Genomic DNA, 72089 nt, shown 5'->3' with positions numbered 1-72089 from the left:
ATAGGTCGTGACACTACTTCTACCCAAGATGCATAAACTGTCCAAGTTTGATGATTGTCAGTCTAATAGTTTTCTAGTTATGAGCCAAACAAAACCATAAAATAAAAAAGAAACTAGAACTGTCCAATAGGGACAAATACCCCCCGCTGGGTTTTTCAGAGAAGGTGCCAATTCAAAAATACTTTATGGATCTAGAGGTGTTCACAATTTACTTTCAAAAATTTGCAGTGAAATATAATTGCTCATCATGTTTCTTAATGAATGAAACAAAGGTGCAACCAAATGAAACATCAATACGAATACATTGTAATCCCACTGTAACATTTTTTTTTTTATTTTTTCATTTTATTTTTTTTTTATTTCTGCATTAAAAAAATATATTGCAATTATGTGTTATGTCACCCTGCAAACTGATTGTTAAAAGAACATAATACAAAATCAAATTAATCTTGATATATCAATTTGAAATGCATTTTGAAAATAAAGAGCTGGTCATCCAGTAATGAAGTGCTTTGACAGACAATAAATTACAGTTAAGAGAATAAGAGAAGAGAGATCTTTAATTCTTGTGCCTTATTCCCTGGAGATTAGATAACACACACGCTTGATAAGAGATATGCCTTAACAACTTCCAACACCAAACTCATTAATTTATCTTTAACTGGATGCATGTCCAGTCATTATTCCCAAGAGACAAATGAAATTACATTATCTTCTGTGCAATGTAAAAACTGTTTTTAACACTTGATGATGTTTCTTTTTTTTAAGTTTTTATGAGTAGTTTTAAGCTGTAGTATTTTTGAACAGATATTCTAGATTCTATATCTCAAACCTTATACATGAGCCCAAAATGAACAAGTCAATTAAAATAAAAAATAAAACCTGTAAAATGCAAAAAAATTAACAAAAAGAGTTGAAAATTCCAGGTGCACACCTTCATCTGGTGAAAAATAAGTGTACAAATTTTCAGATTAATCCTTGCAATAGTTTCTGAGAAACGGTCCGGACAAAACCACAAAATAAAAATGAAAAAACACCTGTAAAATTCAAAATAATAATCGAATCAAGATGAAAATATCAGGTGCACAACTTCATATGGTGAATATGTATACAAATTTTCAGACAAATCCTTCCAATAGTTTCTGAGTAATGGTCCGGACAAAATCTCGTCTACAGACAGACAGACGGACATGGTGATTCCAATATACCCCCCCTAAACTTCGTTTGCAGGGGGAATAAAAACACCTGTAAAATGCAGAAAAATTATCCAATCATAATGAAAATACCAGGTGCACAACTTCATATGGTGAATAATAAGTGTACAAATTTTCAGACAAATCCATCCAATAGTTTCTGAGAAACGGTCCGGACAAAATCTTGTCTACAGACAGACAGACAGACGGACATGCTGATTCCAATATACCCCCCTAAACTTCGTTTGCTGGGGTATAACAATAAAATGTCTTTCTTGCATGTTAGTATTGAAATTAATGTCACAGCCATTATAGAAAAAAATTACATAAACTGCTTAGTATTTTTTCTGCAACAGCAGCAACTTAATTCCCATACTAACAAAGCATTTTATTGTTTAATATATTCGTATGGAAGACAGCTTTTAATCATCATCGGTAACCCACGGGTGATTCACATCAATTCTCTCCATCATCACGTTTGCCGAGGTTTGCATCGATGGCTTTTACTTTCTTTGGCATTTTCACTTTATACTCATTCAAGTGCCATCCTTACTGATAATCCCTGATCATGTGGTGATGAATTCACCACTTTCAGCAAATGGTTCAAGAATTCTAAAATCATGCTTTTTCTGGAAAATCAAGTTTTCTTTTATTTTGATGATTTTAGTCCCATCCCTCAGGAGAAAGCATGAAATTCCAAATTGTTGTGCCCCTTTACCCAAGGGTGATTCGGGTGACCTAACATATACCCTTTGCCTTTTTCTTGCAAATGGGTCAATACATGTATTGAAAAACAAACAAAACATTACTGCCAAATATTTATTTCCTGAAAATTGATGCAATTTGTTTGAATTTTTCATTCCATTACTTTTATTTTTTGCACTCTTCATGCATTTTAAGTACAAATTTCCAAAGAAAATTTTTTAAATAAATATATTAATGAAAAAAAAAATTGGTTTCTAGAAAATTGCAATAGAAAATACAAATTTAGGCATATTCCAAAATGATTGCATGATTTGCTTCCAGAATGTAGGAGTTGTCAGACAGATTGATGGCAGTGTTATCATCCTTGTGGGTGTGGAACACCACCTTAACCTCCTTGGGGATTCCAGTGGCCCCATGGAAAGACCTCTGTAACCCTCTTGGATCCAAGATTCATGGCAACCAGATAGCCTGGAAATCCCTCTGCCTTTCTTGTGAACATTATGAGATCCTTATCTCTGAAAACATTCATAACTCCCCACTGGAAGGACTCATTTTCACGAAGTTTTGACAGTCTTCCCATGACCTTCAGAGTGGTGTATTCATCTCCCACAGCTTTCTCCGACTGTAAATGTACAAAATTAAGATATACAATAACTCGCAAATTCTTCAATCTAGTTAATACCTCATTATCGTTCCCTTTATCACCTTTAGCCTAGATAAATTCATAATATTTTCTTACCTCAACATTGACATCCGCAAAGTTGGGATTTTGTGCAAGCCATTTGGTATGCTCTGAAAACCCTGTTCCCTTAGATTCCACTGCATGGGAGTTCTGTATTTATTTGGCACTGGTAATGATGGATGGTCAGTCATTCCTATCTCGTTTCCATAGTAATTGAAAGAAACTCCAGGCAAGGTAGCTTGAAGAGTTAGCAAAGCTTTCACTACTTCGGGTTTGACTTTGCTTGCAAGACGACTGGAATCTTTATTGCTATACTGAAAACAGAAATACCAAAATATTAGTTTTTACAGATAAACTTAAATTTTCCAATTTCTTTTTTTATTGTAAGCACAAACAAGAAAGATAATAGCTTAAATATAGGAGTTTCTCACCATCCATCCAATTCTCTTGGCATTGGAGTCTGTAAGTTTGGTCTCAATACTTTCAGCCAATGATGCGCTGCTGTCTGCAAAGGGGGTGACTCGTACAATGGTGGCTCCGGCATCAAAGTATGCATGGTGGTGTTCAAATCATCCTTAGCTGTTACAATAAGGGCCTTTTCCCTGCCTGGTTTGGTATTGTAGGACTCAAGGACAGATTTCCAGGCAGTCAACAGCTTCAGATTCTCTGGATGGTTCATAGTTTGGTTGTGCTCAAAGTCGTCATATGCCTACAAAGAAATGTCAAATAAAAATGTCATTTGCATTTAAAATACAACTTTGAACAGTATACTCTTTCAATACAATTTAATGTGTAGTTCCTTACATTCCCTGATTTTCCAGGCATCAGAATTTCATCAGCAAGACTTTCATCCTCATACAAATACTCGGCATTCAAGACATGGAACCCATCCACTCCTTTGTCCAGCCAGAAACGTAGATACCCTGTTGAAAATAAATGACATGTTTCATTACCCGTCCCCTTTTACTCTTTTATGAAAGGACTTCTTTTATTTCAATTTAGAATGCATTCCACGTACCTCCAATTCTTGCTTGACATCTGCGTTCCAGAGGTTCAGATCTGGCTTGTCGCTCTCCAGTTGATGGAGGTAGCATTCCTTTCTAGTGGCATCATATGTCCAGGATCTGTTCCTTTCACACTCATCTGGTGAACAAATAAGTTTATATATTAGTAAACACAGATTGAATTTCACTCAGTAAAATTATCATTCAATTACAAGTGGACTACCATTACACTACAGAAATTTAGCAAAAGGGTTATTTTTCAGAAAATAATTGAGATATACCCAGTTGTTGGGATAGGTTCCGTCATTTGGATTACATGTGAGCCCAGACGTAGTAGTCTGTGTATTTCCCTTCTTTCTGCTGACTCTTCACAAACCATTCATGTTTTTTCCCAGTGTGGTTAGGAATGAAGTCCATGATAAGGCGCACTGTAAAGTGACAAAAAAAAATTTCATGAAGTGACAGATATGCGTCTCTTACTCATAATAAAAATTATCTACAAGACAAAGGATTTCATTGTTTGCTTAAGAGGCATCTTAAATGTTTGCAGTTCAATTGCCACAAAAATTTAAATTATCTTTAGCAAGTAAAAGTCCCTTTTACTGGGTCCAAGAAAAGCTGCAGAAGACCATCTCATTTTGTTCTTTTTTTCCCCCTTCATTCCCCCCCCCCAACAATATTACTTGATTTCTACGTGGCTTTCAATTGATAGAGTAAAACTTACTTTCCATCTTTTTAGTGGTTTTGCGGAGCTGATCAAAGTCTCCATGGTTCCTAGTACGCTGTCCAAACTCTTGTGGTTAACAACTGCCATGCGACTATTATCATCACTCTCATACATGGAGTTGATGTATAGAGCTTTATTGCCGACATCATCTTTAAGGTAGTTCAAACGAGATGCAATACCTGAAAAATTAAGGGGAAATATAACTTTTGGATTATGAGACCTGTCGACTTCGATCAAAGATTCAGGGGGCCATTTTACAAAAGAACTTACGACTAAGACCAAAAACTCGAGCTGATTGTAAAATTTTGCAAAATTATTAATTGAGCTTAAAATTACTCATTTACTGTCATGAAAATATCTTTCTACATTCCTTTTAAAAAGTTTAAAACTATTTTCAATTTCATGCAAATAATAAATTTATAAGCAAGATAAATTTTGGTCTTAGTCTTAAGTTCTTTTGTAAAATGGGCCCCTGATCTTGTGAGATTTGGCATTTAAGTCATAAAGCATATTAGGGGGGTAAACATTCTCAAGATTGTGGGCGCATCAGCAGATTCATTAGAGGCACTTATGCACCTCTTTTTTTTATTTATTTGTTAAAGAATTTCTCCAGACTTCATCCCAAATACTGTAACAGATATAAAATGGTTGGTATGTTTCTCCTTAATTTCAGTTATGTTAATATATTCTATTTTATATATCCTTAACAGGCAGATCCTTCCAATATTGAAGCATGGACCTAATTGAAGTTTTCCCAACAAATTTTATTAAAGGGCATAAAATTCCACGATTCAATTTTTTTTAAAAATAAAAATTGTTCATTTATTTTACTATGATAAGCTAGGACTAATATTTTTTGCATCACGCAATAATTATGTTATTTTTCAATCCACGATTTCATTTATAATGCACAATGCACTTCTCAAGAGCATGATCAGAATGTTGCATCATCCAAGGGCAAGGCCACCCTCAATAGTGCAACCAATCTGATCACAAATGTTTAGCAATAATTATCAAACCAAATCACTGAAATATTTAATAATTATCAAAAATATACCATTAATATCTCCATATCCATCTCCTTTCCTTCTGCGCGCCATCTGACTTGGGGCTGGAGTCCTGGAAAGATTCTGGGAGGATTTCATAGACGCTCTCTTTGTCGTACCACTTTTGGTCGGGCCTGTAGGGACATCTTGGGGCTAGGACAATGATAACGATAGCCGCTACCAGCATAGCGATCCATCCCGCCCAGAAGACGATCAGGAGGATAAGTCGTACTCTTTTCCAGAAAGGATCATCTGCATATTGCATCAACTCCTCCTTCCCCAACCCCGTAAAACTCACGTCGTCTCCCGATCCACATTCTATGGCGACATGTGGTTCGACTTTTCCTCCATTTACAAACTGTGCCTTAGTATCTACATCTGGGTCCACTGCTGCTTCGTTTAGTGGCGTTTTTTCTTCGTTATTTGTGTTGTGGTCTGCCATCTTCGTCCTTCGCTATCTGTCCTTCTGTTCCTGCCGAGACTGGTTCTTGGCAACGTGCTCGTTAATCAAGGCGGGCTGACGCAAGCGGATTTCGGGTGATTCCAATATAAAAGGGGGGATCAGGGATTTTGTGGGGAACATGACAATGTTTCTCAAAGATCAAGTACCTTTCAAAGCCTAAGGTGTATCAAAATTAGAGTTTATCTTTCTTAACAGTTTAAGTTCAACTATTGTAATGATATAAGTATTAATTACTTCATCTTAGTTAAAAGTAAGTTAAGCAAAACACCCCTATGAATGAAATCGCCTTTGAAACTTTACATTATGATTTAGGGGGCATCAAGTGGGGAATGTAACATTTATATTCAGAACACCTGGGGTGAACTAAAATGCTGTTTTAGCCAGCCACATGTCAAACTGCGGGCAAAGTCTAAAGTTTCCATATAGGGTGTCAAAAATATAATTACATCCTCAGCAGGAATGCATAACATTTTAATGCCACTTTTATTTAGTTAGTTCAAGAAAAGTAGAGACTATTCCTGTAATAGTTTGAAAGATAAGATTTAATCAAAAGAATAACATTGTGAATTGATATAGATACAATTAAATTTCTGAGTAAAAAGCAATGGACGCGCAAAATTTAAAGTCATATATGGCATATTTCTTCTATTAATTCATACTAACTAAAATAAAAGACCTTTCCATTCTTCATTTGAAGATAGGACTTTCCTATAAATTAAATTGCACAATTTTAAAAAATCAATCGTGTTTCATATATATAGATATCACAGATTTAAAACAATAACCGATTTAATTCCGGCTCAGAATAAAATAGCAGACACAGTTTAAAGTCAATTTAACTTTAATTTATAGAAACGTAAATCGGTGAAAATTTGAATTTGAAGATAAATAACAATATCAGGTAAACCTACACTTGATCTAGTATTTTTATTTTTTAGCTCAGATACACAATATATAGCTTTAAAAGAAAAAAATATTCATCTGAATTAAAAGATCTTTAATTTAAATTTTTTTCTTTCAAAATTTGTTTTAAATATGTTTTAATGTAATATCATCATCTATTTTTGCCCAGACCTTTACCCCCAGGATTCATGTTTTGAAAAAAAGAGAATCTTACACTACTAAGGAGGCTTCTACAGAAGCATTTTTTAAAATCATCTCCATTGGAAAAGGCTTGACTCTTCATTTAAAATCTCCTTTTACCTAAAATGCTTAATGCCACTAGCTTATAGGTTAGATTCCGAACATCTGAGACTCTTACTGGTGACAAGACAGCACAGGAGTCTGAAGTTTTTATCGTTAAAAAATAAAAAAAATATAAAAAATCAGGAAAAAAAATTACCACCCTCAAGTCAACTAAAGTTGAAGATGGGAAAATTTTTTCCGAATTTTTTTGTTAAAGTTGAAGGTGGGAAAAATTTTTCTGGATTTTTTTGTTAAAGATGAGGGTGAGAAAATTTTTTTCCAGATTTTTTTTTTTTTTTTTGATGATAAAAAATTTAGACTCCTGTGGTCAGAAGGAGTAACTGTACAACTGTTAACTCTGGCATTAGACAATGCAGTAGCATTTTGGGATGTTCAGATCCCATGATCCTGCATCTCATTCTACTTTTTCCAAAGAGCTATTCTAAAATATAGTGTTATTACCATGTTTTTTTAAAAGAATATTTAATGTTTATGTTCTAGCTCCATTATTTTTAACTATTAATTCCTTGATATTTTTATATAACAATATGAAAGCTGTGTAAATTACTCAATGCTTTTATTAATGAGTCTAAAAAGTATCACAGTAGCAAAACATCATTTTATATGAATATCTTCTCTTGTTAATCCTTTTCATGTGGTTGCTGCTAATTCTTTATCCCTCTACCATTCTGTGAGGGACAGACAGGCTTGGGGTAATCTGCAATGTTTGTCCCCCAGGAGGTAAAACCTGTCTGACATTCATGTTTATCCTGGTACACTGTAAATACTGACTAGACAAGTCCCAGTTCACATCCTGTCTCCCCACTGATTTAACTTCCAGTTTTTCTTGACAGGAAATGCCATTTTCTTCTGGTGTTATTTTGTTTTCACAACTATTTGATACAGTGCTGAAATTGTAACAGTGTTTGAGGATATCTTGACTGGCCGGCAGAATGCGAGGAACGGCGTGGTACACAAGTCGACAGTCACCATACATGATACAAATATCACCACTATGTAGACACAGACAAACAGGTTTCGTGGCTTTTGTCATTCCACCAATCAAGAACAAAGCATCCTGACCAAAGCTGAGTAAAAAAGATTTTCATTATAATTAGACCACAAGAGGATTTTCTAAAGATTTTTATTTTCAACATGATCATGTGTCTATCAAGTTTTCTGATATAATAAGAATCAGGGTTAGGTAGAAAAAAAAATGATTAAAAAACACAAAACAAACAAAGAAATCAAACTCTTAGAATACTCAGATATAAACAAACTATACCAGGGCAGCTTAATAAGAGCAAACAGGCAAATAAAGAAATACATTGAGATTATTCCGATAATTCCCTAATTTTTACCTAAAAGACAGTAGAGGAGCATCATGGTCGATTTCTGAGATGTCCTTATGTGGGCCCATATCTCCAGACATGTGGTAGTAGTTAACAATGGCAGTCTCCGCAGAGAAGTCGTGGTAGCCTACTGCGGAGGCTATATAGTGACAAAGATCATGCAGGTCTGACGGAAAAGATGATTTCATTTCATCATAGTAGGCCTGATAATAAATAAGAAATATGTATGTATTTGATTTTTATGAATAATCTTATTCTGTTTGAACATCAGTTTTATTTTTGGAAAAGAATCTTTACTAAAGTAAAACATCCATTGATAAGCAGAATTTTTAGCAAAGATTTAATTTTGGCATTATTAGCGAGGGTGCCGAGATCGCTAAAAATTGAATATCGCTAAAATTTAATTGCATGGTATTTGTTATAGCTTCTTTAGTGAGCATGAATTTAAAATTGCTAAAATTACATCTCGCTGAAAATAAAATACCAATTTTTAAGAACAAATTGCTAAATTTGTATCTCACTAAAATTTCCACTTATACGGTATCTTACTCTTGAATTCCATTCATAATTGTATCCCATAGTTGCCCATCTAAGTTTCATGATGAGACTGTCTTTTCCAGTTATGTCTGAGCTAAAATGAAATCTTACAGTAAGCTAAAGGACAAACTAGAAGAACTTAGAAATGTTTGTGAAATATAATGTCTCTAACTAGGAAAATTTTCCGTGGTGCCAATATTCATTATTGCAACTCCTCTCAAATTGAACTTGAAAACAGAAATAAAAGCATGAATCAAACAATAATATACACATATATATTCACAAGTTATTTCACTTAAAGGTACTTGGACACAGATTTGAAGTCAATATTTTCTCTATAATATTATGACTTATATATTTTAATACCATTTCACACAAAAATTAATTAAAAATCTTATTTCAGTTAAAAGTTATTAAAACTTCAAATCTTTTGGCGGGTTTGATTGACTCATCCTTGCACTTTCACAAATTTTAACCTTACTCTTAATCCTTAGGAAAAGTGGCAATCTTGTTGTGTATTAATGAGAAATATTAAAACTTTTATCCAGAAAAATAATTATATTCAGAGTAGAAATGTTCAAAAAAGCAAAATTCATTCACAAGTATCGTCATTCCGAACTAAGAGTTGCGTACAGAGTTTAGCAAATCGAGCACACTTGTGTTATGTACACAGTTTTTGTAAACAGGGCACGAGTTCTGTTATTGTTGACGTTTACAATTCACCGGGTGCATTCAGTCATCACAGTCTGCCTACCACAACTGCACGGACTGCCAATATATTGTGTGTTTGTTTTGCTTTCGAACATGTCTACTCTGAATTTTCTGGATTATAGTATTAATATTTTTCATTTATACACAACAAGATTGCCACTTTTCCTAAGGATTAAGAATAAGGTTAAAATTTGTGAAAGTGCAAGGATGTGCCAATCGAACCCGCCAAAAAATTTGAAATTTTAAAATCTTTTATATGAAATAAGATTTTTAATTAATTTTTGTGTGAAATGCCATCAAAATATATACAGTAAGTCGTAATATTATAGAGAAAATAAATACCTTCAAATCTGTGTCCAAATACCTTTAAGGTAAAAATAGCAAAGAAAAACTGATAAAAAAGAGAAAATCTTTTACAGTATATTTTAGCAATGAAAACAACATTTTATTTGAAATACTAAAAGTACTGATAATCTTCATTTTTTTCTATACTGATTCAAATAATTTATTTCAGTGATGAAATAATCAATTAATATTAGTGTTGGCAATGAGTACCCGGTTAACCGGTTAACCATCGAACGATGCGAGTATCGGTTAGTAAAACTGCTAATTGTTACCTGGATAAAAATACATTTTTCATATTAAATACGTATATAATAATTTTTAAGTTATTTGTAAATGTATAATGACAAATTTCCCTAATTCAATTACCGTTAGGCTTGCGCTAGTGGTTTACAAATAGGAACGATTTGTTTTGATTAGTTTAATCGATGGCTTTAATTGTGAGAGGGTATGCATTTTGAAGACCTGAGTCATAATTACCTCATTTTAATAGACCTGTGTTAGAGGAACATACTTTAGCAAGATGCCGCCGCAAACATCAAGAGCGCGGAATATTGTTAAAGAACTCGAAATCTGTCAAATTCAAATTATGTAAATCGGAGTTGTCGTATATGGGTGGAACCACAAATTAATATGCTAAATTACCTTAGATAGAAACATAATTCGATAACCAGCGACTCGCAGGCGACTCATCAAAACAACCAGCAATTAAAGGGTATGTTAATTCTCTTCAATCGCGACATATATCTTCTTCGTATGTTGATGAAATTATTTTCTTTGACCCCCCCCCCCCTCCGGTTTCAAGTGACATTCAAAATTAATATTCTTCAAAGATATTGTGTGTGCTTGTTTTTTGAGTTTGTTTTTGTTAATAAAGTCCATATATCTAACATTTGTGGTTTATTTCTACCAATAAGTAAAGTAAAAGAATGAGATTGTTTTGCTTTGAGATTAATAACAAATACGGAAACTATAACAAAAAAATCATCCGAGTAACCAGGTACTCGATCGGAAGATTAAGCGAGTAACCGGTTACTAAAAATCGTTCGATTTGCCAACACTAATTAATATGCTAAATAATAATACATTCACAGTAGACTGTTTTAAAATTTCTTCATACTTAGACTTATTCTGGCTGTAGGACCAAATGTTATCAATATCACTCATGTCTACCAAGTTATCTAAGATGGTTTTGCTTGGTTTGTTGGGATAATCCAGGACACATCTCTCTATCCAGTATCTTTGTTGTCCATCCTCAAAGGGATTCTTTATAAAGATGAACCCTTTAATAAAATTACAATAAAGAGTAAAACCTGTATCATCAGATATATAAAGGTAGACAGAATTTGCACTGGAATGGAGTCATATTACACTGTCCTAAAGTCATAGAAAATAGTCAAATGGAAGATTGGATACCTGATCAGAATTGGTGAAACATATTACACAAGAGTATCAAATAAAACAATTTCACGGTACATTTATATGGTAACAAATAAATAAAATATATACAAAATGATACCTTGAAAATGCTAGAAAATAAATTTTAGAATAAAGTGTTGGAAGATTCACATGTAGAAAATTTCAAATGTATTTAATAATATATGTTTTATTTCATTGTTTTTTCTTAATACATTTATAAATTGCTTTATTATATTGTTTTAAATTTACCAGGAAAACCTTTGATTGAATAATTTTTCCATTCCTTCAGAGGTTTTAACCCCCTCACTGCAGGATGCTGAGAAGCCTGTAGTTCTATTTCTTCCACCTAAAAAAAATATTAACAGATATTATCCTTAGTCAAAGTCTATGAATTCTGAGGATTAATGTACATCTAATAGTCTCAACATTTACGCTTTAAATAAAGGAGGAAGGTGTTTAAAAATAATATATTACTATTTTTTCCCCAAATTATTAAATAAAATTGTCAATTTCGTAAAGTATATTAATGAATTTCATATTTATAAAGCTAGCATAAATTATTCAAAGAGAATTCTGAAAATTTAGAATTCGAAAACAGATTAGTGTTGTTGGGGAAATAAATATCAAGAGCCAGATAATCATAATCACATAATTTTCTTAATTTGCCTTATGAATATGGATCCAAATTGATTTCAATTGATTTTTGTCTTTAACTCTTTTGACACCAAGGCAGTAAGAACCAAGAATGCATCCAATTTATTTTCCTGCCTATAATGTAATTTGTTATTTCCCCTCAACCCTTAATTTCATGAGGAACCCCAGATCCCTGCTTTTTTATTATCCCCAGCTATTTCAGTTCTTAGGTAAAGATCTGTATAACAGAGAGAAAACTGGGTTACACCGATTTGGATTGACCCACACACAAAGGGAAATCACCTTTGTAAATGTGAAAGTCAGAAAATAAGAATCTCTCTTGAAATATTTATTAATGCATATATTTTCTGAAATATGTTTATACGTCAAACTTTGTAATTCTTTTTTATTCACACGGGTCATTGGCACTGTCAAGTGTAAATCTGGATGTTTTTTGCTGATAGGGCCTAATTTATTAGCATTGCATCAGAAGGATTATGGATACCTTGTCCATATTTGTCTGCTTCGTCAAGTCAATGACGTCACTCAGATCGAGTTTCCTGTCCTTTCTCTTGTATCTTTTATATTCTGGTTTGAATAAATCTTCACCACCGTCTACAGGTTCAGTATCATCTCCGTACAAGTCCATTTTTAAATAATTTTACAAATGATGTTATGATGCAACGTGATGGGGTTATCGGATTATTGACAACTCGAGTATAATATATTTCGTATAGGTTTTAATTGTTAATTAATTCAACCCTAACCCCAAGTAAGTGATTTGATCCACTTATTATTTAAAGAAATGAGTTTTAGAAATTGCTAAGTTGTTTAACATTGTCACTTGGATTTTAGGTAAAAAAAATTCTGGTACGAGTTAATTGTTAATGCATGGTTTCACTAATTACAGAAAATGCTTACATATATCCTGAAACTGTATAAAATATTTTTTTTTAATTGGATTGATGACAGAAACTGGGAGAGTTGCAACGCTTATGCGAAAACAAATGCTCTCTCATTGATTACCTGTCTGATCTTGTATCAATCTGTTGAAAACAAAGTTATGTCTTTTTAGCTCACCTGGTCAGCTAACTTTTCAGCTTTGTGAATCATGCAAGAATCCTTGTTCCATTGGTCTGCTTATCCATCTTTAATTTTTTTTTTTTTTACATTTTCTACTTCTCAAGAATCATCAATCCAATTTCAAGCAAAACATGCAAAAGCAACATTGGTAATTATAAAGCTAGCTATTCATGATCAAGCACAATTCATAGTTATGTTCCCCAAACGAAGTTGGGGAACATATTGTTTTTACTCTGTTTCTTATTATGTTCCCCAAACGAAGTTGGGGAACATATTGTTTTTACTCTGTTTCTTATTATTATTATTATTATTATTTTTCTTCTCGGGAAAATTTTGTCCGCGAATGATCTTGTAAAGTACACATCCGATTAAGGGGAAACCTTTTTAGGGTAAGTAGGCATGTTATGTAGATTTGCGGAATCAAGGTCATTTTGCGCGCACGTGCTTGCAAGAGCGCGCACGTGCAAAACTTGAAATGACCAATATATAATGGATATAACCGTAACTTTTCTATTTTTAGACGAAATGTTTTGAAACTCATAATGTAAGGATATATGAGTAGTATGCACAAGATGACATGGTCAAAATAGCAAGATCGCACGTGCAAGCACGTGCGCTTCGCTCTGATTGGCTGAAACTAAAGTCTCAATATCTTTCTTGTTTTTTGATAAAATCATTTGAAATTTTGAACATAGTCATACATTAGGGAGATCTACAGCCCGTAATAAAAGAAATATCATGAAAGCATGTGCATGCACGTGTGCTTGCAAGAGCTCGCACGTGCAACACGAGAAATGTCCAATATAATTGATACAGACGTAACTATTTAAATTATTGATGATATGCTTTAAAACTCATATTAGAAGTATATATTAGAAGCATAGACAAGATGATCAAAAAAGCAAGATCTCACGCGCATGCACATGCGCTTTGCTCTGATTGGCTGAAACTAAAGTCTCAATATCTTTCTTGTTTTTTGACGAAATCCTTTGAAATTTTAAATATAGACATGCATTAGGATATCCTACAATAAGATATATAGCAATCATTTTGAAAACGCGTGCATGCACGTGCACTGCAATCTGATTGGCTTATGCTTTAAATAGCTATAACTCCCTTGGTTTTCAACCAAACAGGATGGGATTTGGAACATAGATAGATATAATGGACTTCTACAAGAAGACATGGTCACCATGCACATGCATACACGTGCATGTACGTGCGCTGCAATCTGATTGGCTGAAACTTTGAACATCTATAACTCCCTTGGTTTTCAACCAAACGGGGTGGGATTTAGAACATAGATAGATGTAATGGGCTTCTACAAGAAAGTATGGTCGCCATGCTCATGTGAGCACGTGCGTGCACGTGAAATGAGTAAAATCAAAAATACACTTGAATTAGCGTATTTTTTAATACGTTTGGATTAAATACTTTGATATTTAGTATATTAAAATCTATAGATTGTAAAGACAAGATTGTATGGTCATTACGCACATGCATTCACATGCGCACGCGTGCAATGCTAAAATTTGAATGAAATTGGTACACTTCTGGGTAAACGTTGTTAAAGTCTCAAATGCGTAGAGTTTGTCTTATTTAATGAAGCTTATAGGGAATATGGCACCAAAAGGGAGTTGGGGAGCGTTTGGGGAACATCTGTAACGGTCCCCGTTACAATTAGCACTAGTTATTATTATTTTTCTTCTTCTTCTTCTTCCTGGGTACTTTTTTGTCCGGGAATGATCTCGCAAACTATACATCCGACCAAGGTGAAATTTTTTTAGGGTCAGTAGACATGTTATGTAGATTTGCGGAATGAAGGTCATTTTGCGCGCACGTGCTTGCAAGAGCGTGCACGTGCAACATGTGAAATGGCCGATTTAATTGATATAGGCGTAACTTTTTAAATTTTTGATGAAATGCTTTGAAACTTATAATATAAGGATATATTAGTAGCATAGACAATATGACATGGTCAAAATAGCAAGATCTCACGTGCATGCACGTGCATTTTGCTCTGATTGGCTGAAACTAAAGTCTCAATATCTTTCTTGTTTTTTGATGAAATCCTTAGAAATTTTGAAAATAGCCATGCATTAGGATATCCTACAACATGATATATAGCAATTATCATGAAAACACGTGCATGCACGTGCGCTGCAATCTGATTGGCTTAAACTTTAAATAACTATAACTCCCTTAATTTTCAACCAAACAGGATGAGATTTGGAACATAGATAGATATATTTGACTACAACAAAAAAATATGGTCACCATGCACATACATACACGTGCATGTACTTGCGCTGCAATCTGATTGGTTGAAACTTTAAACAACTATAACTCCCTTGGTTTTCAACCAAACGGGATGGGATTTAGAACAAAGATAGATGTAACGGACATCTACAAGAAGGTATGGTCATTATGCTCATGCATGCACGTGCGAGCACGTACGCGCACGTGAAATGAGCAAAATAAAAAACACTTGAATGAGCTAACTTTTTAAAACTTTTGGATTAAATACTTTAATGTTTAGTATATTAAAATATATAGATTGTGTAGACAAGATGATATGGTCATTACGCACATGCATTCACATGCGCACGCGTGCAATGCTAAAATTTAAATGAACTTTCTACACTTCTTAATAAACGTTGTTAAAGTTTCAAAGGCATCGAGTTTGTCTTATTTTATGAAGCTCCCAGGGAATATGGCACCAAAAGGGAGTTGGGGATCGTTTGGGGAACATCTGTAACGGTCCCTGTTACAATTAGCACTAGTTCCGACTTGTCTTCCGTAGCTCCGCCCACCCTAGCTACCGTTACTAAGTCCCACATTATGGCGATGCCGGCTGCATCATCCTCGGTGGAGACCGACAGTTTAAAGTCGATTCCTGACGATTTCTGTGTGAAATACCTACCCAACAGTTCAAAATTATCAGATAAAGTTTTACAGAAAGGTTTAAATTACTTTACCCAAGGATATATCCATAATATTAAGATTTTCAGTTCGGATAACTCCGTACAAGCTGCTGCAAGATGCTGGAGGTCAATGCGAAAAAATCAATCGCCGCACCGACTTAGTTTGGAAATTAAAGTAAATGAGATAACCGAGTCTCAATGCTCTTGTAAAGTTGGGTATGTGTATACATCCCCCCAATATTTTCCTAGAAAAACTTGTTATTTATCAGGGTTACGTCAGGCTAAGGCCCATCGGAATGTAAACATTGGTGACCAATTAATTTTTACAGATGTGTTGACGAGATAAATAATCAACTGCATGGTTCAGGATTTATATTAATTGATATAAAATGAATATATTCAGTCAAAATACACAATAAGTATTATATAGACCAAGTTCTTTATTTTCTAAGCCTATCCAAATTCCTTTGAAGTTGGCAATATTTATTTTTGTCAATTTGATAATTTAATTGGTTACGTTATGAGCCTGATTGGAAATACTTTTTAAAAATTGTCAGACATGCTGACAATTGGTTTCACGAAGCTTAAAAATGTACCATTCTCTCCCACTTTGCTATTTGAAATTCAGCTTTAAAATTTTCCTTGCAGTTTAAATGGTCACTGTTCCCATGTAGTTGGCCTAATAAAGAGTCTGCAGGGGTTCAAGCTCCATAATTTCTCAAATGTTCCTGAACAACAAAGTTGTACAAGCATCCCACAGCAGTGGCATGTGCCCAGGGGGTCAAAAATCAAACCTGTCCCTATTAATCATGTTGTGGTAGCAAGACCAACTGAATCAAGAAAAAGGAAACCTGTGACATGCCAGCTAGACTTAAATCAAGAGTATGGTGAAAAGAAAAAGAAACTTTTTTCTTTTGGAAATAAAACCATTTCATTTAATAATACAGTATTCTTCATGGCTACAATTTCCTATAAATATAAGTTCAGTTTTTTTAAATTGATCAGTCATAATAATAATATTAACAAAAAAATCACAACTTGAAAAAATATTAATTCATACACCATTTATTTCATATCAGTCTACCCAAAGTGTCCAAAAATGACATACTGCAGTTGAGTTCATTAAAAGGAACCCCTCTGGAATATACTGTGTCTGCAGATCACTCATTAGTAAACACCCCCCTTGGTGATGTGCAGATAGGCTCAATATTGTCATATCAGGTACATGTATACAATAACCACAGTTAATATTAAGTAAGATATAAATGCAGTTTGGAAAATTTCATTTTGCTAATAATTGAAAAATACAGTATATAAATTATCCACATCACAATGCTGAATGTCAAAGTCAATGATATGTGTCACTACAACTGACATGTCTAACTCAGAATAAAGTAGACTATTTACTATGTTTACTGTCTGTTACAAACACATCATGAAAAAGTGTCAAATGACAACATACAGACCAGATTTTGTTAATATTTTTAAACAATGATGTTGGGATGCGCACAGATAGTATCTTGTAGGTTTTAACTTTAGCAATAAGTCTTTCAATGTGTACTCTATGTTTTGCAATTTTTTCAGTAAGAATAGTATCTGAAACCGACATTTGAGATGTTGATGAAGCCATTGGCGGAATGTTCAGCAGCAAATTAAGTTTACTTAATTCTTCCTTAATAGTAAAACCTTTATCAGCCATTATAGCATCGCCTTCTTTAACATAACCCTTTGACTGCAGTGTTTCAAGAACATCATAAAACCCAGACTGTTCACAAATTTGTTTATCTGAAATACATCCTGTAAACAATTCAGATGCAAAAATCACAGAACCATTTGGATCACAACCAATTAATGCCTTTAAAGTAGTGCTTGATTTATAATCACTGTAAAGTTGACTTTGCAAACCAAGTGCACATGGTGCTTGTGTTCTAAATTCAGTTTCTTCAATTATAATCAAAGTTGTGGGGTAATCATGTTTAAAATCTTTTGGCATGTTATTAATAATAATATCACGATGTGGCCAAATACAAAGTTGCCCCAACTTAAAGTACATATGTGAAATCCAAGTATTGAATACAATTCCTGATGACTGTAGTGATAGTTTAAACCTTACTGATAGATCTTTTAGACCAAAATTATGTCTCAATCTACATAAAGTTAAAAACAGTCCATCTTGCATTGACAATTTCCTGATGTCTTTTCGACCCTTTTCATAATTTATCGAGGATCCAGCAGGTACCAAAAATGCCAGAAGACCTGCAAATCTAATATAGGTGATCCCAGTGTAATATTTGAATACATTTTTTAACTTTTCCTGTCTTCTGAGTACTTCATCAACTCCAAATGTTGGCTTCTGATTTTCAGATTTCTGTTGATCTTTAAGCTCTTTTATTTCTGTTTCCAGTTTGCTGATGGTCTCTTTATACTGCTTCTCTTTTTCTTTTAACACGTGTAGTTTTGTAGCCATTGCAAACATATCCATCCCAGAAACCCCTAGAAAAGAAATCAATAAATTTGTACTTAAATTGCTTAAGCTGTGAAATATTTTTCAGACAAAAAATATTAAGGAAGTTGAGCCCACAAAATCAGATGGTTGTGTGGTGATACAGATGTGTTCCAGCAAACCCCTATCCCTTTGCCAATCCAGTTTATTGATTTAAATGAAGATTACAAGGAATGTAAACCTATTGAGATTGAAATCAACACTCGTGAGCAAAGCGAGTCTGAACTGTGGTATAATGAACGAAAAAAGAGACTAACTGCTTCTAATTTTGGCAAAATCTTACAAAGAAAATCAACACCTAATGACAAATTTTTAAAAAACTTATTCAGTTTAAAAAAGATTTCAGCCCCCTCTTTAGATTATGGGAAAAATCATGAAAAAGATGCCAAATCTAGATACTTGAAGGAATACCCCTCTAGACATATTCATGCATGTGGCCTTGTCGTAAACAAAGAGTTTGCTTTTTTAGGGGCAAGTCCAGACGGTAAAGTTTGTGACAATGGCCATTGTGGCCTCTTAGAAATCAAGTGCCCTTACTCTGCTAGGAACATGACAATTACAGAAGCATGTGACAATGTTAGAGATTTTTGTTTGGCCAAGAACAATGACATAATAACACTGAAAAACACCCATGCATACTACGCACAAGTTCAGGGTCAACTCCTGATCACAGGTTGTCGATTTTGTGACTTTGTTGTTTTTACACAAAAGGATATCTTTGTAGAAAGAATACAGCCTGACCTCCCATTCATGTCTACTATGCTTGAAAAATTGTGTATTTTCTTTAAAACTTATGCAAAACCATTTCTTGTTAATCAAAACGTACAAGACTGAATTAAAGTAAGAAACCATTTGCTTACAAGGTTCTTCTGTTTGTACAGCTATGTTGCTGCCATTGTTTTTTTTGTTTGGAGCTTCATCCTCAGTTGGAATTGTATTCACACTGCCTTCTCCATCCACCTTACTGAAATAAACAAAGCAATTTTAACTTAAACCAATTACCAGTTTATAAAAAACAAAAAACAAAAAAATCTCCAAGATCCGTGTGCATACACTTTACATGGTAATCTACCTTAGAATTCTCTTTTTTGTCGACACTGTTTGATTTTCAGAAGAAGTCCGTTTAAGAGGTGGTCTTGTTGGTCGTAGAACTGAGCCATCAGCTGGTATAGGATCTGGAAACTGCTCAGTTGGTCCATCACCTCCAACAAAATGCTGTAAATGATTTCAAGGGGATAATTAAATTTAGTTTGAATATATATGGTATAAGTAAATAGGAATTATCTGCTGTCGTATTGAATATTACGATATCTAAGAAATAAAAACGGCATGATCAACCCTAATCTGAATCATCAGGTCCAGCACAATACCCAGGGGCTGACAAATAGATTTTTAAGGCACTTTTCCAAGGGCAAGTACATGGTCAAAATTGACTTGCCCTACCTGAATTTTTGCTTGCCCTACCATGAACTAATTCTGTATTTATAGATATTTCAAAAAGAGGAAGACAAATGCTTAGTAAATCATGCAAGCCCCTACGTCCAGCTTAAAATTTATGGAATACAATTAAATTCTTTTTTTTTGATATGTCACTTGCCCACGGGCAAGTGGTTGATAAAATTTCACTTGCCCACCCCTAAAATTCACTAGCCCCGGGCGTCGGGCAATGGGATTTGTCATCCCCTGATACCCTGATAGAGGTATATAGCTTGATAAAGCTATATAGCTTTACCAAGGTAAAGCTATATATATAGCTTTACCAAGGTATTTAAAATACCTTGATCAAGGTATTTTATGTAATGAAAATTCAAAAAACTTCTTTAGAAATTAATTACATGTATTGAAAGTCGAGTTCTGAGTTGTTGTCAGTAAATTCATCCATGCATGAAAAGTACTAAAACACAATGAAATCAGTAGAAAAACATGTCGTGTGAGGAGACATTATTTTATGCTTTCTTTTTGATGTCAGAGTGTTTTTCATGCACGAGTAGATACACCGACAAAACTCAGAACTCGACTTTCAGTATTTAATTTTTAAAGAATTTTTTTTTGATTTTCAATACATAAAATATACCTTGATCAAGGTATTTGTAATACCTTGATCAAGCTATATAGCTTTTTCAAGCTATTTACTTTTATCAAGGTATTGTGCTGGACCTGATCATACTCTGTATGTAGTCATCTATCTTTTTTTTTAAAAGTCATCATTTTCGCCTCGCTTTCACCATAAAATAAACCCAAAGCAATCCCCAGTTCATGTCACCCGAATTTGCACGAAAATGCAGGATGATATGTTATACATCATAAATATCGTTTTACCTCGTCCTTGCCTGATGTTATCATAAAATTTAATACTCACTACACAGAGAACATGAAAATATCAACAGCCTTACCTTTGAGCATACTGCTTTGTGTTTATTTATACGCTGGACGTTCAGCTGGTCGTGTGGGCGCCCGCATGCTTTGATCCAACGGAGGCATTTTTCTAAATTAGTCTTAGGTTTGGGGAACAAAATCAACTTTACTCCATTCTTTAGCCTCTCCGGGTACCTCTCATCGACATTACATGTCCCCCAAGCGCATCGCAGAACCATTTCGCCCGAAAGTTTGATGTGCCTAACAGACTTCCCACATGTTTATTTGTGGGACAACATGGCCGCCGATCGAAGTGTCACTGCGCCTAATTATGCGTAACGATCTGATTGGCTGATAGAAAAGATTTGATTGACAGGTCGGAACTATGAATTCCAAGGGAATTCAAGAATTTTAGGAAAATATATAAGATGGGATCATTCAAAAAATCTTTTCCGGAATCACATGACCAGAACACTTCTAAGTTATAGCGTACGGAGATTCTAATTTTTTTTTAAAAATGCATATAAATTATACATCCAGTGTTTGGATGGGGCCACAATAGGGGATCACATGAGAATATAGAGAAAACAAGAGGCCCATGGGCCACAACGCTCACCTGAGTCACTTTGGTCATGCTGTTCTTCACCAGCTTCTCCCCTTGTAATAACTATTGTGGCCTTGCTCTACCCCCATGGATCATGATTTGAAAATTTTAAATCTACACTGACACAGGATGCTTCCACAAAAGTTTCAGCTTTCCTGGTCCAATGGTTCTTGAGAAGACTTTTAAAGATTTTTTTCCTGTTTATTTCAATGTAAAACTTGGATTCCCTATTGTGGCCACACCCTACTCCCGGGATCATGATTTGAATAATTTAGAATCTTTACTACCCCTAAGATGCTTCTGCATAAGTTTCAGCTTCATTGGCTCAGTGGTTCTTGAGAAGAAGATTTTTAAATGATCCCACCATATTTTCATCTTTTTTTTATTATCTCCCCTTGGAAGAGGGATTAGCCCTTCATTTTAACAATTTAAATTCCCCCTTACCCAACGATGCTTTGTACTGCAACGGGAGAGGAGAAAATGCAGCGGACCAGACCGGGATTCGAACCCGGGCCCCCTGAAACTCTGGTCAGGTGCTCTACCAACTGAGCTATCTGGCCACCGGCGATCGAACCCGGCTGACCGCCACATTCCTCCCTCCTTAAAGGTCTTTGACCCTCCAAAGACCTCAACCCAGGCTCATCCCTGGCAGGCCTTTCACCTGTCAGTTCCAGGGCATGACACGGCACCAAATGTAACGAGAGAGGAGAAAATGCAGCGAACCAGACAGGGATTCGAACCCGGGCCCCCTGAAACTCCGGTCAGGTGCTCTACCAACTGAGCTATCTGGCCACCGGCGATCGAAACCGGCTGACCGCCACATTACCAAGTTTAGTTGAAACTGGCCTAGTGGTTCTCGAGAAGAAGTTGAAAATGTGAAAGTTTACAGACGGACGGACAGCTAGACAGATGGACGGACGGACGACGGACAATGGGTGATCTGAAAAGCTCACTTGAGCTTTCAGCTCAGGTGAGCTAAAATGTGTCTCGTAAGTGATTGTACGCATTGTCTGGTTCATTGGTTTATCAAAAATGTTGATTGTTGCAGCCTTTTCCCCTACCATGGCAAAATTAATTCTTAGACAAAAACCATAAATATTCTATTGCAGTCATTTATTACTTGCTTTTTCTAATTACTAAGTATTACGCATTAACTTAAAGTGCTTGTGCACTTTCATATCTAATAATACTAATCTACTTGAATATCTATTTATCATAATTTTCCCCACTTTAGCTGAGTAATCATGCAGAAGATAGAAGAGATGAGTTATTCAAGAAGAGTTAATTTTTATTCTAATGAGATTAAGAGGCCCGTCGGCCACAATGCTCACTCGAGCCATATTGTCCCCATTTGATTTTTAGAAGAAGATTTATAAGAAGATATTTCTTTCACATGTAGTTAAGATTCCGACAAACCCATAGTTCCAACCAATCAAAAAAGAAATGGCCATGGATAATTAATGTTTTTGCCGACAAACATGCACACATAGAAACAGACGAACAGAACCTAAAATATATGCATTCGAATACAATAGTACTTGGTTAACGGAGATTCGTTCAATAGAATACGTTCAAAACAAACAACAAACAACGGAGACAAGAATAAAAAAATTATATAATAAGATTAAAATGGTAAATATACCCTTTAAGTCTTCTTTTGAGAACCAGTTAAATTCATATACTGTTGATAAAAGCTTGTTCATAGCAGTTCTCTTCTTGGATGGAGATGAATTTTTTATACAGAAATATCTATATTTCGAAGAACTGAATAAAAAATAAGAGTTCGTAATTTGACCACAAGCCTCTGAATTCATAGACTTTAATATGAAAATGACAATAGCAGCTTCTATATACACGTACAACTTCATTTCCCAGGAAGGAAAAAGCGACTCAGTTGAGTGTTGTGGCATATGTGCCTCTCATTTTATTTTAATGAGAAAGATCGGTTAGTAAATGTAATCGATGGTGTCATAATTTTTCCTTAATAATGATGAAAAAACAAAACAACGAAATAAGGAAAAGCATGTGTTTACGGGATTTGTCTGCATGCTTAAAGCAACCCAAAACCAGAATAAACATGAAATAAAACAATTTAAAAAATTCGTTTTGTTCAATATCGATTTTGAATCAGTAAAGGTTTGCGTATATAATATGCAAATGGATCGAAACTTTGTTATTGGCTGAAAATATCGACATACAGAAAGCGCTTAATTGTTATCTGATAAATACAGTTTCACGATTTGTAAACTATGGTTTACAACTCTAAACTATAGTTAACGATCTGATATATATAGTTTCACGAATTGTGAAACTATGATTAACAACTCTTAACGATGTACAGTATGTTAACTGTTGGAGTACCAAAGGGAAGGACCTTCCACAAGGTATATTATATATCTGGGTAATACGAAAGCTTTAACTGTAACCATTCAGTAATGATGGACAAGAATAAAATTTTTCAAAATATTTTCACACTTCAAGGTCAAGTCTATTGACAGACAGGAGGTTTTGGCACAAAATAGAAAATACACTGTACATATACTGTTATACCAGGTATGTTAAGTAGAAGTCCTAGCTCCAACCATTCAAAACATGATGGTCATGATTTTTCAGTAGTTTGTATAGAAAATTTAGCAGAAACAATGTTGAAAGACTCCTAAAGAAGTCTTCCATGATTTTCTCCATAGGTACTTGTTTCGGAAATAATTTTTTAACCCATCATATAATGATTTTTATTCTTATACTATGGATTAAAAGTTTATTTCCGAAACAAGAGCCTGTGGTTTTCTCCATCTTTTGTGCTCAACTCAAAATAAATCAAGAAAAAGGCAAACCATCTGGTGATCTACACATATACATTAAACCTAAAATCTAAAAAAAAAAAAAAAAAAAAAAAAAAAAAAAAAAAACATAAAATGTGTTTGTGAAACACTGATGCCCCCGTATGACAACATAGCAAAGATTAAACTTTTCTTAACTGCTTTAATTAATTGGTACCAAAAGTTGGGTATTCTCACCGGAAAACAATTGTGATATTTGAAAGTAGGCCAATGTTCAACTTTTTCAATAAGTAGAAAAATCTCCAAGGTCAAGGTCAAAAGGTCAAGATAATTGGTATCCAATGAAAGGTCTTGCCACATAGAATACTTATGTAGAGTATGGAAGCCCTAGTCCTAACCGTTCAGAAGTTATGGCCAAGGTTAATGTTTTTAAGAGTAAGTCAAACTCCAAGGTCAAGGTCAAAGTTTTCATTATCAAATGAAAGGTCTTGTCACAAGAATTAAGTATGTAAAGTATGAAAGCACTAGCCCTAACCCTTTAAAAGTTATTGTCAAGGTTTGTTTTTTACAGTAGGTCAAACTCAAAGGTCAAGGTCAAAGGGTCAAAGTGCATGGTATCCAATGAAGGGTCTTCTCACAAGGATTACACATATGAAGTATGAAAGCCCTATTTCTAACCGTTCAAAAGTTATGGCCAAGGTTAAAGTTTTTACACGGGTACAAAAGTCTACAAGGTCAAGATCAAACAGTCAAGGTTTTTGGTATCCAATGAAAGGTCTTTCAACAAATAATACGTATGTGAAGTATAAATGTTCTGGTATCTACTGTTCAAAAGATATGGCCAAAGTAAAAGTTTGACATTTTCATGTAAAAGTGGGTCAAACTCCAAGGTCAAGGTCAAAAGACAGAGAGACAGACAGACAGAGAGACAGCTAGACAGACAGACGTACGGACATGACAAAAACTATATACCTTCGTAACTTCGTTTACGGGGGCATAAAAACAGAAGTTATATCAAAGTAAAAATAGCTGAAAGATTGAAACCAACTTAAGAATCTCGAATCAAAGTCAAGAAATGAATACACACTTATTTTGTAACAAAAACATAATCAAATGGATGTTTCCAGCTCTAGAAAATGAAATTGCAAGATGAAGTTGCAGAGGAGAAGTATCAACATGTGGATATTTTTTTAATGCTATAATGCAACTGACATCTTTTTTGATTGCTCTTTGCCTAAGAAAATATATGAAGGTGGAATACCATATGTATAAGCGTTACCTTAACTAAACTAAACAATATTACTTGTGCTTAAATCTGATGAAAAAATTCTTCTTTACCACTACTACTTTTACCATATGTAAAAATAATAATATTTTAAATATACAAATTACACTAAAATATCTGATGCTCTTAAAAAATGTACAAATCAAGACTAATAAAAGAAATTTGAGTCACCCAATATCTAAAAAGTTTACCTGTTTATCTCATCTTGAGGTTATCATCTGATAGACAAAAACAGACTTACCATCTTTCAATTGTGTACTGCTAGCAAGTATACTTCAATCGGTGTTGTTTCTTGGCTACTATCACATCAGAGATTGAGTACAAGTCACAGTCTGAAGTGTAATGAGTGAGTAGCTCAAATCAGTTCTTTAATACACTGGGTTTGTTTATAGCATAGACAAAACCAGGGACATTAGCAACTGGTATACCACATACAAGCACTACCTCTTGCAGACTGTGACTTGAGTGCATCAACAATGCACATGCCTCTCTTGGTGGCATTGCTCATCATATTCGACTGAAAATACCAGACATTAAGACAATAAAATAAACTTACAATTTTTCAAATTGGCACTGCTGGCAAATAAACTTTAATCTTGGTATTTTCTTGGTTTCTATCACAGTCAAGATTGAAAACACAGTCTAAAGTTTTATGAGTGAGTGGCTCAAATCAGTTCTTTAAACCACTGGGTTTGTCTATAGCATAGACAAAACCAGGGACATTATCAACTGGTATACCACATATAAGCACTACCTATTGCAGACTGTGACCTGAGTACATTAACAATGCACACATATCACTAATAATCAGACAATAAAATACCTGGTAAACTTACCATCTTCCAGTCATGTACTGCTGTCAAGTATACTTCACTCGGTCTTGTTTCTTGGCTTCTATCACAGCCAAGATTGAGTACAAGTCACAGTCTGAACTTTTATGAGTGAGTGGCTCAAATCAGTTCTTTAATCCACTGGGTTTGTCTACAGCATAGACAAAACCAGGGACATTAGCAACTGGTATACTACATACAAGCACTACCTATTGCAGACTGTGACTTGAGTGCATCAACAATGCACACACGTTACTAATAATCACACAATAAACAAAGTTTACCTGGCATCTTCCAGTCATGTACTCCTGGCATGAATACTTCAATCTTGGTATTTTCTTGGCATCTATCACAGCCAAGATTGAGTACAAGTCACAGTCTGAACTTTTATGAGTGAGTGGCTCAAATCAGTTCTTTAATCCACTGGGTTTGTCTTTAGCTTAGACAAAACCAGGGACATTAGCAACTGCTATACCACATACAAGCACTACCTATTGCAGACTGTGACTTGAGTGCATCAACAATGAACACTCATCACTAATATTCAGACAATAAAATAAACTTACCTTCTCTATATGGGTACTGCTGGCAAGAATACTTCAATCTTGGTATTTTCTTGGCTTCCATCATAGCCAATATTGAGTACAAGTCACAGTCTGAAGTTTTATGAGTGAGTGGCTCAAATCAGTTCTTTAATCCACTGGGTTTGTCTATAGCTTAGACAAAACCAGGGACATTAGCAACTGGTATACCACATATAAGAACTACCTAATGAAGACTGTGACTTGAGTGCATCAACAATGCACACAGATTACTAATACTCAGACAATAAATTAAACTTACCTTCTCTATATGGGTACTGCTGGCAAGTATACTTCAATTTTGGTATTTTCTTGCCTTCTATCACAGCCAAGATTGAGTACAAGTCACAGTCTGAAGTTTTATGAGTGAGTGGCTCAAATCAGTTCTTTAATCCACTGGGTTTGTCTATATAGCAAAGACAAAACCAGGGACATTAGCAACCGGTATACCACATACAAGCACTACCTATTGCAGACTGTGACTTGAGTGCATCAACAATGCACACTCATCACTTATATTCAGACAATAAAATAAACTTACCTTCTCCATGTGGGTACTGCTGGCAAGAATACATCAATCTTGGTATTTTCTTGGCTTCTATCATAGCCAAGATTGAGTACAAATCACAGTCTGAAGTTTTATGAGTGAGTGGCTCAAATCAGTTCTTTAATCCACTGGGTTTGTCTATAGCTTAGACAAAACCAGGGACATTAGCAACTGGTATACCACATACAAGCACTACCTATTGCAGACTGTGACTTGAGTGCATCAACAATGCACATGTCTCTCTTGGGGGACATGCTCATCATAGTCAACTGAAAATACAAGACATTAAGACAATTAAATAAACTTACATTCTTCCTTATGGGTACTGCTGGTATGTCTACTTCAATCGGTGTTGTTTCTTGGCTTCTATCACAACCAAGATTGAGTACAAGTCACAGTCTGAAGTTTTATGACTGAGTGGCTCAAATCAGTTCTTTAATCCACTGGGTTTGTCTATAGCTTAGACAAAACCAGGGACATTAGCAACTGGTATACCACATACAAGCACTACCTATTGCAGACTGTGACCTGAGTGCATTAACAATGCACACACATCACTAATAATCAGACAATAAAATAAACTTACCATCTCTATAGGGGTATTGCTGGGACGTATACTTCAATCTTGGTAGTTTCTTAGCTTCTGTCATAGCCAAAATTGACTACAAGTCACAGTCTGAAGTTTTATGAGTGAGTGGCTCAAATCAGTTCTATAATCCACTGGGTTTGTCTGTAGCATAGACAAAACCAGGAACATTAGCAACTGGTATACCACATACAAGCACTACCTATTGCAGACTGTGACTTGAATGCACATGCCTCTTTGGGGGGACATGCTCATCATAGTCAACTGGAAATACAAGACATTAAGACAATTAAATAAACTTACCTTCTTCCTTATGGGTACTACTGGTACGTCTACTTCAATCGGTGTTGTTTCTTAGCTTCTATCACAGCCAAGATTGAGTACAAGTCACAGTCTGAACTTTTATGAGTGAGTGGCTCAAATCAGTTCTTTAATCTACTGGGTTTGTCTATAGCTTAGACAAAACCAGGGACATTAGCAACTGGTATACCACATTCAAGCACTACGTAATGCAGACTGTGACTTGAGTGCATCAACAATGCACACAGATCACTAATATCAGACAATAAATTAAACTTACCTTCTCTATATAAATACTGCTGGCAAGTATACTTCAATCGGTGTTGTTTCTTGGCTTCTATCACAGCCAAGATTGAGTACAAGTCACAGTCTGAAGTTTTATGAGTGAGTGGCTCAAATCAGTTCTTTAATCCACTGGGTTTGTCTATAGCATAGACAAAACCAGGGACATTAGCAACTGGTATACCACATACAAGCACTACCTATTGCAGACTGTGACTTGAGTGCATCAGAAATGCAAACACATCACTAATAATCAGACTACAAAATAAACTTATCATCTTCCAGTCATGTACTGCCGGCAAGTATACTTCAATCTTGGTATTTTCTTGGCTTCTATCACAGCCAAGATTGAGTACAAGTCACAGTCTGAAGTTTTATGAGTGAGTGGCTCAAATCAGTTCTTTAATCCACTGGGTTTGTCTATATAGCAAAGACAAAACCAGGGACATTAGCAATTGGTATACCACATACAAGCACTACCTATTGCAGACTGTGACTTGAGTGCATCAGCAAAGCAGCACATGCCTCTCTTGAGGGGGGACATGCTCATCATAGTCAACTGGAAATACAAGACATTAAGACAATTAAATAAACTTACCTTCTTCCTTATGGGTACTGCTGGTACGTCTACTTCAATCGGTGTTGTTTCTTGGCTTCTATCACAGCCAAGATTGAGTACAAGTCACAGTCTAAACTTTTATGATTGAGTGGCTCAAATCAGTCCTTTAATCCACTGGGTTTGTCTATAGCTTAGACAAAACCAGGGACATTAGCAACTGGTATACCACATACAAGCACTACGTAATGCAGACTGTGACTTGAGTGCATCAACAATGCACATGCCTCTCTTGGGGGACATGCTCATCATAGTCAACTGAAAATACAAGACATTAAGACAATTAAATAAACTTACCTTCTTCCTTATGGGTACTGCTGGTATGTCTACTTCAATCGGTGTTGTTTCTCGGCTTCTATCACAGCCAAGATTGAGTACAAGTCACAGTCTGAAGTTTATGAGTGGGTGGCTCAAATCAATTCTTTAATCTATTGGGTTTGTCTATAGCATAGACAAAACCAGGGAAATTAGCGACTGGTATACCACATATAAGCACTAACTATTGCAGACTGTGACTTGAGTGCATCAAAAATGCACACACATCACTAATAATCAGACAGGAAGATAAACTTACCATCTTCCAGTCATGTACTGCTGGCAAGTATACTTCAATCTTGGTGTTTTCTTGGCTTCTATCACTGCCAAGATTGAGTACAAGTCACAGTCTGAAGCTTTATGAGTGAGTGGCTCAAATCAGTTCTTTAATCCACTGGGTTTGTCTATAGCTTAGACAAAACCAGGGACATTAGCAACTGGTATACCACATACAAGCACTACCTAATGCAGACTGTGACTTGAGTGCATCAACAATGCACATGCCTCTCTTGGGGGACATGCTCATCATAGTCACCTGAAATTACAAGACATTGAGACAATTAAATAAACTTACCTTCTTCCTTATGGGTACTGCTGGTACGTCTACTTCAATCGGTGTTGTTTCTTGGCTTTTATCACAGCCAAGATTCAGTACAAGTCACAGTCTGAAGTTTTATGAGTGAGTGGCTCAAATCAGCTAGTTCTTTAATCCACTAGGTTTGCCTATAGCATAGACAAAACCAGGGACATTAGCAACTGGTATACCACATATAAGCACTACGTGATGCAGACTGTGACTTGAGTGCATCAAAAATGCACACACATCACTAATAATCAGACAAGAAAATAAACTTACCTTCTCCATATGGGTATTGCTGGGAAGTATACTTCAATCTTGGTATTTTCTTGGCTTCTATCACAGCCAAGATTGAGTACAAGTCACAGTCTGAAGTTTTATGAGTGAGTGGCTCAAATCAGTTCTTTAATCCACTGGGTTTGCCTATAGCTTAGACAAAACCAGGGACATTAGCAACTGGTATACCACATACAAGCACTACCTATTGCAGACTGTGACTTGAGTGCATCAAAATGCACACACATCACTAATAATCAGACAATAAAATAAACTTACCTTCTCCATATGGGTACTGCTGGCACGTCTACTTCAATCGGTGTTGATTCTTGGCTTCTATCACATCCAAGATTGAATACAAGTCACAGTCTGAACTTTTATGAGTGAGTGGCTCAAATCAGTTCTTTAATCCATTGGGTTTGTCTATAGCATAGACAAAACAAGGGACATTAGCGACTGGTATACCACAACCACTACCTATTGCAGACTGTGACTTGAGTGCATCAATAATGCACATGCCTCATTTGGGGGGACATGCTCATCATAGTCAACTGAGAATACAAGACATTAAGACAATTAAATAAACTTACCTTCTTTCTTATCGGTACTACTGGTACGTCTACTTCTATCAGTGTTGTTTCTTGGCTTCTATCACAGCCAAGATTGAGTACAAGTCACAGTCTGAAGTTTTATGAGTGAGTGGCTCAAATCAGTTCTTTAATCCACTGGGTTTGTCTATAGCATAGACAAAACCAGGGACATTAGCAACTGGTATACCACATACAAGCACTACCTATTGCAGACTGTGACTTGAGTACATCAACAATGCACAAACATCACTAAAAATAAGACAATAAAATAAACTTACCTTCTCCATATTGGTATTGCTGGCAAGTATACTTCAATCTTGGTATTTTCTTGGCTTCTATCACAGCCAAGATTGAGTACAAGTCACAGTCTGAAGTTTTATGAGTGGGTGGCTCAAATCAGTTCTTTAATCTATTGGGTTTGTCTATAGCATAGACAAAACCAGGGAAATTAGCGACTGGTATACCACATATAATCACTAACTATTGCAGACTGTCACTTGAGTGCATAAAAAATGCACACACATCACTAATAATCAGACAGTAAGATAAACTTACCATCTTCCAGTCATGTACCGCTGGCAAGTATACTTCAATCTTGGTATTTTCTTGGCTTCTATCACAGCCAAGATTGAGTACAAGTCACAGTCTGAAGTTTTATGAGTGAGTGGCTCAAATCAGTTCTTTAATCCATTGGGTTTGTCTATAGCATAGACAAAACCAGGGACATTAGCGACTGGCATACCACATACAAGCACTACCTATTGCAGACTGTGACTTGAGTGCATCAAAAATGCACACACATCACTAATTATCAGACAAGAAAATAAACTTACCTTCTCCATGTGGGTACTGCTGGCAGGAATACTTCAATCTTGGTATTTTCTTGGCTTCTATCATAGCCAATATTGTGTACACGTCACAGTCTGAAGTTTTATGAGTGAGTGGCTCAAATCAGTTCTTTAATCCACTGGGTTTGTCTATAGCATGAACAAAACCAGGGACATTAGCAACTGGTATACCACATACAAGCACTACCTATTGCAGACTGTGACTTGAGTGCATCAACAATGCACACACATCACTAATAATCAGACAATAAAATAAAGGTACCTTCTCCATATGGGTACTGCTGGCATGTCTACTTCAATCGGTGTTGTTTCTTGGCTTCTATCACAGCCAAGATTCAGTACAAGTCACAGTCTGAAGTTTTATGAGTGAGTGGCTCAAATCAGTTCTTTAATCCACTGGGTTTGTCTACAGCATAGACAAAACCAGGGACATTAGCAACTGGTATACTACATTCAAGCACTACCTATTGCAGACTTTGACTTGAGTGCATCAACAATGCACACACGTTACTAATAATCACACAATAAACAAAGTTTACCTGGCATCTTCCAGTCATGTACTGCTAAAATGAATACGTCAATCTTGGTATTTTCTTGGCTTCTATCACAGCCAAGATTGAGTACAAGTCACAGTCTGAACTTTTATGAGTGAGTGGCTCAAATCAGTTCTTTAATCCACTGGGTTTGTCTATAGCTTAGACAAAACCAGGGACATTAGCAACTGGTATACCACATACAAGCACTACCTATTGCAGACTGTGACTTGAGTGCATCAAAAATGCACACACATCACTAATAATCAGACAATAAAATAAATTTACCATCTTCCAGTCATGTACTGCTGGCAAGTATACTTCAATCTTGGTATTTTCTTGGCTTCTATCATAGCCAAGATTGAGTACAAGTCACAGTCTGAAGTTTTATGAGTGAGTGGCTCAAATCAGTTCTTTAATCCACTGAGTTTGTCTATAGCTTAGACAAAATCAGGGACATTAGCGACTGGTATACCACATACAAGCACTACTTATTGCAGACTGTGACTTGAGTGCATCAAAAATGCACACACATCACTAATAATCAGACAAGAAAATAAACTTACCTTCTCCATATGGGTATTGCTGGGAAGTATACTTCAATCTTGGTATTTTCTTGGCTTCTATCACAGCCAAGATTGAGTACAAGTCACAGTCTGCACTTTTATGAGTGAGTGGCTCAAATCAGTTCTTTAATCCACTGAGTTTGTCTATAGCATAAACAAAACCAGGGACATTAGCGACTGGTATACCACATACAATCACTACCTATTGCAGACTGTGGCTTGAGTGCATCAACAAAGCAGCACATGTCTCACTTGGGGGGACATGCTCATCATAGTCAACTGAAAATACAAGACATTAAGACAGTTAAATAAACTTACCTTCTTCCGTATGGGTACTGCTGGCATGTCTACTTCAATCGGTGTTGTTTCTTGGCTTCTATCACAGCCAAGATTCAGTACAAGTCACAGTCTGAACTTTTATGTGTGAGTGGCTCAAATCAGTTAGTTCTTTAATCCACTGGGTTTGTCTATAGCATAGACAAAACCAGGGACATTAGCAACTGGTATACCACATATAAGCACTACCTATTGCAGACTGTGACTTGAGTGCATCAACAATGCACACACATCACTAATAATCAGACAACAAAATAAACTTACCTTCTACATATGGGTACTGCTGGCATGTCTACTTCAATCGGTGTTGTTTCTTGGCTTCTATCACAGCCAAGATTGAGTACAAGTCACAGTCTGAAGTTTTATGAGTGAGTGGCTCAAATCAGTTCTTTAATCCATTGGGTTTGTCTATAGCATAGACAAAAACCAGGGAGATTAGCGACTGGTATACCACATATAAGCACTACCTATTGCAGACTGTGACTTGAGTGCATCAAAAATACACATACATCACTAATAATAAGACAATAAAATAAACTTACCTTCTCCATATTGGTATTGCTGGCAAGTATACTTCAATCTTGGTATTTTCTTGGCTTCTATCACAGCCAAGATTGAGTACAAGTCACAGTCTGAAGTTTTATGAGTGAGTGGCTCAAATCAGTTCTTTAATCCACTGAGTTTGTCTATAGCATAAACAAAACCAGGGACATTAGCGACTGGTATACCACATACAATCACATCCTATTGTAGACTGTGGCTTGGGTGCATCAACAATGCACATGCCTCTCTTGGGGGGACATGCTCATCATAGTCACCTGAAAATACAAGACATTAAGACAATTAAATAAACTTACCTTCTTCCTTATGGGTACTGCTGGCATGTCTACTTCAATCGGTGTTGTTTCTTGGCTTCTATCACAGCCAAGATTCAGTACAAGTCACAGTCTGAAGTTTTATGAGTGAGTGGCTCAAATTCTTTAATCCACTGGGTTTGTCTATAGCATAGACAAAACCATGGACATTGGTAACTGGTATACCACATACAAGCACTACCTATTGCAGAATGTGACTTGAATGCATCAACAATTTGTTACAATGCACACACCTCGCTTCGTGGTCCATGGAGTATCTGAACATTTTGAAATGTTCGTTCTAGCAGTTTACCCAAAAAATTTCCTTGTTTCTCATATGAAAAAATAATAAAAAATTCAAATTCAGATAATGGTATCATGTATGTGTGTTAAAAACGAAAAACAGATCAAATGATTATGCTAGAGAATAACGTGGTATGGTTTTTTTTCGCTTGAAGTGAGGAAGTTCAGGCATTTGTGTTTATTTCATGACAATGCATAAAATTATTAATGATATTTTGATTCTTTCCATTTTTATTTTGTGTAAAAATTAAATATAAAATACAAACAATGACATCGAACGCATAAAGATCCCAAACCTGTTGTTCTCTTTTACATTTATGTTTTGTAACATCTCCTTCTTTCCATGCATCCAAATCCTTCGAGGCCTACAACTCGATGGAAGTCATGGTAACAGCATCCGGGTTATTTCCACGAATAACGTTCGGAGCGGATACTGTGTAAAAATCCGGAATCTTAAGATATATTTTAAATTCGTGTCTCAAACATCAAATAATGTCTCAAACGTCAAATATCAAATAATGATAATCAATTACTAGTAAAGTTATACAAGCAACTGATAAATATTCAATATCTTTGCCTTGAAAAATGCACGCAGGTTCAAATGATAAGAGTTGCGGAAACTGAAAGTTCAACATTTTGTTCAATGAATGTTCCCATTTCTTTACATATAGTTTTGTCGAACCTGATACGTGGTAAATCTGCATGTTGATTTACTTATCTTCCCTTATTGTGCGTGAAAATATTTTATGCCCGATTAGCATAGCTCAACTGCTCATGTATCATGCATCTCTCTCTATGGGTGTTGTTGATAACCAATAAATAATAACAAGTTAAGGGTTTGTATTGTGATTTCGGAAAATAAAATACATTTATAAATGAAGTTTGCCCCAACACTGAACAAGTGTGTATGAACCAAACCTGTCTGGGTGCTTTCTTCCTTGTGTATTTTGCTTTTTCTATCTCTGCTCCTCTACACCGTCCGCACACTTTCGCGCTCCGTAACTCTTTGTTGACAATAGGTTCTACTTCCTTGGTAACCGATTCTCATTCGGAACAAACTCTGTCATTTTCGTATACAAGTGACCCCATATTTCTGAGTATTTCCGAATGCCTCCTTCATATACGAGTTATGTCCCTTTGTTTGATTTTGTTATTGATAGGCCTAAAGTACGCAAGTTGGACTCTTGCAAAGAATTTCCTTCTGTGAAAAAGATCTTCGAAAAATATCGTTGTATGAGCATTCAAACAGTAATTTGATCATGAGGAGCATAACCTACTGAAATTGTTGAAAAGCAAAAAAAGGTAATAATACTAAATAAATCTAAAAGAAATAAAAAAAAAAGATTTTTAGGTTTGCCGGTAATTTATAATTTCAGTAGAATTATATTAGCTTGGTTTTCTTTTAAAATGATTTGAGGAGGCCCAACTGAAAATTAGCTTTGTTGTAAAGCATAACGCTGATGAGCAACATTAACCCACTCACCCCCCCTCTATTTCAACCCTCCGTTTCAGATATCTCTCTTCAACAATGTTTTATAAATGAAGTGTTAATAGTTTCCAATGTAAGATTCATGCAAAGCATCAAATTGATTGCATATAAAATTATTTCAAAGGATTTTTCCGAGATAGAATCCAAATAAGCATAGAATTCTTCAACTAGAAAAAAATTAAAGCATTAGTATTTCAAAACTTTATATAGAGCTAATTATAAAAGAAAGAATTTTCTCCACAACATAAACAGGCCCAGAGACTACATTGAAAATATGCATAAGCTATGATACGTTGATAATAAGATCTCTGGTACCTGATGACAAAAAAAAAATGTTAAAGTATTTAATGTGCTTATTTAACACACTGGAGTCTAGATATTTGCCTCGAGATGACCCCCCCCCCCCCCCCCCCATATATTTCATACTTTATGTGCCAGGAAAACTGGCACATTAAATATCAAAAAAGATAGAAAAGTGAAATTATCATGTTTGTTCTTAGGTTACCGTTAGGGGCCTAATTGTTTTAGTAAAATATCCAAATATAAAACTGATATGTTATACTGTGTATATGTTTTAAAATATATTGTTTTAGTTAGTATCAAATTCATACAATCATTCTGCAATGTCATAAGCTTGGTTTTTGTAAGGTTTAAAAAAATCGACCACTATGGCTAGGGTCTCAGATGAGTTCGCTTTTGATAAAAAAAAAAAAAAGTCGAGCAAATATCATACATCATTCTCAAATTACGTGAAAAAAACACTTCTAACACGGTTCTAATGTATTCTTTCCAATTATTTGGATTAAGATCAAATATATCAGTTTAGTATTAAAAAGCTTAAGTGCATATGTGACCCTTCCCCTAAAAGAAAGGGGAGGGGGGCTATGATTTGAACAAAATTGAATCTAGTCTACCTTAGGATGCTAACCTATTTAATAACTGGGACTTTTTCTCCTACAAGTTTGAACTTTCATTGTGGCCCCACTCTACCCCTGGGAGTCATGATTTAAACAAATTTGAATCTATGCAATATGAGGATGCTTCCATACACATATTACCAACCATGGCTTTACTGTTCTTTTAAAGATTTTTCTTATATACTAGTACATGTATTCCTATGTAAATTGATTGTCCATTGTTGCACCATCCTACACCTGTGGATCATGATTTGAGCTGAACTAAAAACAAGGAACACTCATATTGTTTATGTTCATTAGTATAATTCACAAAGAATAAACTTCAAAGTCTCTCTCTTCTATCTCTCCACTCTCTCTCCTCTCTTTGTTATCTCTCCCCCCCCCCTCTCTCTCTCTCTCTCATGTCTTTGAACTTATTTTCTGAGCATATTGTAATAACAAGTCATGGAGTTCTTTAGCACTGTGGATCTGCTGTCTCACTATGGCCTGATATTGGGGGTATTGCATTATCCTCTGTGTAGTTGGTAGCTCCCCTTTCTCATTGGGGATGTTAACACAGGCAGGGATAAATTTTACTGTGTCTGCATTCAATTGACTACCCTCCAGTGCAAGTCTCTGTATAAATAGAAAACAAAATTCTTCATCTTCAATAACCCATGTCTATTTACCTGATGCCAGTACATTGTATATGCCATATGCTTAATATCTTTAATATATTGTCTGTTTTTATTTATATATATCTAAATAATGAAAATAAAAATGAAATGTTTTTCTTTCTTTGTTAGAAGAAAAGTTAACATTGTAGTTATTGCAGTCAAAAAAAATCTGCAACAGCTGCAACATTAATTCCCTAAAACTTGAGAAATATTTTATTGTTTAAATTTACAAGATTTGAACCAGGTTTTAACCTTTTAAATTGAAATTTAAAACCTATCTGCAACAGATGTTCTTGATGAAAACAACTTATTTTCCTCTTCCCCTTCAGTAATTTTAGATATTTTTTATGGTCAACATCAAAGTATATTAATCACCTTAAATTCTACAATTGAATTTAAATATAGAAAAAAAACTTTCGTTGTCAAATCCTTTTGAAGAAAAAAAATCTAGTGATTCAGAATTTAAACATACCAAACTAATTTCAACTTGATCACACATTGAGTAGAATTCTTCCAAAGATTTTTCAAATTTCTGGAGTTGGCTCTCAACACTTGACCTGAAATAACAAGATTATTTTAATGTTTAAAATCAAAAATAATAAGTAATTAACAATTCAATGAATATGACTCTAAAGAGTTTAAACTTAATAGCATTTTAGCAAAGATTAAAAAAAAAAAGTTTTTGGATATTAGTTGATCAAAGTAATGGTCATTAATGTTTCAGTAAAAATTATTTTCCCAATTACAACAAAAAAAAATGAATAAAATAATAAAATACAATTTTCATTCAAGGGCTGTAAATATCTTCTGTAAGACTAGAATCAATGAAATTTAAAAAAAATATTTTATCCCAACTACTGGTACTTTGCAGGCCAAAAAAAAAGGACATAATTTTACAATACTTCAGCATTCTAATGTTCACGGCAAGATACATTAATGATTTATTGTGGTGCCACATAGGTATACAAGGTACATGGGGATGTTAACTTAGGCTCTTATATGTAGGAGTAAAGTTTATGATATATATTAAGGCTTTTATTTATCATTTAATAAAATTGTAACAACATTAGGCTTACCTCGTTTATTATAGCATTACTGCATATTTATAACAATATTCATTTATATTTAATATTCATGTTTATAACAACAATATTTTATGTTTATAAAAACATTATTTCATGTCTGTAACAAAATTTATTGACAAACTTTTATATAATTGACCTGAAGTTCTGTGATAATAAAACCAACAATAACTTACGTGCTATCCTCAAGCTGTTGTGAATTGTGATGCAAACAGGTGCCGGCAATTTTCATCAAATTCTGAAAATAGTATTAAGAAAACATTCATCATAGAATGTTCATAAAACATGCATACATTGATAAAAGATTTGATATTAAATCATAATCTTATCACAAGATTTAAGATCATAATTTCATTACAACATAACTTTATTCATACACATATTAGGCCATTATTAACACACAGAATTGCCTATGAATTTTTCATTTGCCCGACAATGACAAGGAGGAGGGAGGGGGAAAACTGAGCAAGACTGAAAGGGGATGATTATTCCTCCAAGGCATCTGATCCAAACTCTGATATTTTTGGAGGCCTGTGATTGCTCTTCTTCCAGTGAGTTTGTCTGTCCATCTGTAAACTGTTCACATTTTCAACTTCTCCAAAACTACTAGGCCAAATTCCGCCAAACTTGCCACAAAGCATTTTTGGGGGGGGGGGGATTGAAGTTTGTTCAAATGAAGGGTCACACCCTCTTTCAAGGGGAGATAATTATGAAATAGTTTTAAAATGGTGTCATGTTTTAAAAATCTTCTCAAGAACTACTGAGGCAAAAAAAAAACTAATGTACAAGCATCCTTTGGTAATGAATATTCAAGTTTGTTCAAATCATGATCCCTGGGATGGGGCCACAATGGATGATCAAAGTTTTACATAGGAATATATAGGATAAACCTTTACAAAGCTTCTACTCAAGAACAACAAAGCTGTGATTGGTCATATTTATATGGAAGCATCCTCAGGTAGTGTAGATTCCACTTTTACAAATCATGACCCCTGTGGATGGTGTGGGGCCACAATGGACGATCAAAGTTTTACATTGGAGTATATCAGAAAAATCTAGGAAAATCTTCACAAGAAAGTCATGAAAGGTCATATTCATATGGAAGCATCTACAGGTAGTGTATATTTCTATATGGATGATCAAAGTTTTAAATTAGAATATATAGGAAAAAAACCTTTTAAAATCTCAAGAACAACAAAGCCATGACTGGTCATATTTATGATTAAACATTCTCAGATAGTGTAGATTCAAATTTGTTCATATCATATGACCCCATGGGAGTAGGGTGACCCAAAAATACAGTTCAAACTTATAAGTAGCATTTCTGGTGGCCGCTAGGGGAAGCTAAAGAACGATAAATTGAAATTCTGAATTGTCGATATTGCTCTTGAATAGACAAACAAAACATCAAGTCGTGAGTTCTACTTGAAATACTTCCCTGGTGTATGACATATTGTTCGAACAAGGTAAATATAATTTTTGTAGGTTCATAGAAAGCTATTCTTACTCAGTTTTTATCGTTTACAAAAAAATCATTCTAAACGCATTGTTATGAATTTGTCCAAGAGAAAAAAAAATATTTTCAAAGGTATTTCTGCCTAACCTAAGCTAACCCATCAATTAAAAAGTGCAAAATATGTTTAGATATTTTTATGCAAAATTACAGTTTGAACAGAGGCAGCACTTTTTGGTGACCATTTTTTTAGTATATTGAATTGGTGATGTTTAGACGTTTTATCTGCTTATGAATTAATTACTAATTAAGTGAATATGTTGAATTTAAATACATCCCATTTTTTTCATGTTTTGTGTTATGCTACACTAAAACAAAGAAACGGGTTATAGATGGGAGTTATCCTTCCTAACTCCAAATTTATCTTTCCCTTTGGACACACATCGCTGTCTCATGTAGGCTCTACCTGTCACTTGATTTCATAAAATCTAGAAGGTGTTTAAGCAGATTTGATTTAGAATATACCTTTGTATGAAGATTGAATAATGAAAAATGACATTTGACCTTATAATGTTGTATTTTTATTTTTAGGAAGAATTGCTATTATAAGGAAAGTCAAAGAAGTATGTATTAGGTATCTTTAGTTTGTGTAGATTTAAGTTAATTTACATCATACCCCCCTTTTTTAGGGATAGGTACTAGGAGCCAATTATGAATTTAAGCTTTTCAACGATGGATTGATTTTTTTTATTCCTAGCCACAGTTCTCAGGTGAGTGATGTGGCATATGGGCCTCTTGTTCTTGTTACTTTATGATTTATTTTGTTACTTACTACCAAAGATTCTTTCAATCTGGGTAAGAGTAACTTGAATCTGTAGATAGGGTCACATTCTGCCTGGTTGGCAGGTTGTTGTGCTGCTGCGCTCTGCGGATGCTGAACATTTGCCTGAGCTCCTCCAGTTTGTCGCAGGTGCTCGACTGAGGACGCCATCTTGAATATTAGAGGGTAACACGAATCACCGGAATGCCCCGTAATCACCGAAATGCCCTCACAAATCACCGAAATGCCCAACAAAATCACCGAAATGCCCATACATATGTTTTTACATGATGTTTTTCATAAAAATTAATTCTTATTTTTTTCATTTTTGCATAACTGACCGTAAAATTAATTTTTTTTTCAGGTTTTGTGCTCGAAGCGTATCGTACTTCAAAGGGCGATAACTCGTATTTGATGATAAAATCTTCTAGATAGGAAGTAAGAACTACGTAGTCTAAAAAAAATAATAATGATATTACTCAGAAAAATGATGACAACTGATTGTGACCCGTCACCGTTATTTCATGACCTTTAATTAATAATTTAATGTTAAAATATGGTTAGTATAGGTTCCTAGTCTTAATTTTTATAGCCAAGTCCACCTGCTATTATTATAGTTACTTATATCATACGTACAATGTTTTTTTTTAATCAGTTGAAGTCTTGGGGAAATTTGCTTAATTTTTTTTATTAAATGTTTGTGTCCTTCCTTGTCTTTTATTTTTCTTCCTTTTAATTGGCTTTTTGTGAACCAGGTTGGACCATTTATACGCCTGCCGCCGCCTGTCTGGGGAAATAGGTCTGGCGGTAAAATCTAAATACCTGTCATTATTTAAGGAGTAAATTTATCTTTTATTAAATATATCTACTTTTAAGGACTATACAGTTAATGTTTTACCAAACAAAATGAGAGAGAGAGAGATAGAGAGAGAGAAGGAACCGGTAGACCAACTCCTGTAATAATTTACGATCGATATGAAAGATTTTCAAAAGACAAATGCAATCACAAAAGGAAAAAAAATAATTAAACTTTGTTCTTCGTTAAGCCATGAAAATGTTCTCATTAATTGTTTTAAATGATTATTTATTCTAATTTGTTACTTGCAATTGATTATAGATTACATTGTCAGTCAGGTCAATTACGGAACGTTTCTCTTGTCTGTTGGCAAATATTTCGGAAGTAGCAAGTGCTTGACAAATCATGTAATGTGTGTATTCAACCTATTCAACAACTTAAAAAAAATTAAGGTAAATTGTCAACTTTTACTCTTTCATTTTTAATTGAATCAGATGTAGTAAGCTGTTCACTAGCAAAAGATACCCTTTCCTGTGTTTGTATAGCGCACGTGCGTAACTTCGGTCACTGATTGTCATGTACCTGATTATGTAATATGACATAAGAATACTACACACCTGTCACTAGATCAATTATTTAATCACTGTGTATACACAGTAAACATATTATTTCAGATGTCCAATTGTTTCAAACCAATTGAACATTTAACACAATAAAATCAAATTAATTTTGTCTTTATTCTTTTTATCATAGTAAAATATGAAACTTTCAAAACAGTTTGTTGTCCTTTATATACAAAAATGAAATAAATTTATAATTTTTATTGATTTTATTAAATTTCTTTAAATATTGCAGTTCTTTTCTGTGCTGAAATGAAAAAGTGTATAATGAATTATTTTCCTCAGAAATAGTGTGAACATAATTTAATGTCATTAATTAACGAACTGGATCGAGCAAAACTTTAATTCATACATACAATATTTATAATACACGTCTATCAACCATTCTCTTCGATCCTTGTGAATTATACAATGTACCAGGGACATACATAAATCCCTGATTATACCCAGCATATAATCTTATAGTTAAGTGAATAAAGAATAAATTTTGATTAAAGTCATACATGGCATATATTGTTGTTTATATACTAAACGTAAAATCTTTCTATTTTGATTATACATGTAACTTAATATATACATTGTTCATATAAGATTTTCCAGTAAAATTACACATGAGTCCTCCTTTTTTAGAAATCAAGAAAATACGTCAATGATATTACAAACAAAAATTTTATATGAAAGAATAACTTATTGTTAGAAATATATATAAATGAAAAATGGGAAAAATTAAAAATAAAACTATTCTGGCACGTGTCTTTAATCAGTGAGAGTTATCTTTCTTTGGTACATGCACATATCTTCAAATAAAAATACTTACGCTAAAATTATGAAATTTTAATTTGGTATCTAGGCTTTAGAACAGTTAATTTCATCAATATTTAATATTTTTTTGTTTATTTTTAACAATATAAGGGGCTTTTCGGTGATTTCTCGGGGCATTTCGGTGATTACAGGGCATTCCGGTGATTCGTAGTACCGAATATTAGATACCGAACCCGAGATATAACCCAACCGAAATGTGCTTAAAAAATTAAAATGATAATTACAACAAATGTTTTGTTTATAATAAGACAAAGAAATTTATATTTGATATTTTGTGAGATCATAAATAAATTATAATGTTTTTATTTTACGCTGAATTATTCCATTCATATTCAGGATAGTTTGGGTTATTAGCTTAACCATTAATGAAAATGTGAAAGGAAAACGGAAAGTCTTCAAAGAGCTCACAAAATGCCTCCAACAGTACAAACAGGTCCTAGAGAGGACAGAGACAGAAAAAGACCTGGTCAAGAGAGAAGGTAATGTTTGAGACTAAGCATTAAAAACTGAAATTTTACTTTGTTTCACGACTTAATGAATTTGCTTTCTTTTTTCTGCCATTTATCACCCTAAACAATGGGAATAAACCCTTATTTACAAAATAAATACCAACAAATCAAAAAGATTTGTAGGATTTGTATATCCCTTGGTTTTATATTTTGAAATGAGTACTTTGTGCTTGCAGATCAGAGTTGGTATGCAGAGTAAAATATAACAACACACTGCCTGACATACCATTTGACCCTAAATTCATTACATACCCATTCGAAACAAACAGGTAATGTAGAGCTGTTATATGCATTGGAATATTGCAAGTCTCAAGAATTCTGTTCACTTTTGCAGGTGTTAGTAATTTACTAGTCTAAATTGTAACATACACAGTGATGCCACATTATCCCTGAGTACCCTGAAAATTTGACACCCCACATTTCTCTTCAAATTATTTTTTGATTTGTCTGTTTGAAATACCTAGTAATAAACGTAAACATTGGTTTAATATTTAACTACTAGAGACAAAAAGTGCCGTTATTGAGCTTATATAACCTTGCCACTAAAAAGACCACGTCAAATCAATGTACAATACATCCAAATAGACAACTTTCACTTTCACAAAAGTCATTTCTGTGGTGATCGATTCTTCAATCATATTTGCAATATTTTGCATTGGTACAATTACCAACTTGCTCAATCAGACCAGTGTGTCAATAGATTGACTTGTCCAATCAAAAAATGAACTGGACACAGACAGCAGAGGGACAGATGTTAATGTTGAACCTTGAAGTTTGCATGCATAAACTAAACAGATACCAGTAATTATGATTATGTTAATTAAAGCAAAATAATCTGTCCTTAGCATATTAGAAGCCTGTATTAATGTATATTGATATATGATAACAAAAACATAAAATTTGAATATATTTTCCTTTACTCTTAGATTTGTGGAATACAAACCAACATCATTGGAGCGCAGCTATAAATATGACCTTTTAACTGAGCATGACCTTGGTGTCACGATTGACTTGATTAACCCGGACACTTACAGGATAGAACCAGGAGGTCTGCTATATTTATTGTGTTTAAATTTTCATTGCATATTATGTTCATGTAAGGAAGATAAACAAAAGCACTTTACTGACATGGGAAACATTTTTGGAAAGATCCATAATTGCATGGTTATGTAAGAAAATCCATGATTGAAATAAATTATTGCTATTACAATTTACAATTTACATATTAATTAATTTTTAAATGCAGACAAAGTGTACTAAAAAGACAGTTGTAGGATAAAATAGTCATCTTTTTCAGTCTTGTATATGTACTTAAAATTAAAAAATATATATCAATCATGCTTCCTGATATGAAAATAGTTTGATAAAAATAAAAGCCTTGGGTTGTGTGGGTTTAAAGCTGTACATGGTAAATAAATTGTAATTTCAGTGTATTTGGACCCAGAAGATGAAAGACTATTGGAAGAAGACCTCAACACACCCACTGATTCCAAGAGGTTTGAGTGATTTAAGTTTCTCCTAGACTATCCTCAGTATACATAGAATGGGTAGATCAATATTGGTAATTATTAAAGGGGTAAATCTGATTCTAATTAGCATATTGTTTGTCTTTTTGCAGATCTCGACATCACAATACAAATGTATCCTGGTTACGAAAAACTGAATATATCTCCACAGAATACAACAGATTTACACAAAAATCTGATAACTCAGAAAGAAAGTAAGTAATTTACTTATCAAATTCATTTGAATACATGCTTTTGTGCACACCAATGAAGTAAGTGCATGTTTGAAATCTGTTACCATGGTTACTGGAAAAATTATTGGACATAGTATTTTAGAAATATATCCATATTTGCAGCAGAAATCTATTTGGAGTTTTAACGGAGATCATAAATTGTTTATTGTAGTAAATTATTGAAAAATAAAATCTGTTTTGTAGAGTTGGATTTAAGATAAAACAGATTATGAAAGATGAAGACATTTACAAAGATAGAGCGAGTCAGATACAGGCCATTGACAAAACATTTGAACAAGCTAAGGAAGAGGTGAGGATGCTGTTTTCACTAAGACAATAGATACAAAATATTAATTTTGACATACAGTAATGCCAGTAAATGTATTTGAAAATAAGCTCATGCATTGAGATACATGCTTATAAAGATTTTAACTTTTAAAAAAGGAACCAAGTTTTATTTTCTCTATTTATAGATTACTAAACACTACAGTAAGCCTGGTGTGACCCCAGTCGAAGTGTTGCCTGTGTTCCCAGACTTTGATGTAAGTTAATTATAAAAGGAGTATGTTATAATACATGTATTTTTCCTGTTGACCAACCACATATTCAATTAACATATGAAGAGTTTCCAATAGTTAACAAATGGTGAAGTATCACTGCAAAATAAATTGCTGGGAATAGAATCAGACATATGTTCTACTTTACATTGTAGCTATGGAAACACCCATTTGCCCAGGTCATATTCGATTCCGACCCAGCACCTAAAGGTCGACCTCAACCTGCCCAGATGGAAGAAATGTCACAGGCCATGATCAGGTTTGTATGACTAATGTAAAATCATTTCTTGGGGAAGTTGGTTGTGATTTTTGAAATAAATTAAAATAAAAAGCTGTTTTTATATGAAGCTCACATATGCTGAAAGCTCAAGCAAGCTTTCCTGATCAAATTTTGTTCAGCATCCTCAGTCTGTTTACATCCCTTTAAAAACTGTTCATATTTTTGACTTCTCAAGAACACTGGATTAATAGGGTCTGTAAGTCTCGTCACGTGACTCGCGAGATTCTACGATAATTTTCACTTCCGGGTACCTGACACGAGGAACTGTGTATTGAGTTAAGCATGTTTCTGGTTTATACAAAGCTTTTGAGGAAAAGTTAAGTAGTTATACAAAGCAGAAGGGTTCTCCGACTTACGATGGATGAGTTGCGTGTCATAAAAGCTTGGGTGCGAGTGTCCACCAGGAAAAATTCGATCGAAGTACAGGTAAACAATCAGAGAATGTCAACTGTTTCTTGTTTATTTTGAGAGAAAATGAAGTGTTTTACTTTATACCCGAATGAAATAGATTCATAATCATCTTTCGCCTAAATTTGTTAACAGATTTTTCTCGAATTCGAGGACGATAATGTTATTATCAGCTAATTATAGAGGAGAAGTTTTGTCAGTGTCCGATGGGTACAAACGTCATATTGTGGAGCCTGCATGCATCACTTTTGCATCGGTAAATATATTTTTTTTAAATAAAGTTTTACCTGTTGTGTGTCACTGGATCACCTATTTTAGATCTATTTCCCAAAGATAAGATGTTCATATAATTATATTTTGCTATTTGAAGTATTTCGCTGCATTCAACATTTAACAAAATTCAAATCACTTCAATACAATAAACATACATGTGTAGAAGTTCGGGCTTTATGGACCGTGGATATCAGCCTGGATAGCTCAGTGGTTAGACACCTGACTAGTAATACACAGATCCAGCACAATACCCCGATAAAGGTATATAGCTTGATAAAGCTATATAGCTTTATCAAGGTATTTAAAATACCTCGATCAAGGTATTTTATGTAATGAAAATTCAAAAAAATTCTTTAAAAATTAATTACTGAAAGTTGAGTTCTGAGTTGTTGTCAGTAAATTCACCCATGCATGTAAAGTGCTCAAACATAAACAAATCAGTATAAAAACGTGTCATGTGAGGAGACATTATTTTATGCTTTCTTTTTGATACCAGAGTGTTTTTCATGCATGAGTGGACACACTGACAAAAACTCAGAACTCGACTTTCAGTATTTAATTTTGAAAGAATTTTTTTGAATTTTCATTCCATAAAATACCTTGATCAAGGTATTTTAAATACCTTAATAAAGCTATATAGCTTTATCAAGCTATATACCTTTATCGGGGTATTGTGGGGACCTGATACAGGGGTCCCGGGTTCGATTCCCATTCCAGCCAAAAGTTTTCTTCGTGCATTTCTCCTTTCCTACTACATTTGGTGCTGTGCCATGCCCTGGAACTGACAGGTGAAAGACCTGCCAGGGATGAGCCTGGGTTGGGGTCTAAAGACCTTTAAGGAGGGATGAATGTGGCGGTCAGCCGGGTTCGATCGCCGGTGGCCAGATAGCTCAGTTGGTAGAGCACCTGACCGGAGTTTCAGGGGGCCTGGGTTCAAATCCCGGTCTGGTCCTCTGCATTTTCTCCTCTTTATTTATTCATCGATCTCATGCAATTATATACATTAAAACTTATTTTGTAGCAGAAGTACAAGAGAACCAGGCAGTAACAAAGATGAAAGATGCTGTTGCTGAAAGATCCAGTCAAGCACATAAGACTAAACTGACTTGAATGATCAGCCTCCTTAAAAATGCAAATCAAATACAGGTATGAAATTGATCAGATGCAACAGAATAAGTTCTAGGACATATATATAGAATTTATTTTCATAAGACATAGTATATCAAAATATTACAAAAAGGTTATGGATGTCCAGTAATGCATTACCCTCGCCCCACCCCAGGGTATTCTTTTAGACATTTACCCATGATTCATCTATACTGTCATCTCACTTCACTGTTAATCGATTGATTGTTGTTTAACTTCCCTCTCAAGAATTTTTCACTTGTATGGAGACGCACCCACTTGATGGTGGAGGGATGTAAATTTTGTCCTATACTCGGAGCCATAGATTGTCAATTTAAGCAGTGAGGGATATTCTTCATGCCAGTACCTGTGACAAAGTTTAAATGGTCTCATATGTTCCACAGTGTGCAACGTAATCACCTCAGTATTAAAATGGGATGAAACCCTTGTATACAGTTTAAATGAATAATAATATATATACATGTATTGAATTTTTTTTTTATAAAATGACTAATAAACTTGTCAACATTGGCCATCATTAAATATGTGTTTGTATCCAGACTATCCAGATTAGTTGGTAGGGTTTTTTTTTTTTTGCCTTACAGTATTGAAAAACATTGATAACTGTCATATTAAAAATCACAGACTCAGAAATCTGTTGAAGTTTTCAAAAAAAATTGAAGTGCTGAAAAAATGATTACTAATGGTAGGGCAGATTTTAATGGGTAAGGCTGAGTACTTCAAACAAATCATTTTGTTGTTGTTGGCCTTATTAGGGGCACTCTAGATATGAAAATAGTTCAAAATACAGTGTGTAAAACAAATATTTTTAAATCAAATTTTTTGTATGAAAAGGCCTTAGACATTTTTTGGTATAAAAAGGACAATTTTAGTCTGTTTTTCTTGTAAAAATATTGATAAAATTTAATGAAGAAGGTTAAGATTTGTAGTAAATATCCAGTAAATGGATATTTACCAGATTTATAACTCATTACACCTAAATTATCAGTAATGCATACTGGAACAACTGTGCAATAATTCGAATGACATTTTACAGAAGTTTGCTAAATTACAGGTTTTTGTCAGCTTATCTGGAAATCTTAGGACATCACTGATTTGATCAAGAACTCATCCAGCGTGAAGACCAGCTATGTGCCTCACTTGTCATGACATTATTAAAGGTAAGTAACCCTATCAGCAAAGAATTGACAAGCAAAACCTTCAAAAGATTTTCATTTAAGATACTTATTTAATTGGTAGTTTTAATACCGTATAAGCATAATTTTTAGCGAGGCATTATCAGCTAGGTTTCTGAGATTGCTAAAATTGAATATCACTGAAAATTAAATGTGTTTAAGGTGTAATAATTATGTTGATGAAAATTATATACAAATATTATAAAGTTAGTAATCTTTTAAAAATCGCTACAATTACTTCTCGCTAAAAAGAAAATACCAAATTTTAAGGACAAATTACGAAATTTGCATCATGATCTCGCTAAAATTTCCACTTGTACAATATTTTAATTTCTGTAAAATGTTTTGTTACATTTTATAAAAACAAAAAATATATATTTAAATCAAAATCATTTTATTTCAGCACTTTGTGACAGTGGGAAGATGGGATTTAAAACATGACATGGCTCTATATTACTGCATCAAAGACCAATCCAGGTTTACGTATAAAGTGAAGGAAAACAGTCAAGCATCATTTGGAGCCACATGTACATATGTAACCGCCTAGGCGCCTTTACAATATGTCCTCTTATTTAAGAAATCACAGTGACCAGTTGTACCTATGATGTTGGACGAGATCCTGATAAAAACTGTTGCACTCATCACTACCTGCAAAGAAATGAAAATTTTAAATGACTTGTATCAACACTTTTGTAGTACTACTACATCTGGCTTGTATTTTCAGATCTTGTTAGCCTTTATTTTCCTTCAAACAAAATTTTATAAGTATTAACCTGCAAGTGTAAAATGTTTGAAACAATTTGCTTCTCTCAGAAGAAAATTCTCTGCCATTTAGCAGTGTCATGAGCAGTTGATTGAGGTCACAATTCCACCGGCAAAACGTACATTGGGTATTTGTAGCTGAATGGTGCCAAATAAAACACTTTTCACAAGAACCTGGCAAATGTATTAAAGTGGAAGTGAGCATCTACACAAAAAATGAATACTTTCTCAAATATTAACAGTGATATATTATGCCTGTGTACATCCTAAATATATAACTAATTACACAAGTAACTAGCAAATATACAATGTCAATTTCCTTAATTTTTTTCTCAAGTTCATGTATAGTGTATCAAAATAAACATGCAATATTTGTCTTGTTACACTGAAGTATTTTTAAGAAAATGTCATTCGTTGAAACAAGTGTGCAAACACTCTGCACAGTTAGCTATTTTTATGGAGAAGTTACATGTACCTATCAACATGCATTTTGAATCATGGGGATGTAATATTAGGCACACCGAAGGATAAAAGTAATTGTTATTAAACAAATGTTTTTACCAATCAAATTTGATATTTAAAAAGAAAGTATGTGCCAAACTTAACTAGTATTATGGTTCATTCAACTTAATTTATTTATCATTGTATGTGAGCTTTCGTGAATTTGATAAATAAATGAACTAGTAGGTTTGATAATGAAGAAAGAAAAAAGAGCAGCCCAAAATTTACCCAATACAAAAGAAAATAAATTCCATCATTAACTACTTGGAAGTTGTCACACTCTTCATGAGTATAACAATTATGATATACTATACATAATGTAAACATATTACATTTAGCCATATATTTTATTTAGTGGAAAACATAGTCCGCCTATCCAAGTACATCACTAAATCTCTTGTATATGAATTTAATAACTAGCACATTCAGATATCTAATAGTATGATAACTTGTTGAAAATTGAATTTCCACCAAATATTGTACACACCAAATGTAATACATGTACATTTACAGTATGTATGCCTCATGAACAGAACAGATCTATACCGGTATATGGATGACACATTCAGTTGAAGAGTTGTCCCTTTTTCCATATCTGCTGGATCCCTATAAAATATGATGACAAATGTAGATAAAATATTCTATCGTTGAAGGATGAATGTCCTATGGACCCAGTCATTGCCTTTTTGGAGACAATGTTAGATCGATCTATCTGACAAATGCCTTCATTAAAAATATTCCTATTTCTAATTCCTATTTTAAGAAAGAAAAAAAAGTCTGTCTCATAATTGTAAGAGTATTCGGGAAGGGAGTCATAAGGCTATACGAGTTATATTGAAATTGAATATATACATCATAATAGTGTATACATCCCTGTTTACATGAAAGAAGTAATATTTGACATTTTTATTTCTGGATAGACTAGAGCAAGTACATAACAAGTAAATCTATTTATTTCTACTGTAATTCAAGTATAATACATAGGCTTTAGCCACCCTTTTTATTGCAAATATATACATAATATAGCATTGAAAATTGGTGTTTACCTTTATTTTGTTGGTTAAGCCCCCCCCCCCCCTTCTATGTACCCGTCCCGTGTGCTAAATAAATGAAATAAATTTAAGGAACCAATCTTTAGGGAACCTTTTTGTTTGGAAACACATTATTTCAGCTTTAAAACTATTTAAATTTTCCTTTATGCTTTAAAATGTTCGCCAACCCCACTGCTAATCGTGACCCATTCGGAATGGCTTGTATGTACGTCGTTTAATAAAACAATAAAACAGTTAAACGCTGTTTACCTGTATCAATCAATCCATTATATCCTCTTCTTTTCAATAATCGGGAAACAAACGACATGAGGCTCTGCTAGTCCACCGCGAGGCTTAAAACTAAATGCCAACTGGTAATCCATTGTTTCCAAGAACGCTCAAGTACCCGGAAGTTAGAAAACGAAAGTGAAAGTTAACGAGACTTACAGACCTGCAAATTTGCCACAAAGTATTCTAAGTAAAGAGGATTGAAATTTCTCCAAATGAATGCCAATTCCTTTTTTAATGAGAATAAGTAAGAATTAATGAAAAGTCAATGATGTCTTCTCAAAAATCTTCTCAAGAACCACTGGGTCTAGAAAAGATGAAACTTATGTGAAATTTTTTATTTAAACAATGTTTCAATTTTCAATTTACATTAAGTTATATCAGATAAACAAATTGTTGGGAAAATGACAACATGCATGCAGTAGCTGAGCATAACATTGATTTTTTACTTATTGAAAACTTTTTTGTTGAGTTTGATTTAGCAGTACATATTGCATTTCTTTATTTCTCTTTCAGAGGTGCGGTAGATGAAAACAATGAGCAGTTTGTAGCCTACTTCTTGCCAACAGAGGAGACTCTAAACAAGAGGAAGAGAGACGCAGAGGAGGGCATTGATTACAATGCTGACGATGAGTAAGGCTCCAAGATTATAGATTAATTTTGGTCACACTTTTTTGCGCTGATTGATAACTTTGAATAAATGAGGTCAGATTCTAAGGATAAAGTGCATCTTAGGTTTACTAACTATTATTATTTTTAGGTACGACTACACATTGGCCAGGGAGTACAACTGGAATGTTAAAAACAAACTTTCCAGAGGATATGAGGAAACATATTTCTTTGTCTTCAGGGAGGATGGAATGTATTACAATGAGCTGGAAACCAGGTAAATTGTAACTCATACATGTGATAACTAGGTTGTTAATGAGAGTTTTGTCCTTCTTTATGGAGTTTTCATGTAAGTTGCCCTTATGTAAGGAAGCACAAAGGAGATAAAGCTGACTTGTAGGTTTTGATGCGACTTTCATTAAATTCAGGGTCCGCTTAAGTAAGAGAAGAAAGGTGGGAGGTGCCCAGATGGCAAAGTCACGTTTAATTGTTAAACACAGAGAACTGAATGAAAGGGAAATAGCAGCACAGGTAAATCAGCATTCTGTAGCCTTCGTTTACAATTACGTTGTACATTACATTATAGTGCCAAATGCATCAATGTTTTTAATTGAGTTCTTAATGTGTTTTTATTTTTGATTATTCTTTATGTTTAAATGAAATGTAATACTCTTTCTTGATTTTATGGTAGAATTTTAAGAGTTATTAAGGAAGACTTAAGTTTTATAATGCATATTATAGCAATTTGTATAAATATACAATAAAATTGTTTTTAATCCCAATTAATGTATATTATGTTGACTGATAGAATGCTCGACTGACGATGTTAGAGCCTCAACAAGAAGAGGAGGAAGAAGAAGAGGTACAGGAGGAGCAGCTGGCAGGATCAGGTTAGTTACCCAGTTAATTAATCATTTGTTCATTAGTTAATTATATGACAGTAGATCAGTTGTCTGGCTTTAATGCATAAGAATTGGGAATATTTGATGAAAAATAGTCAAGTATTCCATAACTAAACTATAAAATAGTCATAACCTGTTTATACAGTGACTATAAAAAATATAATTGTTTATAATAGCTTTCCAAAAAACAGTAATTGATAACTTCTGATTTAATTTTAGATGAAGAATTCCACAGTGGGAGTGAGGCAGGAAGTGTCAAATCCAGTGGAAGTCGTCGCAGCAGGTCAAGGTCAAGGTCACGCAGTGGCAGCCGCAGTCCGTCACGCAGCAGGAGTGGCAGCCGGAGCAGCAGTCGATCGTCGCGCAGTCGCAGCAGGAGTGGCAGCAGAAGTCCCTCCCCAGCGCGGAGTGAGAGTGACCGGGGCAGCGAGAGTGACCGGGCTAAGAAGGAGGAAGAGGAAATCTTCGGATCTGCCAGCAGTTCTGATGAAAATTAAGACGGTTCAAAAGCAAAAATGTCAAAGGGGGTAAAATTTCAGGGGCGCAGTAGCCATTCAAATATTGTTAATACAGAAAAATAACTTTTTTTTGTTATTTTTTCTTTAAGGTTAGAGATGCTTTTTCCCAAATTTTTTTTTGAGACTCCTTGAAAGTTCATGCACAATATGGTAAGTGAATGTTGTCATACTCTGGAGAAAAAGCTGTAAAGAAAATTTGTATTTTTAGGACTTTTCAGAATAGTAGATAATTTTGCTGTACATTTTAAATTCATTATCATGTGCATTGTATCATGCATCTCCATGTATTGTGCATCTCATGGCTGTAAATAAATGATATACGTACATTTTGCTTGTTACTTAATTTGACAATTGATGTCTTTGAGGTATGAAGAGGCCCATGAGGGTTAAGTCCTTGGGGGTTAAATTTAGGGTTTTTTACTTAATTTTAGCTCACCTCAACCAAGTTGGGGGAGTTTATGTAACTTGGTGTGGGCATCCCAGGTTAAGGATTTCGGTTCAGTAACCTTTTTAAGTACTTACATTGATCAGACATGCATATATGCTTCTAGTCAAGGTTTATGATATTGCAATTTCACCAAAGGAATGACAAGGTTAACATTTTTGAAGCAGGTTAACAGGTTAAAGCTTTTGGTGAAGGTCTCATTTCCAAGTCCTATGTTGACAAAACTTGCATGGGTGATGCATCTAAGGATGCATACTACCAGGCTTGCTTCGGATGCTGGATCTGACCTACATTTTCCAGGTGAGTAAACAGGGTAATGTTTTTGGTGCATATTTCATTTCCAAGTAACTATGAACCCTATGAAGGCCATGTTGAGCAAACTTGCATAGGTGACATATCTAAGGATGCACACTAATTGACTTGCTTTAAATGCTGAACCTGGCATACATTTTCCAGATAATGGACCAGATTAAAGTTTTGGGTGCAGGTCCATTACCAATAAACTATAAGGCCCATCTTAACCAAACTTGCTGGATTTGCATAATACATTTTCTTGACGGGTTACTAGTTAGAAGTTTTTAAGTAAGTCTATTTCCCAGGTAATTGCAATCCCTATCAGATCAAAATTGCATAAATTTTACATTTTGTGATGTAAACTTTTAAATTACTGGTATTAGTTTAATGTGTAACTTTGCCTTACATAGATAAAGACAAACATTCCTTGAGGTGAGCTCTGTAATCTCTGATTACCTATGTTTATAAAAACTTTTAATGTGTCCATAAATTTTGAAAAGTTGGAGCTTGGGCTTTCATATTTAAATGCTTATTTTTGTGACAAGTCCTTTCCTTGTGTGTCATCAATTTTGACCTTGGAATCTGGCCCACTTTTTATTAAAAAACTTCACTTTGAGCAATAACTGCTGAAAAATTACTTTTATGGCTTTTATTCTATACATCACTAAATTTTTGCGACACCCTAATTTTGCGAGATAGTCATTAACTCTTAATTAGCGAGACATAATTTTCAGAATTGTTATTATTCCTCAATATAATCGTGAGGAATACTTTTATAAGCGAGAATGAAATATTTGTGAGCTTATTGTCTCGCATAATTACGCGAAAATAAAGCACATTTGTATTTCACGTGTTTATTTCCTTTTGACAAGACTGTCTTTAGCATTTGTAACTTTTTAATTTGAAATTGCGAATTCCACTTTTAACATATCAAAAGCCTGTGTAAATAAAACTGCGAAAGAGGGGGGGGGGGGGGGGGACCGTTTCAAATCGCATTGATAACACAAAAAGAAAAGGCACAATGGCTCAAAAATCAGACAATCAAACAAAAAGGCAAAATACAGAAAAACAAGCTAATGGCAGTAAAATTACAATGAAATAGCAAAGTGATACTCATTCCATGTAGCTTTAAAATATCAGGTATTGCGATCATAAAGAAAATTCTATATACTATAATATTGAGATATTTGAGATAAGTCCCTAACCTGGTACCTAAAACTCTTATGTACCATATATCTGTCTTCAGATGCTGCTGAAAAAGGAAAGTAGTCTTTCTCTGTATTCTATATACGTTTATGTATACTAGTAACTTGTACATGTATTAACGCAACAGAAAATGCATGATTCCGTTCCCAATTGAAGAATACTTCTGCATGAGTTACTTGCCCTTGGGCGAGTGAGTATTGTTTTGTTTTATGTATCCGTAAGAAAGATTTTTTTGTTAGTGTATTGACCTTTTTGTTGTAATAAAGCGTTTATGGTTTTAATAAACAGATATTTTGCACTTCAAGCACAACGATTTGGTTCGGTCGTTATGCCGAAGCTAATCCCATCTTGATCAGAGACTGTCCAATGAATAGCCAAAGCCATCGACACCAAAAAAAGATGACGTTTATGGTGGTTTATTCACCAATTAAAAGACCATATCATGATGGTTGAAGAGTATCTTCTTTCATTTTGGCTTAAAGAAGTGAACATAATTAGTTCGGCGATTGGTAAACAATTACTCTACATCTTTAAAAAACGCCAATTACGTGTCATAAGATGGGTAAAACGTGCAATCCAAACACGGATATGCAAATAAGTTTGTTCAGTAATGAAGTTTGAATAGATTTCCTGTTCCTATAGGGTAGCTCATATACGTGGTTTAAATGTTGATTTGTTCATGGATATCCTTACGTCGATCCTGTTCTGTGTCGCCATTAAAGAGGGGTTAAAAGTTGACACTCCCGGAGACATAAAAGCGAGCTTTGTGCTGCCAAAAGCGTATCGAATGGCAGGACTGGCAACACCTCGGTTATGATTTACTCGGCATGTGTAATGCATTTTATGCTCCCGCAGATCGTGGTCCGCCCGTTCTTCTGTTTTTAATGTTTGTCTTTTAACTTTTTGAACCGTTGGGCCAAAATGAAAAATACCTTTGTTTCCCCTAACGCGACCGACCCAATTAAATTGCACCGATTGAAAATATTTTTGAAATAAGATGATTCAAATATTTTTTTTATTGTTAGCCAAGTTTTATAAAATACAATTTCATCAAAATCAGTTTTTATCAGAACGACCGACATTGTTCTACTGTGATTTTCAAGCATTTGTTGGAAACAAAATGACGTCCAGATGTGATTACAGGGCATTAGCTCTTCATAAAACAATGGCGACATCTCAATCTTATGCTTTTAGCTAATTGGAATTCTTCACTCTTGAAACAATTCGATTATAAAATTTATCATGACTAATTAAGAGTGTTTCGGAGGTGTCTTGATGTCTTCATGTGAGTGAATAAATTTTCGAAAGGGACGTTAGACAACAAACAAACAAATCTGTCTTTGAATTTAAGGTACATAATACATTGTAAGGCCCGCCTCATGAGCAGATTAGGGCCCACCTAGTGAACACATCATTCAATTTCACTGCATATTATTTGATTTGAGTTTTGATCTAATAACCAGTTCATCTATGTTCCTATTTTTACTATATGCCATTATGGAACCATAGGAATTGTTGTAAATATGCCTGGATATTCATCCTGATAAATATAATTCAGATGTCCTTTCTTCCTGCCTTTATTTAGTGGTTAAACTTCGTGACTATGACATTGTATATAGCATTTTTATAATTTGTGGATTCGGTTTGGTTCAATTAAATATTGTTAATATACTCTTTCCAAATAGTTTTGAAATTAGGATCCAGCTTCCTGAGACGTCCAGTGTATTTTTTTTTAATTAGGCCCTTGAAGATTGGTTGTTTCTTTGCTTTTAATCCCTTCGAGATTTGTTAGGACGACATTTAAACATTTCCCTATTGCTCCAAATTTAGACGTACTCAGCACTTTTTTTGCCATTAAACAGTGGGGGATCTTTTTTGAGCCAGCATCTTCTGCGACACTGGACATAAGTTTAAATGGTACTCTTTGAAGGACTGTTTTCAACTTTACTCATTGGGATTTGAACCTGCGATTTAAAATTACCCACTTACTATTTAACTCCAAAGCAAAATGCTCTAGAACTCAAAAAAGTACATTGGTCGTCTATAAGCTCTGAAGACTGATGGAAGGTTTGAAAAATCTACTTGTATGTCTGGTCTTTCCGTATTTGAGAATCTTGTCTAATTTATTTAATTTATATAAATCTAATGGCGTGAGATATTTCACATGTTCACAGTTGTGAATTAATTAATCATGAATTTTGCTTTTAAACGGCATATGTATGATACTTAGCATTTTGATCACAAATCGCTTTTTTTGTACTTTTCTTATTTAGAAAGGTAATTTTCCATTAAATTTTAGAATGTATTTTCAAAGCTGCTTCAGAAAATAAAATTGTTTACCTACCTATCGACCCAACTTGAGAATTTAGGGTCGGGTTAGGGGAAACAAAGATATTTTTAATTCCGGCCTTGTAGATTTCTTGTGGCTTTTATCAGGCTTAGAGTTTATGTAAGATACGTGACATCTCCAACTATACATTTGCTAAGGGTATCCTGGTAGTTTGTGCAGGAATTATTGTTTGAATCATAACCTCGTCACATTAGCTTAGGAGCTTTAGTTTCTAGCATTTTTTTCTATCAGGATAACATGCAATAAGTCTAATAAGAAGGAGTTGGGAGCTTGGTAGACAAAGTTTTGAAAATATAGGAAGCAAAGTCTCATCTTCGCTATAGAGAATCTTCGGTATCGGCTTCAAACCAATTGTAAAAGTTTAGTCAAAGTAAAATGTGTATGTTAAGTTGTAAACAATATGTATGTTTGGTGAAAAAAAAACCAATTGAATGTACGGTTTGAGAGATATATGCTTTTCGACTCTATTGCACCATTTGTCGTTTAAAGTATTTTCAATGCATTTTCAAAGTCCTGAAAATGTACTCATGCACTGTATGTTCTTTTTTGAAATATAGATATGCATTGTTATAACAGTATATTTTGTCTTGAATAAATGGACACGTCAGATTTTCCGGGTTTGTGCCACTCTTGTGTGACGTCAGATGTTTTATGTGGGAAGCAGACGACACTGGAGCCGATCTGATTGATTGTCAATTGATGGGGGACTTCCGGTTTCTTTTTCCATCTGTCAGAAATAGAAAGAGAATCTCTTAGACAATAAAAGTTAGCAATCGAACGCATTAACTTCAATTATGGTTTTATTCTGGTGGAATTTGCATGAATGAACTTGAACGTTGTGCTCTACTCAGTTCTTATACAGGCTAAAGTGTAAAGTGTATACTATATGCACTGTTTTAAAAATGTAAGAAAATATATATTTTCAGCCGGACTATTAAGCAGTTCACATGTGTCTTCTTAGTGATAAGAGTTTTCCTTAGTTACAAATATTATTAACATTACTATTAAATGGCTGGTGCTATGGTTTTTATTTTAAACATGTGTATTCTTTGAGACAAGACCTTCTCTTTTGGTTCCAACAATTTTGACTTTTATACCTTATCCACCTTTGATAAAACTTTTACATGGCCATAAGTTTTGTACAGTGATGTTAGGACTTTCATATTTCACAGGCGTGTGATCGCCCCTTTGGTTCCAATATTTTTCTTAACCCTTTGACCCTACCTTGCATTCTTGCTTACCCTTTTCAAAATCTTTAACCTTGACCATAACTTTTTTAACATTTGGTCCTAGGGCTTTCTTGTTTTACAAGTAAATTTTCTTGTATCAAGAACATCCCTTGGGCATTTTGAACCTTTCATCATGACCTTGGAGTTTGGCCCACCTTGAAAACTTAAGCTTGGTGGTATTTTTTTCAAAGTTTCTAGAAGCAGGATTTAAGTGTTACTTTGCTCTTGTTCTTAATATTCTTAAAGGATCAGTATATACATATTGTTTTATCACAAGGAATCTTTGGGGAAAAAATCAAGAATATAAAATTTCCATATATATTGGAGCGCCTATACACAAGTAGTATAAACCTTGTAATTTGGTATTGTTGGAATACCTATTGAAGTAAAATCAAATGGATATCTCAAAAAAGATTCCTATGAATGTTATTAATCATAAGACCATAACCTGGTGGAGAGAGAAGTTACCTGGAATACAATCAATAGACAATTATACACCCTATATCTGCCATGTTTCTTCTCTTCCTACCGCTTGTCTTTGTGTTTGATTGCTCTGGCCTTAAGATTACAGAACGAACAACTTTAGTCCAAACTTACAAATGAAAATACGGAATAACTATTATTAACTATATTTTGCCATATCATATATCTTCTGTCGAATATATACTGATTACATTCAGTGAATTTTTTGAATTTTGGATTTATTTCGTTTATATATTTTTGACAAGCGTACATAAGTTTTGAATCTTTTTTAAGCAAGTTCTGTTCTTGAGAATGTGTTAAAAACTTTTTCATATAAATCTTGTTAGTATTCAATTTAGCATTTTCATTTCAATGTAAAAGAAGGGAATTTTAATTTCTTAGCTAATAAAATATGTCATAAAACTAACAGTATCAAATTTCTGAACGATAGTCTCAATGCATGGTCAGAAATTATACATTAGGCCATATAAAATTAATCTTTAGATTCTCATCCCCGTCCGCCCCTCTCAAAATGTCCCGCCCTGATGTTTTTTATTTTGATTTTTGTGTATTTTGGTGTATTTTTATTCAGTAAGAATGAGTCAACGTTTAAGAGTTTTCTCCCGTCTGTATTAAAAGTCGCGTGTCGCTATTTATAGCAAAAACGCCATGTGAAGAATGGAGAAAAATCGGCAATAAAAGCAGTTTAAATATGTGAGGAAAAGATAATTTGTCAGTATAGAGAAGGCAGAGAAGAAAAAATAGCATAAACACATATAGATTTTACAAAATAAGAAGTCACACATACACAATTTATTGGTATCCCCACCGCATTTTGTTCAGGGTGTGCCGTATAATGTGTACTTGATAATTTAATAATTAACAATAAATATTTAATTTTTGAAGTAAAAGTTTTCTTTAAATATTTTTTAAAAAAATATGAAAAGAATTAAATCTATTCATATTTGCATTAACATAGTGAAAAAAAAAAATGTGTACGGGGCATCCATTGTTTTGTTGATACTTATATACAAATTTAAAATTATAAAAAATAAAAAATAAAATCCGCCCACCCGCCCCAATGTTTTAGCAAATTAGGATGAGAATCTAAAGATTAATTTTACGTGGCCTTAGCAACATTTATTGTTGAAAATATGATATTGTTTTTCTTTAACAAATTCTTCTGTGGATAAGAATAATTCGAATATACATGTATTTCTTTTGTTAACGTCTTATAGAAATCAAAATGTTTCTTTTTTGACATGAACAAACTTAGTCGGTTTCCATTTTGGTCATGGATGAAAAACTTTTCATTAGAGTTCCAATTTTCTATGAAATATAAAATTTGTTTCGGAAACAGGCATCTTTTCTGTTCCCTGAAACAAGTACTGCATGTCTAGTATACACTTGTCACACCCTTCTTTGAAGCTTATAGCTGCCTTAGGGTGAGGAAAAAAACTAAAAGCACAAAGCCACCTCTCTCCATTGATACCGAGGAAGACGAAGGTTTTAATAATGTCCAAGAGGCTGACGATGTTAAGAGCTGTATCGGAATACTCCACTGCTGAAATGAGACATGTAGGTGCGCGAAATTCTCCGTCACTCACGCCTATGGGTCCGTCTTTCCGGGATTGAAGAATCTAATTGCGGGGATTGACAGAACAAAAAAGTGCGCATCAATACATAGTAACCGCGTCACAAAGGCCGTGTCCTTGGTAAGATATTTAAGTGGCAGCTTACTGGAATAGGACAAGAATACCCGGAATACCTTTGACCCAAAAGGTAAGAGAAACGTGTGTTTTGCAACATATACGTGCTGTTTTATTGTATAGAAATTTATGAAAGCATGGTAGATTGAAATTAATTTTTTTAAACGGGTGAAAATGAATGGCTTATATATTAAAGTAATGCACAATTTTAGACTACGAAAGAATCTTAATTTTGAACGGCAATTAAGGTGAAATTTTTAAATACATTTTTTAAATTATATTTTTGTCCCTTGTAATAAAGTCTTAATTACGAGTTTCTATCAAAGAAATTGGGAAAAAACAATGCAAATCGAGGAGAAATCTTCCAAGAAGCTCCTGTGAAAATAAAATTATAAATCTGGATTCGATTACCTTTGAGAGTTTTTAATATTCCTTGGGGATAAACAAAAATCACCGTAAAGAGGGTTTCTTTAGCTATTTTAAATCTGGAGTTTTACTTGCTCAATGTACTAATAATTTTAGCGTATAAACATTTTGGAGAGTCCCTTGTTGCAAATAAAATGAAATTCCTCAATAGATAGGTTTCAGTATCTTTATTATATACGTTTGAATACCGATTTATGCTAGAATTTGAGTAAATATCTATATTTAATGTTCTTGTATTCAGTACTTATCATATAAGAAAAGGTGCAAAAGCGATTACGCTACTACAAAACCGCTAAAATTAGTCAAGGATAAATCAGTTCTCTATATAAAAAGAAAAGTAATCAATTAAGTCGTACCGGTATTCCTCTCCGAAAAGACAAAACTTTATAAAATTACACGAATATTAAGAAAGTAAAGCACAGAGTGCTTGGGACCAGAAATTCCATACGTTATAAATATAATTCGATATGTATCTGCTAAATTAAAAACTATATGGAATGAAAATGATTTGGCGTTAACCATAAGTTACATAGGCGTCGGAAGCAAATTGAAAGTGTGTGTGTGTGTGGGGGGGGGGTGTGGCTAATTGAAAGTGGGGAATGGGGGGTGGGGGATGGGGGCTAAACCACCAAAAAAGGTCAACCCCAATTTTCAATGCCTATATAATATCTATGCAAAAAAAGTAGGAAGGCAAGCCCCCCCCCCCCACCCTAGCCCCCCCCCCCCCCCGGGTTACGACGCCTATGAGTTAATTTTAAAAGTGTTCACTATCACCGTGTTTTACTGTACAGTCGATAAATGAAAATGCTCGAGTTATATATGAAGAATAACAAGCTAAGTCAGAGAAAGAGAAGAGCATGCGCGGATCTAGAGAAAGTAGGGGGTGGACTGGGTGTCACTTTAAGAGGGGTGGGCGGGGCAATAGGGAGTTATGGTATAAAATTTCACTGCAAAAGCTCGAAAAAACTTCTTGAGATATAGCTCGGAAATGAACGTTTCAGCTACTTGGTTCCATCGACTTCGAGATAACAAGAACTTTTGTTTAAACGATTAAACGGATGTATTGTAAGAAAAATTGGTGTTCCAGTCACAACTTCTACAATGAGCCGCTTTTCCAATAACGCAGGAAAAGGCAATACAGTAGCTTTGTTGGCATTTCGGACGCTTAAGGAATGAAGCAAAATCACACGTCTTTTTAATGCACAAAACTCATGCAACACAATAATACGAATACTATATTAAACGAACAGAAAAAAAAAACAATCTGAAAGTTCTTATTTTCAAATTTTAAACCTGCAATTGTTTAGAACATCAGCTGCTGTTCGTTTTAAAAATTGTAGCTGCAGAACTGTAGCGTTATGGTTTATATATATAAGTTTTTGACCATAACGCTACAGATCCCGTAATGCAAATAATGTGCAATTTACGACGCAAGATTTTTTGCGCGGGGTGTTGAGGAGATTGACTGATTGATTGTATGTTATTTAATGTCCCTCTCGAAAATTTTTCACTCATATGAAGACTCCACCTCTTGCCGGTGGAGAGCTACAAATATTGTCCTATAACCGGCACTCAGGGCCTTCGAGCAGTGAGGGATCTTTTTTGTGCCAGCACATACTGCGACACGGGCCTCGTTTTATACGGTCTCATCCGAAGGACCGGTCTCCACGTCCTACAGTGGGATTCGAATCCGCGACGTAAGGATCAATTTCTTACTTCCGACTTTAGAGCAGACGCTCTAACCACTGCGCCAGGTTTTAGGGAGAACTTCTCCACTTTCCATTAACAGTCAATCAACTACCTTTCACTCCTTATTTCTGGACAGTGAACACGTTATTTGACAAATCTGTACATTTTATCCACCTCTCAACCCTTTATAGTCGTCTCTACAGGGGAGAACCTGGATTTCAGAAAATTCGATTCAACCAATTACGCCCCGTTATTAGCAAAATTTGAAAATCTTTTACGTGAAAAGAAGAAAACACTTGTTGTGGCTTTTAAATCGACAGCTAGATAAATCGACGACGTAATGCAATCATACCTGTCAATTAACAATAGTTAATTTCTCTCAGTTGATTCGATACGGAAGAGCATATTCTTCGTATAAACAATTTCTAAAACGAGGTCAGTTATTGACAAACAAGTTGAGGAAGCAAGAATATCAACAGCCTAGTTTAAAGTAATCATTTCGTAAGTTCTATGGCCGATTCAATGACCTTGTTAGCAAATACAATTCACCCTTAATTGAACAGTCGGGATGTTGACTTGACCATTACCAGGTTTTTAGTATTTGAGTTTCTGGCTAACTCCACATAGAACCACACTAGATTTTTTTTTCTACACTTCATACCATTGCTTTTCCCCCCACTATTCCCATGCCTCAAGGGATGTACAACAAGAGTTACAAGACTCTCAAATTCACTTCACATTTATTAACGTTAAGTAAAATGCTGATTGACTTTTTTCATACTGAATGTTAGGTCACTATTTACACACTGTGTTGTCCATGGATTTTTCCGTTATTTTCCGATCTTGATAAGAAGCACACGGAGGGTGTGATCGGTCAACAGGGAATGATCACTCCTCCATGGCACCTGATCCCACCTCTGATGTTTTGGAGGTCCGTGTTTGCTCTGATCCTATTGTGTAGTGTTTAATGGACTCTTGAGCTCGAATACTGTTCAGTCGTTATTTCCACATATTTCATGAGTATACTTAAAAACTCCAAAGAACTTTAAGAAAAATTGAATTCACAATTGTACCAAAATCAGTAACCTGAAAACGTACGGCTTTTCATCACTTTATACAACCATAAAAACAAAAATAAAGTGAAGGTTTCTTGATATATCAAAGTTGCGTTTCCAATAAAAATGGAATTCGTAAATTTAATTACATTGGCATTATTATTTGCAAAATTATTTTGTTAAAAACATTTTGACTGTGTTCCGAACTTGATATTTGACAAATGCTTTTGGAGTCCAGTCTTCCAATATGGTATTAAAAACCTCCCAATAAACAGAAGAAAAAAAATGACCATTTCCATCTAAATATGAAGGATAGTATTTAGCACGTTTATGGCAGCCTAATAAAAACCTTTTTTTTTTTTTTTTTTGATAAACAAAACTTTATAACTTTTACTTTTTACCGTCAACTTCCCAAGTACTTGTGTAGCCAGAAACCTTTATCCCCTTCATATACAGGTGCTTGCCGTTTTTAACCCTTTTTTCATAAATAAAAAAAAATCGCCATAATGTAATATTAAGTTATTATTATAGTATGGGGATATTTTTTTTATTTTTGAAACGAAAGGTTAAAAACGTCAAACGCCTGTGGGGACGTGTACTCATCCATGGCACCTGATCCCATTCCTGATAAGTTTAGAGGTCCGTGTTTGCTTTACTTCCTGTTTGGATAGATTGAACTTTTGAGCTCGGTTACTATTCGTTATCTCCATGCAACTGGTAGAAGTAATTATTAAAGCAATCGTCAAGCACGGCATTTTAATAGCAACTCAAAGGACGACCAATTAAGGGGAAAACGTCTTCAATTCGCACCTGTATGAACCAAGCATTGATTGGCTCTGTATTGTCCAGCATTCTCCCGTTCTGTATTGTTCAGCACTCTCTCGATAATTCGAAGAAGTAAATACCAGAAATTGTGTAAATCTAGTATACAAATGTCCAGAGGAAAAATACTTTTATTTTGCCATTGTAGAGTGCGGTGGGCTCACTGAATATTTCCTTTTGTTTGCGGTATTAGTAGAATATCCTAGAAAACGACAAAGAACAGCTCAAAGCTAAGTTTCAGTCCTAATATTGGATGACCAACAATGGAGAAATATCATAAGCTGTTGAGCAGTCTATGCTCATATCATTAATTTTATTTCTTCACTTAACAGCTGTTCGCAGTGACAAGAACGTCAAGTTCAGAAACCATCAAACTTATGCCGTTCCTGAAAATCAACGTAGTATTCTCCTACATACACAAGGTTTCGAACAAAATTTATATCTTCATTGAATATTTACAAAGTTATAAACATTATCTACGACTTTTTGAGACAACCCTCGTATACATAGGGATCTTAAAGGTTTCAAGACGAAAACTTTGTTCTCCAAAGGCTTTTGCAATGAAATTGAGGACTTTCTTAACCTTAAAAATCATATGCAATTGATTTTTTATCTTAAATCTCTGTGGCATATAAAAAATCTCCCATTGGAATTGGAGGGTCAAAAAGTCAAAAGACAAAGACATGGTCAAAGATTCATTAACTGGATGATTTACAGATTTGACATGAAGTGGACCAAGAATCTATCTAGTCCATATATACACTGGACCATCAAAATTATTTGGGATTTTATCCTCAATGTATCTCAAATCCTTGGATATCTCAAAAAGTTCTTTCTTGGTCCCAGCAAGTTTGAGAAGAGATTTAACTGTATTTTTGTTGCATCTGATAAAATATTTTTCTTTCCAGATGAACAGCATATACCGGTACCAGCTTATTGGCTTCATTTGCCTCACATTGACTGTTGTCACTTGTTCAACTTTGAACCTTGCATGTGACCCTAGGTCAGCACAAAGGACATGTCTCATTGGTTGTTTGAGGTGTCATGTTGCATATGGCCCACAATTTTACAACATGGAAGCCTGCTGTATAGACTGCAGATTAACAGGAGCACCTATATTAGATGATGGACCAGACATTTGTTCTGATAAATATATACAGGAAAGCTGGCTTATAAGATATGGCTAATATTCCTGTCAGATGATCTCCCAAGAGTCAACTTTTTGCCAGTGAATATCCTTCAATATTCTAGGCCAGAATTTTGTGACTATTTTGTGATGGCTTTTTCCTGTCCAATGGAATAGACAAAGTGCCTAAATTAACGAAATTCCACTCTTATAGAAACGATGACATTTACACAGAACATTGAGGAAATATAATTTTTGAAATAAATTATTTTTTAGTGAAATTTTTTTGTTCATATTTTCTTTCATTGGCTAGGAGTTGATTTTATCTCATCAGTGCTTGTCACATGAAGTCCTCATCATACACAAATCTGATAGTTATATAAATTTTAATGTGAATGATAATATACATCATTGTAAAACAATCCTAAAAAGCAAAAAAATAACAAAAATATATAAAATGATAAAAGAAAATATTATGTATGTAATTTAAAGTCTTATAGATTCTTTCCAAAAATTAAAGATGAATTCTTAACATAATTTTATTCTTCAAAAAGAAATACAACATGCTTCAAGAATTGTATCTTAGACATCAGTATTTTAACATCACTCAAGTACAAGCTGGGTTTTTTTCTTCTAAAAACAGGTGCTTTATAAAGATGAAAAAAAAACAGAAGAAAAAATCCAATAATTACAAAAAAATATTGAAAATCAAGATTAAAGCATTTGAATTTGATTCAGAAGACAAAAACAATTGTGAAACACAAACACGGGGGTTGGGGGAGGGTTATAACAAGTTGCAAATTAAAGAAACAAGTGAATTAGTGTACACACCTTCTTTGTTCAAGTTATAAAGAAAGCTCATTGAATAGGTACATCTATATTTAGGCTTTATAAGAAACTATGCTACCTGTAAGATAATTAATAAACATATTCCCCCCCCCCCCCCAAATTTCAGGGAACAAAAAAGAATGGCATGGATTTGCAGAGAAGAGGAATGCTTAGCACCACAAAAAAAATTATTATAAACTACACAATTCTAAAAAAAAATCAATGACAAATCTTGCTGCGCATTTATCAGTTAACAATTTCCATGTAACATAAAACAAAATTTAATTTTAAACAACAAAAGATAGCAGAGTTTAAGAGTAAAATTGTTTCCGTCATCTTGTTCCTTTTACCAGTTGTATATTATTTATTCAATCCCTAACCAAACATGCATTAATTTAAATCTAGAAAAAAGAAAAACAAATCTATATAACCTTGCATATTGAAAATGTCCTGCATTATGAGATTTGATGACACATATTGCATACTGTCATGTTTTACAGCTTCTATGATGGTTCCAAAAAACATTCAAACATTTATTTCACTTAGACATCATTTGTAGAAAGTAGTGAAAAAAAATCTCTTGATAGATTCACCATAAAAATGTGAAACAATGCAAAAAACACTGCAGACACAAAGCAGAAAAATGGTAAATGATGTTAGTAAATTTCATGTTTTGCTTTACTCCTTAAAAGAAAATAAATAAGACTGAACAGCTTTCTCTTTCAAATGTCTATTATCTTGAGTTGAGAAATTGAACAGAATCATATTATGCTGTTCCTAACAAATTCTATGATACAACAATGATTTTAATTCCTATATATTAACATCAATGCATCAAACCTAGTGTTACATTTATCAAAGCTCAAAAAAGTACTCAATCCAACATGGATTCTCCACCAGAACTACATTATCATATATACCTAGAAATAGTCTAATGTCCTCTCATTTAATATTGCTAATCTTACGAATCTCAGTATAATTACATATAATATGACAAGTGTACATACAGTCTACAACAAAGCCACAAGCTACGAGTGTACTCAGTAGAGTTTGTTAACTATCACATGAGATCTCACTTCTGTTGCGGTTTGCTGTCCAGTGAGTCGAGGCCCTCATGAGGGGGAGGTAACTTGATATCGTTAGGCTCCACCCCCCAGATGTCTCGGGCGTACTCGGAGATTGTTCGGTCGCTGGAGAATTTCCCTGAGGAGGCGATGTTAAGGACACACATCTTTGCCCATTCTAGAGGATTCTGAAAGTCAAAATAATTTAAAAAGAATACTTAAGTTAATGACTTGTACCGGAATACAGTAAATACCCATCCTCCTTAGTTTAAATAAAATTCAACAAAAAGTATGAGAAAGCCTGATTTCTTTGATGTCTGCTATACTTAGAATGGATGTACATACCTTGAATACTTCACTGACTCTGTCCTGGCATCTAATGTAATCTTCATAATCCTTCAGAAGGCAGAATCTGAAAATAGAGACTTGGATTATTCTTCCCTTCTATCTGGCATTAATACAAAAACTAAACAAAAGTCAAGTTGCAGTAGTCATCTTTTAGTATTGAAATTGTTATTATTACTTTTTGTATAATGTTAAACATAATTTTACATCTATTTAAGGTGAAATATTACTGTATTTTCACACTTTGAAAATAACAAATATTGTTTCCACATTATGGAAATAACCAGTATTATATAAAATATTATTTTAAAAAAAAATCGATATACTCTGACCCTCCCTTTTCAGGAAAGGTGAATAGAATTAATACAATGCAAATCATCACGCACTAAGCAATTATTGTTTTCATTTAAGTGGAATAGGCAATATGGTTTGGGTACATTGATATATCCTTAAAGCTTCTAAAGCATCAGAAGCAAAACGTGGTACATGTACCACCAATGAGACAGCATACTGTGACCAAGGAAACTCCAATGAAACCCAAAGTAGACGAAATGAAGAGTGGAAAAACATTTTCTGCATACAATATCCCTTTTATAAAATACATGTACCATTTTATATCGTATCTGTGAAAACGGTCATCGCAAAATGTCTACCGGTAAAAATGAACCTGCAGCAAAAGCAGTCCCTTGCTTTTCGTGGAAGAATTTCTATTCCCAGACTAAAAAAATTCTGCCACAAACCATGACTTGATCATGTTATTGAATTACTTCTGCATGAAATGAACTCAGAAAATGTATCAACCCTCAATTACAGAGTAAAGGCTCCCTAGATTAAGGGCCAAGTTGCACCACTTAATTATGAAGCATCCATCATTAAAAAACTGTCCTACTTATGCCTTTCTATTAAAGACTTGGAAAGAAACTTGTCATGCATATTTCACAAGGGCAGAAATGGCTATAGATTTATCTTGTATTTAAGGAAATGAACTTTTTAAAAAAAGTTTAACCATTGAGATATTTTATAATAATAAAATTTGATGAAAAAAAATTCGAATTCACAAGTCCAGTGAACCCTTTTAATATATTCTAGACAAAAACTACCAGTATTCTCTCCTGAAATTCACAATGCACATAAACCAGGCAATTTTGAACAGACACTACTCAAAATGACCCTCACATCATGCATAACTAAATGTGTAACTACAAATGTATAACAAAATGCCCCTGCTGACATGCCAGTTTTAAATAACTGGAAGCTCAAGGTTGTGAAAATAACAATGAGCAGAAATGAATCAAAACCAGATTATAATATTGCTGCTTCTGTTTTCTTGAATCAGCTGTCTTTTCCACAAATTACTTAAGCTGCATGAATATAATGATTAACTTCAAGCAGTAAGTGAATTAAGCTAGTATTGAGGGAAATATATGTCCCTCGCTTCACGACAAAATCAGAGGGTGGATTATTAAACAAAAAATGCAGATTAAAAAGAAAAAGTGATCCATCTTGACCTTTCACCTCCTGGCCATAAAATTAATTCGGGTTTTTCTTCAGTTATAGACATTTCATTGCAAGACCTCAGACTTAATTTACTATCTGAGAGCCATATGAATATTTGACCTTGACTTTTTGACTTCAAAGCTGATCTAAAAGCCATTTGAATATTTCACAGGGAGTCATAAAGCTAATGAACATATTTATAAATAGTCTGGAAACCAATATGGAAGAGAAGAATGACAGATACTCAATATCCTCCAACTTTTAGTGAGTGGGGTATGAAAAGTCAGAAAACATTTAACATAAAAATTTCATGAAATGGACATGATACTTGAACTTAATCTGCAGGTCATTAATTTAAAGAGCCAAACAAAAGAGCAGCTTATAAAGTACAAGCAAAACAATAAAAGTCTAGAAAACTATGTAAATGACTGATGGACAGATGGGGTAACACTCTATGCCCTAGCCATTTCATAGCAGGCCAAGCCATCATCAGAACACCATGCAGGATCACACCAGACTACCTATCTGGCCACATAACCAAGTTGTACAGATCCCGAAACTGATTGGGTTTGTCCGGGGTAAAGAAACCCGAGTTCAGCTGCTCGAGCACCATATGGAGTTCTCTGTTTGTCTCATAATAAAACCGGGGGTTGTAACTGAAACAGAAAGGACACACATTACCTGTCATTGTACACTAGGGAATTATAAATATCAGTGAACAGTCCCGGTTCCTCGGGGGAGAAGAACCCTCCCTTGATTTGATCAAGCACCTGCTTCAAGTCTTTGTTTCCTTCATAGTAGTCCTGGGGGTGGTACCTTGGAATGGAAAATGAGGCATGATTCTTTATGTATATTACATTTAATATGCTTTCTTTCCTCTCTCAAATTTTATGTCAAACTATTATTCAAATTACTATGCTTCAATCAATTTACACATTTACAATATATAACTAGTTTACATTATCATTTCAATATGAAAACAGCTTTAGAAAACTTATACAAAAAGGATTATATAAGACTAAAAAAAAAATAATCAAGTTTAAAATTTGTCACAAGATTTGAATAATAAACTTCCTATGTACATATACATGTGTACATGCACCAAAAAATTCTCAGGATATGCAAAATTTGGATATATATAATATATATGTAGTATAAAAAAAAGAAAAAAAAATATGAGCCATTTTTCTCTTTACACAGTAAGGAATCTCAAAATCATAAAATATCTTTGAGGGCACACCATTGTTCTGTAACAGATGAAATGATATTATTGTTTAACTGACAACATTTATGGTGCAAAAGATAGAGCAACAGCCAAAGCAACTTAAAACTCTGATATCATACATTGTAGGTGACAAAACTGAAACTGGGGAACTGGAGGACATTTGCATAAATAATAAACAATAATACTGTTCAGAGCTCCAGTTTGTTTCTGAACTTTGGTTAGAGACAATGACCAATGGGATGTAATAATCTATTCTTAAAAAGGATGAACATTCATCATGTGTTGACACTTACTGGTGTTCTAGTTTGCTGCATTAATAAAATGAGTTTGTGGCATGAATACATTTGAATGCTCTTCCGAGTAATTATGCTTATGTACTGTATAAGTAACTTTAAACAAGAGGCCCAGGGGCCACATCGCTCACCTGAGCAATTGGCTAGAAAAAAGCACATATATCAGATCAGAACTGAAAGTTAACTGAAGGCGGGGAGG

The 72089-nt window shown here is 34.2% G+C and overlaps 4 protein-coding genes, 2 long non-coding RNA genes and 2 pseudogenes across 6 annotated transcripts; 2 read left to right on the top strand and 6 right to left on the bottom strand.

Moving 5' to 3' along the window:
- Nucleotides 1-1998: 1998 nt before the first annotated feature.
- LOC134245939 (amino acid transporter heavy chain SLC3A1-like) lies at nucleotides 1999-5893 on the bottom strand (annotated as a pseudogene).
- A 1672-nt stretch (nucleotides 5894-7565) lies between these two features.
- LOC134245935 (nucleic acid dioxygenase ALKBH1-like) lies at nucleotides 7566-12739 on the bottom strand (annotated as a pseudogene).
- Nucleotides 12740-16966: 4227 nt separating this feature from the next.
- On the bottom strand, nucleotides 16967-21248 carry LOC134245934 (uncharacterized). The gene is made up of 4 exons (XM_062728167.1): nucleotides 20903-21248; nucleotides 19582-19724; nucleotides 19370-19473; nucleotides 16967-18499 (listed from the first exon to the last, which is right to left on the bottom strand). Exons 1-4 carry the CDS (start codon nucleotides 21101-21103, stop codon nucleotides 17406-17408), a joined length of 1542 nt encoding a protein of 513 aa, XP_062584151.1. The 5' UTR covers nucleotides 21104-21248; the 3' UTR covers nucleotides 16967-17405.
- A 15912-nt stretch (nucleotides 21249-37160) lies between these two features.
- Nucleotides 37161-41068, bottom strand: LOC134245932 (mediator of RNA polymerase II transcription subunit 29-like). Its single transcript, XM_062728166.1, has 4 exons — nucleotides 40903-41068; nucleotides 38794-38855; nucleotides 38008-38092; nucleotides 37161-37494 (listed from the first exon to the last, which is right to left on the bottom strand). The coding sequence occupies exons 1-4, from the start codon at nucleotides 41059-41061 to the stop codon at nucleotides 37279-37281; spliced, it is 522 nt and encodes a 173-aa protein (XP_062584150.1). The 5' UTR covers nucleotides 41062-41068; the 3' UTR covers nucleotides 37161-37278.
- A 2418-nt stretch (nucleotides 41069-43486) lies between these two features.
- LOC134245931 (RNA polymerase II-associated factor 1 homolog) lies at nucleotides 43487-54151 on the top strand. The gene is made up of 13 exons (XM_062728165.1): nucleotides 43487-43607; nucleotides 43814-43906; nucleotides 44564-44685; nucleotides 45067-45133; nucleotides 45256-45357; nucleotides 45580-45685; nucleotides 45849-45917; nucleotides 46088-46191; nucleotides 52313-52429; nucleotides 52557-52682; nucleotides 52834-52936; nucleotides 53214-53295; nucleotides 53527-54151. Exons 1-13 carry the CDS (start codon nucleotides 43540-43542, stop codon nucleotides 53802-53804), a joined length of 1437 nt encoding a protein of 478 aa, XP_062584149.1. The 5' UTR covers nucleotides 43487-43539; the 3' UTR covers nucleotides 53805-54151.
- LOC134245937 (uncharacterized) lies at nucleotides 46405-49881 on the top strand. The gene is made up of 5 exons (XR_009987552.1): nucleotides 46405-46638; nucleotides 46756-46876; nucleotides 47915-48039; nucleotides 49094-49199; nucleotides 49618-49881. It is a non-coding gene; the product is annotated as an uncharacterized LOC134245937 (long non-coding RNA).
- On the bottom strand, nucleotides 49592-50237 carry LOC134245938 (uncharacterized). The gene is made up of 2 exons (XR_009987553.1): nucleotides 49988-50237; nucleotides 49592-49862 (listed from the first exon to the last, which is right to left on the bottom strand). It is a non-coding gene; the product is annotated as an uncharacterized LOC134245938 (long non-coding RNA).
- Nucleotides 54152-67007: 12856 nt separating the features above from the next.
- Nucleotides 67008-71214, bottom strand: LOC134245936 (glycogen phosphorylase, muscle form-like; the record flags this gene model as incomplete). The annotated part of the gene is made up of 3 exons (XM_062728168.1): nucleotides 67008-68718; nucleotides 68876-68942; nucleotides 71054-71214. Coding segments are annotated over 3 exons (408 nt in total), but the record flags the coding sequence as incomplete, so codon positions are not given.
- Between the last annotated feature and the right edge of the window lie 875 nt (nucleotides 71215-72089).

The sequence above is a fragment of the Saccostrea cucullata genome, unplaced genomic scaffold (genome assembly GCF_032062105.1).
Source record: "Saccostrea cucullata isolate Sc308-1 unplaced genomic scaffold, CSIRO_AGI_Scuc_v1 ctg2127, whole genome shotgun sequence".
Lineage (NCBI taxonomy): Eukaryota > Metazoa > Mollusca > Bivalvia > Ostreida > Ostreidae > Saccostrea > Saccostrea cuccullata.
The sequence above is the reverse complement of the archived record's forward strand: the minus strand, read 5'-3'. Positions and strand labels throughout refer to the sequence as shown.

Bases quoted from the DNA above. Each gene is read 5' to 3' on its own strand.
- LOC134245934 (XM_062728167.1), bottom strand. From the start codon at position 21,103: ATGGTTCTGCGATGCGCTTGGGGGACATGTAATGTCGATGAGAGGTAC. The intron at 19,725-20,902 runs GTAAGGCTGTTG...AATCATTTACAG, and splicing joins ACAAAGCAGTATGCTCAAAG to CATTTTGTTGGAGGTGATGG. The intron at 19,474-19,581 runs GTAGATTACCAT...TGTTTATTTCAG, and splicing joins ACAAAAAAGAGAATTCTAAG to TAAGGTGGATGGAGAAGGCA.
- LOC134245931 (XM_062728165.1), top strand. From the start codon at position 43,540: ATGCCTCCAACAGTACAAACAGGTCCTAGAGAGGACAGAGACAGAAAA. The intron at 45,918-46,087 runs GTAAGTTAATTA...TTTACATTGTAG, and splicing joins CTGTGTTCCCAGACTTTGAT to CTATGGAAACACCCATTTGC. The intron at 46,192-52,312 runs GTTTGTATGACT...TTTCTCTTTCAG, and splicing joins ATGTCACAGGCCATGATCAG to AGGTGCGGTAGATGAAAACA.
- LOC134245932 (XM_062728166.1), bottom strand. From the start codon at position 41,061: ATGGCGTCCTCAGTCGAGCACCTGCGACAAACTGGAGGAGCTCAGGCA. The intron at 38,856-40,902 runs GTAAGTAACAAA...TACTATTTTCAG, and splicing joins GATTGAAAGAATCTTTGGTA to AATTTGATGAAAATTGCCGG. The intron at 38,093-38,793 runs GTAAGTTATTGT...TTGTTATTTCAG, and splicing joins CAACAGCTTGAGGATAGCAC to GTCAAGTGTTGAGAGCCAAC.